The sequence below is a fragment of the Bidens hawaiensis genome, unplaced genomic scaffold (assembly GCF_021521415.1).
Source record: "Bidens hawaiensis isolate Kalapana, Puna unplaced genomic scaffold, B.hawaiensis_p1.1 tig00022155_1, whole genome shotgun sequence".
Classification (NCBI taxonomy): Eukaryota; Viridiplantae; Streptophyta; class Magnoliopsida; order Asterales; family Asteraceae; genus Bidens; species Bidens hawaiensis.
Genome location: NW_027493433.1, coordinates 12,527 through 84,615, shown reverse-complemented (window position 1 = coordinate 84,615; position 72,089 = coordinate 12,527). Strand labels below are relative to the sequence as shown.

The 72,089-nt window shown below is 34.6% G+C and overlaps 4 protein-coding genes and 1 non-coding gene across 5 annotated transcripts; 2 read left to right on the top strand and 3 right to left on the bottom strand.

Annotated features, from left to right (window-relative positions):
* Positions 1–5,318: 5,318 nt before the first annotated feature.
* Positions 5,319–7,542, bottom strand: LOC143564739 (ethanolamine-phosphate cytidylyltransferase-like). The gene is made up of 9 exons (XM_077051927.1): positions 7,055–7,542; positions 6,735–6,970; positions 6,508–6,653; positions 6,354–6,425; positions 6,160–6,227; positions 5,894–6,014; positions 5,731–5,796; positions 5,523–5,645; positions 5,319–5,442 (listed from the first exon to the last, which is right to left on the bottom strand). The coding sequence occupies exons 1-9, from the start codon at positions 7,408–7,410 to the stop codon at positions 5,371–5,373; spliced, it is 1,260 nt and encodes a 419-aa protein (XP_076908042.1). The 5' UTR covers positions 7,411–7,542; the 3' UTR covers positions 5,319–5,370.
* A 19,758-nt stretch (positions 7,543–27,300) lies between these two features.
* LOC143564762 (uncharacterized) lies at positions 27,301–28,253 on the top strand. The gene is made up of 2 exons (XM_077051945.1): positions 27,301–27,829; positions 27,925–28,253. Exons 1-2 carry the CDS (start codon positions 27,301–27,303, stop codon positions 28,251–28,253), a joined length of 858 nt encoding a protein of 285 aa, XP_076908060.1.
* An 8,799-nt stretch (positions 28,254–37,052) lies between these two features.
* LOC143564769 (U6 spliceosomal RNA) lies at positions 37,053–37,160 on the top strand. Its single transcript, XR_013140931.1, has one exon. It is a non-coding gene; the product is annotated as a U6 spliceosomal RNA (small nuclear RNA).
* Positions 37,161–45,770: 8,610 nt separating this feature from the next.
* LOC143564753 (3-ketoacyl-CoA synthase 10-like) lies at positions 45,771–49,764 on the bottom strand. Its single transcript, XM_077051937.1, has 3 exons — positions 49,330–49,764; positions 47,645–48,270; positions 45,771–46,537 (listed from the first exon to the last, which is right to left on the bottom strand). The coding sequence occupies exons 1-3, from the start codon at positions 49,747–49,749 to the stop codon at positions 45,919–45,921; spliced, it is 1,665 nt and encodes a 554-aa protein (XP_076908052.1). The 5' UTR covers positions 49,750–49,764; the 3' UTR covers positions 45,771–45,918.
* A 6,912-nt stretch (positions 49,765–56,676) lies between these two features.
* Positions 56,677–61,365, bottom strand: LOC143564738 (DNA cross-link repair protein SNM1-like). Its single transcript, XM_077051926.1, has 10 exons — positions 61,029–61,365; positions 60,104–60,300; positions 59,687–60,025; positions 59,537–59,600; positions 59,228–59,445; positions 59,032–59,142; positions 58,830–58,935; positions 57,852–58,063; positions 56,932–57,035; positions 56,677–56,851 (listed from the first exon to the last, which is right to left on the bottom strand). The coding sequence occupies exons 3-10, from the start codon at positions 59,822–59,824 to the stop codon at positions 56,707–56,709; spliced, it is 1,098 nt and encodes a 365-aa protein (XP_076908041.1). The 5' UTR covers positions 59,825–60,025; positions 60,104–60,300; positions 61,029–61,365; the 3' UTR covers positions 56,677–56,706.
* Positions 61,366–72,089: the final 10,724 nt, after the last annotated feature.

Here is a 72,089-nt window from a genome sequence, read left to right as displayed (position 1 = left end):
TAGGTTTATTAGGAAGAGCCTACATGTCCGTAGAATTAGTGTGACATTCGTTAATTCCGGGTCTTATTTGTATTCGTTTTTGTATTTGTTTATTATGTAAACCGATCTGATTTGTAACCGAAGCTTATGTTATAATCAAAATGATGGATTTATGTTATAATATTGTTTCACACTTGTTGGGTCTTGAAAACATCCTACCTTTATTTTTATTTATTTATTTATTTATTTTATTATTATTTTTTTTGTTGTTTTGTGTTTTTGTCTTGATCCATTTTGCATGAAAACTCTCGTGTCTCACACCCATATTTGACCACCAACATTACCCTATATATACACCACCTTTCCTCTTCATTTTCCCTTGCTACAACTCCAAAAAAAAAACTCTCTCAAACATCAAAGATTAAAGGTTATCTTCTTAAGTGTTCTTGAAGGCTTTTAGTCTTTCATCTTAATTAGTTTATGTAGCCTTATTAATACTTGTTTATGGTTGTGCAACATATATATAATATACACCCCTTGTTTACCTTTGGTAGTTACTTCTCCGATTCCGGTCGGTGAGGTTTCGGACCTCATAAGGCAAGGCTTCATGGAGGACTTCGTGTCCTTGATATATATACATCTATATAACTTGTTCATACATATTAATCTTGCTTATGTTAGTTTGTTGGTCATGTTTACAAGTTCCATGGTTATGGGTTTTTAAGAGTCTATGCTTTGGTTTAACCGTAAATAGCTCTAAACCGTAAACCGAACTTTGTTACTAGTTTTGTTAAATAATTGTTTAAACATGCTTATTTTTAGATCTACGTTTCTAAAATCATTTTTACAAATTCTATGGTTATGGGTTTGTAGAATCTTACCTCGGTCTTAACCCGAAACACGATCCGAACCGAAAACCGAACTTTTGTTTAAAGACTTTATTGTTAACTTTTGGTTGTAAAACTTAAAGTATTTTTTTTATTTGTACATTATTATACAAGTTCTTTAGTGGTTGGACATGTGGAAACCAAACCGATTCTTACTTGCTTAAGACACACAAGTGTGTTTTTTTTAGCCATCAAGACTTGTATATTTCTTTAAAAATAATTATAAATTGATTTTTAAATATTTTCTTAAGTACTTGGAAATGTTGGATCCAACTTAATCTCATAACAAAGTTTGGACCGACAAAACCGAACACTCGCTTAACGTGCGTTGTTAGTTCTAAAACAATGGAACTACATACTTGGTTAAGTCTTATTAAATTTTATTGAGTTATCTCATAACATTCAATATTTTGGAAAGTTGACTTTGGGTTTGACCAATTATCAAGACCCGAACCGACAACCCGAACACTCGATAAAAAAAAACCGTTTTAGTATCTTTATTCCAAAGGGATTTGCATTCTTGCATTTTACCCACCTTATTACTTAACATAGGTTGAGTAAATATTAAAGTTAGATACTTTAACCCGGTTTCGAGCAAACTTACATTTTTCAAGGGTTGTTATTATAAATTCTTAAATAGTTACATTTTAAGCCTTGAACTTTAATTATTTACATTTCTCAACATTTATTTTGTTTAAAGACCTTCAAGACAACCTTTCTAAATTCAAGACTTCTTTTCTTTTTAGGCATTGTGCGTTAAACTCGTCGTTCTGACAAATCTCCAAATTATCATCTTTCAAGTTTACTACTTGAAGGTGAGTACTTCATACCCCATTTTCCATATTTTATTTTGGGGGTGACATTTCATACTTATTCAACAAAATGCTTTATATTTGAATCTTAAACCACAAACGTAGTTGTATACTTTACTTAAATAATTGCTCGATTTGGTGTTCTATGCTTATATGCCTATGTGTTTATCGCTTTTGGTTGGTGGAACTATAAAATCCTAGATTATTTGGCATCCCCTTATAGCAAGGTGTTGTTAACGTAATGCAATTAACGATAACTATAAAATCCTAGACTATTTGGCATCCCCTTATAGCTAGGTGTCGCTAATGTGTTTAGCGATATCTATTTATCCAAATTACCACTTTTCTTTATCGTTTCGTATGCAAGTTTTATGGCTATCTTTATTATATACTAATATAATTAAACTTATGAATTGCTCACAAACCTTTGTGTTGACAAACTTTATTTTATGAAATGTTGCAGGTTTGCATCTTGGTTGATTTATGATTGTAAAGAAAACGACATCAAAGACCTTAGGATATTAGTAAAAACGAACAATATCAAATTTGTCATATTTTGTGATATCTTGTTTATGGTTATTTTATGGATAATTGTTATGTGACATTTTCGATGTTGTGAAATGAAATGAGTTTATTAAATACTGTCACTTTAATTAGTGTCATGTGCTTATGGACAATCGTTACACCTCGGCATGTTCCGCCGCCTTTGATCGGGGTGTGACAATTAGTTAGGGTTTTGTTACCATCCCTAAATCCTTCAGTAATAATCAATATATTATTTACCGTTGTCTTGCAGTTTCATGTTGGTTCAACTCGGTGACTACTAGACACATGTTATGAGTGATTACTTACTAACTTGTTCTGGTCATGAAATCTCGCATAAACTTATATGGATTAACTATTAGAAACACTATCTGCATATTCTAATAAAAGAAAATAACTGTGGACACATCACACATGTCACTTGGAGATTCATTCATAGCCTAAATTTTCAGCTCAAAATAAGAACATATTTATGTCACTGTAATCAAAGCATATCAATCCATACTTTAATCAAATAATTTGTTGCCTAAATTATAGAGGGATTAAAAATATACATGTATTTATGTCAATATAATCAAATTATTGATATCTTTAATGATATAATATCTACCTTTTATGTCATTTATAATGAAACATCTTATAGTCATCTTTTGTTAGAATTCGTTATTCCATTAAAAATATAGTTATAACTTATAAAATGACTAGGTGCATCTTTTTCATGATTATGAAAAATTGCGTGAGAATACACCACGGATCGTATGAATATTCTATTAGAAAATATAATTTGAACTTATAAATCATTTAATTTGACAAGATATAAGTTTTTTCTTAGAATAAATTAAGCATTTAACTTCTATAGTTTAATTATATTTATTTTAAGCATCCCGTGAATCACACGGGTACTAAAACTAGTTTTTTACTAAATAATTTGTCATTTCTCTACACTTGAAGCTACTTTGGTATTAATAAATATCAAATGTTAGGTTTAGAGAGATATAGACTCCTTATTTAATAACTTAGGTAACTTAATTAATGGCCATTTTAATAAACTCCCTCCGTTAGGTTCCATGTACAGATATAAACCATATTTTTTTTTATAAAATAATAACGTGTTTCATTGTCCCCAAAGTAAGGAAAAGAAGAGGGTTGGGTTTTGAACCTTAAAAATTTTCTTTTTATGTGTCTTGTCTTTATGAAGGGACATATGGGTAAAATTGTTTGTTGTATGTGACAAAAGCTTAAAATACAATATACATACAACATACTTTCTAGACACGTGTATATATACACGTACATACAAATTTTGTTTGGTATATATTTATCAAGAATTCATAGTTCTATATCCTTGAACAAGGTATTTTGACCTAAACATAATCATAAAAGTTTAGTAGAATAAAACGGACCATATAGATAAAGGTCGAGTGCAGTGGAGCAGTAGAGGCGCCAAAGCCTTCACGTCATCCCTTCACCACACCATCTCCAATCATTATGTATAGAGTAAAGGAGGGCGCCAGAGGGGAATCCGCCAAATGTTTTAACGGAGGTGAGGAGTGTGAGAGGTGGGGTTAATCTCCAATCAACCAATCACATTTTTTTTACTTTTTATTTGATTTAAATTTTTGTTAAAACTACTACACCAAAGTGAAATGTTGGTTAGTTAAAAGTTTCACCGCCTACGTGACACTAATGAAAGATAGTTGCGCGAATAAAAAGAAATACTATATTTTATTAGATCTTCAACACTTGGTTTATTAGCATATTAATTTCATGTAACTAAGATAACTAAATACATCTCTGTACATGGTTTATAACCTTTTCAAATATGTATATTTAAGAAAAATATAAAAAAAAATTAACATGTTAAATTAGTTCACATGATGAGTCAGAGAGTGGATGCTAAAATGCATCAATTTGAATTTATAAATTTGGTTGGATATTGTATATTTGTATTGTAGTTTTCAGTAGAGGTGCACAAATCGGGTTTTTCAAATACCCGGGTTTGGGTATGAAATGCATACCCTATCCGTACCCTACGGGTAGGGAGGGTACGAGTTCGGGTATTAAAAACCCGGGTATAAAAAAAACCGGTTTCAGGTTTTTTTTTTCAGGTCTACCTCCGGGTTCGGGTTTTTTGTGTACCTCTAGTTTTCATTATGGTAGATGGCAGGCTTGCTTCTGCCTTCTGAGTTGCTTATGGGCTGCTAGTGAGTTGGTGGGCTTGAGGGCATCCCACAATCAGTTGGCTCAATCTCATAAGTAACCTGAACACAAATTGGCCTTCCGGAGTTCTAGTGTAATGACGTCGGGGTGATACTTAACGTATTTGATTTCTTTGGTCTCGAGTTCAAAACCTAACTTAATTGAGTTTTCCCACAGTGGTATTTTTCACCTTGACGGACGATGGCGTTCCTAAGTGAGTCAGACATGGAGTTTCAAAATCAGTATGGACGATTGACATTCCGTCCCAAAATGACCCACTCAGGTATTGGGGTAGTTCCAACATTGGATTTTGGCAATACAATGTAGTTGGATTTGTGTTGATTCGAACGAATCACCCTTTCCTCGGAGGCAGATCTTTGCCAGTTAAGTAAGAGGATAGCAAGTTACAAATTCTCTTTCCACAAATTAGTAAACTAGACAGGATTCCTTTGCACAGAGTAAAAAGTTATGGCTCAATCTTCAAAAGTCATCGGAAACAATGTTACGTCAACCACTCGGATTTGTGTTTTTATAGAATTTTGACTGTTTGATTGCCGCATTTGTTTTTTGAGGTAACCTATTTAAACTCGTTTTAAAATAGCAAGTTTTACAAGAGTGATTCATTTTAACAAAACGTATAATTTAAAAACACCAAACCGAACCCACGAAGCAAATTTAAAGTACCCTAAATGTTAACAAAAAGAACGACTGATTCAATATGATCAAACTCGACCTCGGTTCTTAACTGATGCTTTAATCTAAAAAAGAAGTTAATAATGGATGCTTGGCAATTCCCGACACCCTGTCCCTTCGAGACTCCTGGTGCACAAATATCGGATATGAAGGTATGAGAAAAGACGATTATGGTGCGCAACAATACCGCATATAATTCAAGACAAAATATACTACCAATCTTGATAAATTTTCTAAATATCTAAACAATTAATTAACTAATCTCCAGAAATATACTTCCTCTCTTCATAATATTTCTTCTCACAAGCTTCCTTCTTTGCATTCCTCTTCTGCAAAGTCAGGGGTAAATCAGTCCAAATTTTCACATCACTATATAACAATATGTATATATATACAGTTATACACATACCTGGTATATCTCATGATTGGCTTTTATTCTTTCGGCCACAGAAGTGGTGGTGATGTTTTTCGGGCTTTCTAGTGTCCTGAAAATGCCCATGCTTTTCGGGACTTTGTAAGGATCATCCATGGTCTGAAGTAATGAACACAAGGGTAATTTAGTCTTTTTAGTCATGGTATTAAGAAAACAATTACTAGTATGAGACGGTTCGTCTTACATTGGGGGAATAGTTGACTTCTGAAACGGTTCCGTGCACAACCAAGGAGATGTTAAAAGTTTTTATCTGGCCAAGATTAAAAAAACGTATCAAATATTTAGTTACCGTTAATGTTAAGAAAAGCATAATTAGAATTTAGATGACAAAAGGCGACGCGCAATACCATGTCTTTTGAGATTTCCCATGGTGCTCCAATGATGACTTCATCGACATATCGACAAGCTAAAACACTGAGGCTGCGTTCGTGCAGATGCATTAGTGGGAATAGAGCCCCACGTTGTTGGCTGCGTAATATGGAACAAACGTTTTACTACCAAGATAATGACAGACGAAATATTGGACAGGTTGGTCGGTTGGGTAATCGGTTTGTATATGAGCTGTTGTGATCTTGAAAACAAAATATGTCATTTAAGATTTTAGAGAAAATACCTAACGGTTTGATCAGTATAAATGCCCACTAGTAGAAAATCTCCGAGCTGTCGTGCGTTCTTCAGAATCTAGAAACATAAAGCACGTGCCTCGTTAATATTATTATCAAAACAACAAACCATCGATGAGACAGATGTCATATGAATGTGAAATCATAATGAGTCATAAAGATAAGAAATCAACACGTTACATACTTCAACATGTCCAGCATGAAAAAGATCAAATCCTCCGTCAATGTACACCACACGTGCGTTCGGTCCCGGCCCCTGAACATCAAATATTCGAGTATATATAAATACAAACCAGATCATTACTACAAGGATTTAATCATCAAAATAAAAAACACACCTTGCCATTTGAGAACTGCACAATTCTTCTTGATGTAGGCAAAAAGTTAGAAGCATGTTTGGATTTCAAATTGCTTTCTAAACTCACACTCAATCCATTACATTCTCCATTTACTTGTTTATCCTCCATTGACGCGAGTATCCTTCCTGCATTGCAAATAATATGTCAAAAAGCGGATCTCTCTGTACCAATAAAGTAGGAACATTGGATTATATTTGATTCAGTACCTACAATGTCTGTACTTGAAACACCTTCTGTGCGTTTAATCTGTTTGTAACGACCAACTTTCTTTGCTAAAGCGTATGCATCACTTCCATCAGGAAGCAGGCAAGGATCATCCCCATGAATGATGTAATCAATCTTATGTTCATTAAACAGACGGTTCATGAAGTCTTCAGTTATAGCATACGGTGCGTTAGGAATCACTTCATCCACCCACTTCAATCCGCTAACAAGTGCCAATCTTTAACGTATTTAAACTTAATTAGCATATTGATTTCCGCATAATAAGACTCAAGTTTTAAGAAAGCGTGAATAAAGATCATACCTTTCCTCCATAGATAAAACAGGAGGACCTTTGTTCTTTATAATTTCCTCATCACTCACGATCCCGACCACTAATTCATCTCCCAAAGCCTTGGCTTGTCTCAGAGCATTTGCATGACCATAATGCATAAGATCAAAACATCCATCCATGTAAACACGGATCCGTTTCTTACCACTTTTTTTCTTTTGAAGATTTCCCAAATAAGGTAACATGTATGGCAAAGAAGGAAAACCAGCAATACCACTTAAATAACTTGTAGAAAAACCAAGAAATGCGGCTGTTAGCATAACGACACCAAATAGGTGGGGGTGGTAGTATGCCCCCTCCCAGATCGAATAGTTAGCGTTATAGTCCATGCTAATACAATTACAAACAAAGGTCTATAGATCCTTAATTAATGCTGCACTAGAAGACACCCAAGCCACGGAGAACCAGCCCAAGCGCAAGAACAAACCCTGCAAAAACATAGGAGAAACCAGATTTATATCAAGCAATTGAAAAATAATTAGTAAATTGGCTTCCTAATCAAGATTGAATTTATATTAAAACTAGTAATTTGCCTGACTCCATCAATTATCATACACACAAAAATTAAGGTATCACACTACAGCCGATATCGAGCCAAGCTTTGGCTCATTTAAGGTACCGCACATGAGCTCAAGCCACGCAAAGTCTCGTTAAGGTTTCCTCAAAATATATAAACTTAATTAAAACCGTATATAAATTAATTAATAAATAATAACATAACCGATCCAGAGTCGAGTTCAAGCTTGAGAAAACAACTCGACCTTTGTGAAAAGAGCTCGAAACAAGCCGAGATGAAGCTTGAGCTCTCATAAGTTAAAACAAGCCCAACTTAGGCCCATTAAGGTTTTCTCAAAATAAATTAACTAGATCAAGCAAGTACATAATAAATTAATTAATAAATAAAACAATCCAAGCCTGAGCCTAATTCAAGCTTAAAAAACGACTCACGAGCCGAGCTCAAGCTTTCGAAAAGGAGCTCAAAAGCAAGTCGAGATTGAGCTCGGCTCGGATTGATATTGAAACAAGTAATTTGCCTGAACACCTGAATCCATCAATTATCACACACATCCAAATTAAGATCGATTTTCGGATTACCGAATCAAACTAACTGTAAACTGGAAACAATCATAACACCGTAACCGTAACTCCACCAAAGTCAAATTCCACCAAATCAAGCTCTACATAAGCTCTCGGATTAATGCTGAAAGCAATAATTCACCTGAATCCATCAATCATCATACACATACAAATTAAGATCGGTTTCGGTATTTACAACCGAACCGAACCGAATCGAACTAACCGTAAACTAGAAACCCGAAACAATCATAGCACCGTAACCACACCAGATTCAAATTCCACCAAATCAACACTTAATGCGTAAAATATAACCTAAATTATAGCGATCGCAAACTAAATTCATAAAACGTTTTTCGCAAACTTTCTTTCCTTCAGAGCTCGAGCCTTCCCAAAAAAGAGCTCGAAACGAGCAAAGATCAAGCTTGAGCTCTCATAAGTTAACGAGTAAACATGTATACAAATTAATTAATTAATTAATAAACAATAAACTATCCGACACTGAGCCGAGTTCGTTCTTAAAAAACGACTCACAACCGGAGCTCAAGCTTTTGAAAAGGAGCTCAAAAACAAGCCGAGATTGAGCTCAGCTCGGATTGATATTGAAACAAGTAATTTGCCTGAACACCTGAATCCATCAATTATCATACACATCCAAATTAAGATAAGTTTTCGTATTTAAAACCGAATCAAACTAACTGTAAACCGTAAACTGGAAACAATCATAACACCGTAACCGTAACTCCACCAAATTCAAATTCCACCAAATCAAGCTCTACATAAGCTCAGATTAATACTGAAACTAATTATTCACCTGAATCCATCAATCATCATTCACATACGAATTAAGATCGGTTTCAGTATTTACAACCGAACCGAACCAAACCGAATCGAACTAACCAGAAACTAGAAACCAGAAACAATCATAACACCGTAACTCCACCAGATTCAGATTCCACCAAATCAATACTTAATGCGTAAAAAATAACTTAAATAATAGCGATTGCAAACTAAATTCCTAAAACGTTTTTCGCAAACTTTGCTTCCTTCCGAAAAAGAGCTCGAAACGAGCAAAGATCAAGCTTGAGCTCACATAAGTTAACGAGTAAACATGTATACAAATTAATTAATTAATTATTAATTAATTAATTAATAAACAATAAAATATCCGAGCCTGAGTCGAGTTCGTTATTAAAAAACAACTCACGAGCCGAACTCAAGCTTTCATAAAGGAGCTAAAAAACAAGCCGAGATCAAGCTCGTCTCGGATTGATGTTTAAACAAGTAATTTGCCTGAACACCTGAATCCATCAATTATCATACACATCCAAATTAAGATCGGTTTTCGGATTTAAAACTGAATCGAAATAATCGTAAACCGTAAACCTGAAATAATCATAACACAATAACTCCACCAAATTCAAATTCCACCAAATCAACTAGGCCCGAGCTCTACATAAGCTCGGATGAATACTGAAACTAATAATTCACCTGAATCCATCAATCGTCATACACATACAAATTAAGATCGGTTTCAGACTTTCAGTATTAACCCGAATTGAACTAACCGTAAACCGGAAGCAATCATAACACTGTAACTACACCAGATTCAAATTCCACCAAATCAACACTTAATGCGTAAAACAAAACCTAAATTATATCGATCGCATAGAGATCACCGTCACAATACAAAACAGATCTACAACACCTACCGCAAAATGAAGAACGAGTCTCAATTATTTATTAAATTAATTATTCAAATTAGGTTCAGCAATTGAATGATCTACGAATACTGCCTCTAATCAATCTAAAATCAGAATTAACGAAAATTAAAGAGCGGATATGGAATCTGGATGAGTGATTGATCAATTACCTGTATTGCCGTTAGCTATTGATGATTGATTGAATATGTGTGTGTGTTAGGGTTTGCTCTTGGCTGGGTTGAATGTGAAGAATGGTGAAGAAGAAGAAGAAGAAGATTTTTATTAGAAGAATAATAATAATGACGTCATGCAGGTTCACATGGGACAGACACGAGGATTGCCTTGCTGGCCTTGCCAGTCCAATTGACCTATTAAAATATTTTTATATACAAATTATTATTTTTGAATTATTTTGTTTTTTTATACAGGTGACGTGGATTTTTCTAGTTGGCCATGTTCTGGTTAGTATAAAAAGAATGGGTTTTAAATTAGTTTTCAGATTTTATTGAGTTATTAGGTTAGCAACCCGTGTATACACGGACTGAATAAAGAATATAACATTAATAATAAAAATGTTTATATATAATTTAATAGTACGATATAATAACTTTAGTTTTAAAATGGTAAAGTAAATTAAGAATCAAGCTAGACTTAACTAAATTTTCACAGAAGACAAATTCTAGGTATTTAAATGTAAACACGCTCGAAAAAGAAACCTTTAATAGTTTAGGCATGTGCTAGTCGTTTTATGCAAATCAAATGGATCTTTATAATAATAACATTTTGAAATAAAGTATTTAAAAATTACTTTAAAATACGTAATAAATAAATAAATATTAAACATTTTTTTTTATTTCTAGAAATCACAATTAAATGAGAGTTAATGAAAATTTAATTTGGAATTTTAAAAATAATAATAAATGTAGCATATTAAATTTAATAGATTTAAATATGGTTTAATTTTAGAAATAAATTATGTGTGATGTGGACACTTTAAAAAGATGACATATGTTCACATAATCTTGCTTTAATATATTAGTAAGATTATTGTATCATGGATTTATTGGCTGAGTGTTGTGGGATGGTATGAGTATATGACTCATGTGGAGGGGTTTTATTGCCCAAAATATTGCGACAAGGCTTTATGAAAGGGCGGTAATGCTGTGTTTTCGAGGTCACTTAACCAAGAAAATGAAAGGAAAGGAAAACATTTCCGGTCCTTTCCTTTTTATTTTCCTTTTCCTTTTCTCTCTTTCATTCATTCTTCTTTCCTTTCCTTTCATCCAATTCCTTCTAAAATGGAAGGAAAGAATTTGCACTACAAAAGTCTCTAATTTTCTTTCATTTCCTTCTTTAAATGAAACTCAGGAGTATACTTTTTATTCTTTCCTTCTTTAAATGAAACTCGGTAACATAAGTCTCACTTTCTTCTCATCCCTTTCCTTTCCTTCCTTAAGTTTAACTCGGAAACAGAGTGTAAGGGATGGACCTTAGATATTAACTGGGGCGGCATTTGGGGGGGGGGGGGGGGGAGGGGGGACCATCGGCTTTTCTCTCTCTCTCTCTCTCACACACACACACAAATAATACGGTAATGGGTTTTAAGACCGTAACGAGGCTTTAAGGTGAAGAAGCTTTAAAGCCTTCACTACCTACGAAGCGATGACGTGTAGGACTTTAAAGCCCCTCCACAACACATCGTGTGGTTATATAATTATAGTAGATGTATTGCTTGAGTGCGGGGTAAAAAAAATCTTCTTAGTGAAAGTTGGTAATAAAACCAAGAGGGGGTAGGCCTCAACTTATACTAGATCTATCCCTACATATATATATTATATGACTCATATTGCTTATTTTGTTAAAAATAATAGAAACGTATGCTCTTTTTATCTTTTATTCTTTTGATTTTGTTCTTATAAATCCGTTTCTTAAAAGCAGCTTGATCCGTCTGACTATCGAACCAATGTAACGATCAATTAGATCACTTGGACACTTGGTGCTAAAAAGTGTGACAAGTGGTATACCTTGGCATGAGTGCATGGTTTTGTCTCCACTGTACTAGTGTTTTGATAATGAGTGCAACGTGCATGATGAGTCTCAATAACATGTTCTATTTTGGGAGCAACAAAAACAAGCTTGAGATAGGATTTTGTAAGAGGGCATAGTTTGCTAAGATACATTTTGCTACTACTTGTTTTGTCATTGCCGTCTTCAAGAATTGCTAAAATATTTTAGAGTGAAGGCGAAATTTTTTTTGACCTTAAATTAAAATTAGTATTTTATTAGGTTTAAACAATTTAATTTGTAAATGGCAATATTTTGTTATGATGAGTTATGTAAAATAGGCTTACACATGTCTCAAATAAGATTAGACCCCACAACCTTTTTGTAGGGAGTCATACCTTTTTATCGTTAAGCGAAGTTAGTTGCTATGTTATTAAGTTTAAATATTAAATATGCAAATTATTTTTTATAAAAAAACATATAAATTTATTTTTAAAACAAATTTCAGATCTAGCGGGGTGTCGGGCTAGAGGCTGTCGACCACCCAGCTCCCCTAAGGCCTGTCACATGTGTTTAATGGCAACCAGAATAGGTTTTTACTTTTTTTAATATGTGGTAATGAAATGACTCTATAAGTTTAACACCTTTATATTTTAACATATATGTATAATTGTGTATTAATTGTTCTTATAGCAACCTATGGCCAAGGTCCCAAAATATCAACAAAGTCATACTTTATTTTTTGTTGAAAAGATACATTTATTCTTGATGAAAACTTCCATGATATTTCTTCAACACAATGTTGTTCACACCAAATTCTAGAAGTAACATGCCAAGAAAATATTACTATAAAGTTTTCTTCTTTGATCATTTTAGCGGATTAAACAAGTCAAGCTAAGCTTGATATCGTCAAAGCTCGTCCACTTATACTTTATAAGAGCTTAGTCTTAGCTTATTTATTGTTTAATCGTTATTTTGTTAAATTATTTTTATATATTTATAATTAATTTTGTAGTATTTATAACTATAACTATGCATAAAACATATATATGTTCTACATAGTTTCTTATTTGTTTTATTATAGTTTCATAACTAATACTGTAATAGTTATTATGCAAGTATATATTTAATACACTAAATAAAAGTTATATAGAAGGTATGATAATGTAGGCTCGCGAGTCTATTCAAACTCGATATGTAAAGCTTGGGTTTGTTTATCAAACAATTAATTTTTAGGTTTCAACTCATTTAAACTCGACTAGATCCGAATTTTAAATATAAGATTATTATCGTTCAATGCAAAAAAATAAAATTATTTATTTCCAATTTGCATATAACTAAACTATCACGTTTATTTGGTGCACCTAATTTTTCTTGAATAATTTAAATGATAATGATGGTTTGTCTTATATTATGTAAAAGATGTCTTCACCTACCATGATTAGCAAGTACAAGTAATTATAAAGTTTTCAACAACAAAAACAATCTATTCTAATGAAGTAAAATAATTGTAAACATTTGTTATCTTTTGGTTAATTCTCACAATACTTTTCCCTTCAAAACTAATATCTTAATTAACCCTAATATATGTAATAGATCAATAAATATTCGCTTTCCTTTTTTACTCAATTTATATTATATCTATACATTTTTATAAAAATAAATATTAACATATTATTAATATGTATTCCAAAATACACTGTGAAATCCAAAAATCAATAATAAACCATGTTTATCAAAGATTGAAAAGAATATAATTTCAAATGTTATCATTAACATATTGTTTTATAATTTAAATCATTTCGTGTGTAACACGGGATTCTAAAGCCAGTAATTTAATAAGCCGTAACACTATGAAGATTATTATCATACAATTCTCCGCAAAACCCTTAATAAAGTATACATGTTTTGTATTAAAAAGAAATAAGAAAAGTAGTTTTTTTTATATGATCTCAAATTATGAGAGTAGTTTAAAAAGTGCCATGAATTAACTTGTACTTGCACGTGGAAATGTATTTGACGTCCGGAGGTCAGTGAGGGCAAAGTAATGATGCTTATACATAATTATAATATTACATTTTTCATTGTAATGACTTAGGTAAAACCCATGATGCGAAGATCAAGCGTTTGGGTATAATGCGAATATGACATCTAGAAATTTAATTTATGTGTGCGTGGGGGTGTGTTTTTTTTTTGTTTTTTAATGTTAAAAACAAGTTTTGTATCGTTAAATATATATCTCATACGATCATTCTTGATGGGAACAGTCATCTAGCCTTTCAAAATGTTTATTATTATATATATACTTAAAACCAACTTTTAACACACTCGCAAAACTTACTATTCATCAAAACATTGAATATGAACCACACATTTTTCAAACTTGATAACTACATGGTTATTCATGTCGACTCACTGTAGTAACGTCCGGGACCAACAACTTTCGCGTTTTACTAACGACCGGGTTTTACCGACCTTTTTGTTTAGTTTCGGTACCATCACAAATATAATCGAAACCGACCGAATTCACATAGACTCACCGCGTTTTGTTTTAGTTCCGTAACCGTAACGAAAACCGACCGGATGCCTGATCTTTTTTAGTTATGGTATCGTAACAAACGTGACGGAAACCGACTGAATTTGCGTAAACTCACCACCTCAACGCCTGAAATCGACAATGGTCGGATTTACCAGCACTCGAGTTTTACCGACCGACGCCACCTCCATTGGTTCGTCTCAATTTTTATAATTTTTTTATAACGCACGTAACCGAAACCGAACGAATTCGTATCGACGTTCCGCTTCAACGCTTGAGACCGACAACGCTTAAGTTTTACTACCGTTCGGGTTTTACCGACCTGCCCGGCGTAACGCGGAGTTAAAACACTATTTCTTTTTTATTTTTAGTTATGTATTATTTTATTATTTTTCTATTTTTTGAATAAAAGAAGGTTCCTTCGTTGAAGAAAAGACGTGTATGATCTCGTTCAAACAGATGTCATATATATACTTCGATCAAGAGAAGACCAGTCAAATGTATTTGAGATATGAACAAAATGTACTTCACCATATGTCGCTTGAAGAATCTAGAAACATATATAAATACAATACAAAGGGTTGTTAACATATAAAGTTGCATAATTTTTTGTTGTGTAATTAGTTGCATATGTAACATTATTATTATTATTATTTAACCTTTGTGTAATTATCTATTAATTTTGCTTAATTAGTTTTTATTGTGCGAAAGAAATTACGCATGTTCCTTGGGCATTCGTACGCTTCGCACGTTAACAACTATTCGTACATTTACCCACCCTTATATATATCAATATAAGATGGTTGGGTGTATAAATCTATGAACTTTAAAGTTTACAAATTTATGTAATGGTATATTGAATTAATATTACTTACCAAAACGTAAACAATGGATTTGGGTTGAATAACTAACTCTCAGTCTTATAAGCATAAAAATATAACCCTAAATCTAATTAGAAACTCATCTAACCATAATCACAACTTTGATTAGGTTATATAGTCCATGAATCGAAATAATTAGAGATGCACTCGAACTTATAATTAAACAATAAATAAACTCATGTTTTCCTGTTAATTTAACTAGCTATCATATATTAAATACAACTCATATAATTTATCCTTAGTTAATTTAATTAATTAACCCAATTTCATAACTCAAAATTGGCTTTGGGATCTCATCTCCTGTCCGAAAAACTTATGAAAATTTAACTTTTCAATGAGTAGATACGAAATTAACTCTATATATAAAAATATATGCGAACCTAAAACAACGTTGTTTCAAGCTTATAAGATAAGACCAAACGAATTAAAGTGTAGTTTGATCAACACTCAACAACTATATTATTTCTTAAATATTTAAAGTTATCCTTTCAACTACGTAGTAGAAAACAAATAGGATGTTCATATTCATCCACATTAACAATTATCGACACCTTGATTCTTTCTAGTCTTAATGACTAAGTAAAATAAAAGGTAGAATTTATTTCCTTTAGTCATGGGTTGGAGATCTTAACTTGAATTAGATTAATTAGTCCAACACGTAATATTTTTCATTTGTTAACAACTATTTGATTTGAAACCGTATTTTTTAATTTCAGTTTCAAATGTAACACGTTAAGCGTGAAAATTGATGCATAGTGAAAGCCAGGACTGTCTCCAAGAACCTCTTAAAATTTTGGGGTTTGGGATGAGTAAAAAAACATGCCTCTAAAATCGCGTTCTCAATTATATAATAGATAAGTTTACAATTTTACCAATAATTTTTTCTTTCAAAAATACAAAACAAACAAATAATAATAAAATGTTACTAAAGTGACATATAAAATGAAAGTTTTTTTCAATAAAAAAATAACACTAACTATGGAATTCGAACCCATAACCTTTGTTTCCATATCTAAAACATTTTCCATTTAATCAAGGAGTCATTTTGTAGGCTTTTTATTATAACAAAATTATATATAAAATTTAAATTTATTTTTTAACAATTATGGGCCTCTCTCGAGAGTGGTCTGAGTCCGTCGCCCTCCCCGTCCTCCCCTTAGGTCGGGCCTGGTGAAAGCATATATATGAAAGAGAGAACTACGAATACAAATTTTATGGCATTATTCGTTTTAAATTATTACATCAAACGTTGTTTATTAAAGTTAAATTGATCCAATAGTAGTTTATTGACTTTGTCCCATCTGCTAACTATTGAAATAACTCCGTACAAAAAGAAACACTCTATAAAATGAGTGGATTTAGTAAAACGCTAAACCCTAAAACACTATCTAGTTTAATTTGGTTGATATGCTAACATCTCTTTTATAGGTGTCAATATGACTATCTTTTGGACTCGTGTTGTAGTTGACACAAAAAGTAAATAAAAAAGAAACTACCACAAAAAAAGTTTGTCCTTCCTGAAGAAACTGGTTTGGCCTAAGGTTTGAATAAGACATAAAAACCCCTAAATTAAATTTGAACCATATTCGAATAATCAGCTTAAATTTGGGACCAATTTTTATGAATCGGGCCCTTATCGAATTTGTGAATATTCAAATTCAAATCCTAAATTGGTTCTTGAGTCCCGTGCCATGCATAAATCAAACTCATTAACTTTTGGTGATTTTAGTAACATTAGCTTCAGCGGACAACGATGGTCAAGAGGGCACCACCCCATGCCAGCGACCCGAAAAACATTTCATTTGAAGCCACACAAGAATCGCTCGTCAAACTCAACCGAATTACCTGATAAACCAACACACTGATTAATAAAACACAATATCGTTTCAACCAAAGTTTATAGTCGTATAGTGTGTGCGTGCGTGCGTGTGTGTATAGAGGAGGGTTCAAATAAAAATAAATAATTTCTTAATTGTAAGAAGGACATAAAATTTGAAGTTACGAAACTATTTGAGTTTATCTAAAAAACTATGTAGACTAAATCCTACATCCTAGGAAACTATTTGGTATTTTAAAAACTACTAATCTCAACCACTAGATCCTAGATCCAAGGGCCTAGATCTATTTTTACTCTTCCTAGAAAATTATCTCCTTTTATTTTAACCCACCCCTATACACACACACACACTCAACATGGTTCTCAAAATATCTCTCCCCTATAAATGAAAATCCATTTGATTTGTGAAAACTCGCGAAAACCCTATGTAACATCGTTTTTTTTTGTTACTTGTAATATATGTTGTAACATTTAATACAAAACATCGAAACATAAAAAAAAAAAGTTTTGCTATTTTTTAACATTTTTTACTAATTTTTATATATGTTTTCAGTAGAGAGAAAAATCTATATTTATATTTACATTTTTTATTCACTTTAATTATGGACCACAAGATTTAAACATTAATTAAAAACATGTAATTGAGAATGGGTTTTTAGAGTTTTCACAACTCAAGTGGGTTTTCATTTTATACTTATGAAGAAACACTAAGTGACCCGGTGCAGATTATAGATAAATCTGGGGGTTAAATAATGTTTCCCACGAGAATGAGGTCCAACAGAGACGGTTGTTCTTCAGGGGATCTGCAAAACAAACACCGTAAGCTCGTCACTGAGAAGGGGGGGGGGGGTTCCTCCTTGTGACCACCCTCCGGCGTGAGAATCAGACTAGATTGCTCTGAATATAAGTGTATATTAAGAGATTGCTAGATAACAGGATAGCAGATGATCTTACCATTCCAAGATGTTGGAGTATTTATAGCCGAAGGTAGGTTTCCTAGAAGGTACAGCCAGCTGAATAGTATTCCTGTTCTACCAACAGTGGACTATGCACAGGCCATACTGGTTGGTGGATAGGTTACGGCCAACAGTAACAAAGTCGGCTGCACTATTCCACCAACTGTAGATTATGCACGTCCCACCTACTGTGGATTATACGCAGGCCATGCTGGTTGGTGAATAGGTTACGGCCAACAGTAACACTATTCCACCAACTGTAGGCTGCGCACGCCCCTCAGTAAGAGTTGGTGAGTAGGCAGCGGCTAATAGTGACAAATAGTACTAGAGGGTGCTCCTCCTCGTACTGTTGTCGGTGAGCTGTCACCCTGTGATTGGCTCATGGGCTGTTCTGGTCAGATTGTCTGTCCTATCCATACCTTGGTAGGTATAGTACAAAAGATCTTTCAGAATCATACGGACTGGCTCATTTGGGCGGGATTGTTCCCGCCTTGCTCATTCCTTCATGTGACTACTGAAGTAGCTATTGTCTTGTGCGTGTAGCCCTGCTGTCTGCGGGTAGCCTTCCCTGATGGCTTGTATCCGCAACTGCGGGAACAGGCGGGGTACTTCACCATTGGGAGGCTTTCCCTGCGTGAACAGCTTGCGTACTGCGCGTAAGGTTCTCTGAGCATGGTGGGTCCTGCGGGAGCAGATGGCCTTTGCGCAGACGTCCCTGTTCAAGGTGAGTCTTGCGGGGCCAACTGGGCTCTGCTGGGACCTACCTCTTCAACTTAGCTTATATATATATATATACACACATACAATTTGGTTTTTTTGGGGCTAGTCACAAATCAGATACACACATTAGTTCTTGCATTTATAAGTTTTCCTAATGTTAGAGTTACCATTTGGAATAATTTAATGTGAAAAAATGATCACAAATGTTGGTCCAGTCAATTACCAAAATATGATCACATATTGTCAAAGAACATGACCTATATGAAGCGGCTGGCCCAAATGATGGTCCAACCAATTACCAAACTAAATTAATATTGCACACTAAACTGATATTGTATATATGAAAGATCCAAAACGCTTACAATGAAGTGACAACCTATTAAAATACCTCAAACATCCAAAACGCTTACAATGAAGTGGTATATATGAAAAGAACCAAAACGCTTACAATGAAGCGGCAGTGTTGCAAAAATCCCGAATATGCGCTGATTAATCCCTGGTTAATCGTCAGTCCCCACTTCACTGATTAATTTTTGGCTAATCGGCCAATTAATCGGTCAATGGTCAAATCTGGCCCAAATCAGGATTAATCGGACTTAATCGGCCTTTTCTGATGAGGTTCTAGCCAAAATCGGCGGTTCCCGGAGGGATTCCTACCAAAATTAGTGGTTTCTAGCGAGATTTCAGCCAAATCTGTTTATGTATGTGTAAAACTGAAAATTACATATAAAAATGTGTGCGTGCATATACACAATTGAAAACTATGCATGAAATTCCGATCTGATTAATCTCGATTATCGTTAGTCTTCAGCTCACCACCCGACTAGCGGCTTGTGATTTTTTACAACACTGTAGGGCTAGAATGTGAGCCCACTTATTTTATAATGAGTTACAAAAAGAAAAAAAAGAAAAACTTTTAAATGGTTTTTTTTAAAGAAACCTAGTAATGATCAGTCGATACGGGTGGTATTCATGAAACGTTCGTTACATTGGGTTAATAGGTTAAACCGAGCCAAGCACTTGAAACTCACATAAACTTGTTTTTATTTTCACTGTTTAAGTTTACATCCAATCAAAATATTATATGCAATGTTGTAAAACTAGGTCTACAAGGCCGAGTACTCTCCGAGTACTCGTTACAAGGTATGCCACCGAGGAGAGTTTTTTTAACTCCGCCTAGTTACAAAGAATCGATAAAAGATGGTCAACCTCAGACATAATCACATCTAGTCGGTTAACTTAGACTAATTTTGACTTGAAAAAAAAATACATAATTCATATTTATATAATATTTAAAAAACAATATAACTTTTTTAGTTAATGATTAGCAAATATTAGAATAATTTAGTATTTAAAATGCATTTCTCTTATTTATATTGATATTCATTTATTTTGTTATAAAAATTAGTATACTTATCATATTTGACACATATATAATATACAAAAAATAATTTTCTTTATATTTACCATTTCCGAGTACTCTCTGAGTACTCGAGTACACCCAACTCCCTAGTCGGCCGCATATGGTCCGCCTAACGACTTTTGCAACATTGATTATATGTATGCATGAGTGCATGAAGCCTACGCCAATCCCGTGGATCATGGCAAGCTGCAGCTAATTAACCCATGTACAACTAGTAGACTTGTACATGATGAAAAGCGGCTATAACGTATTCTGTTGGTAATCCTGTATGAAAATCTAAAACAAGAAATAAATAAAAAAGAAACGGTAATAGTGAGTTGGGCTTGTGTTTGACACAATTCCCTTAAACAGATTCGCGGTCTGTTCCCACTATTTAAATCCAACTCCCACCGATTTTGGACCCATTATGATATGTAGGCTCATGGGCGTATCATACGCTAGCATGCGCACTAATATATGCCATAATGCCAAGCTATTGAGGCACACTACTGAAATACGCACAAAATAAATCGGGGTGTACCGTGTACCATACATAGAGGGTGTATGGTACGATGGTAAGCTTTTTGGTGCGAGTGGATCTTAACATTGGATCATCATGGCATGGACCTATTGCATTCCCTCACTTAGCTTATGCTAACAAAGTGTATTTCATACATTTTCAGGTAAAGGATAGAAACCGTAGGATGCACGTGATCAAGATGCTAGGAACCAAGGATATATCGAACACACTTTTGCCAGTGATTGGTTTTTTGTATATGATTGATATCTTACTGGGTCTATTTCACTGCTAGAAAATTGATCAATTGCGACTGTCTTTTCAGTCGCAAAATGCGATTTGCAACCGATTTACCACCGGAGAGGCGGTTACAAAAACCTTCGTGGCTAATTCTATTTCGCGACTGCAGTTGCAACCAGTGTAAATATGCGACCGTTTGTTGCGACCAAAATTATCGTCGCAAATTTTGCCACCGGTTTGTGACTGTTCTTGTTGCGATTACATTGTGACCGGTAGATAACGGGTTGCGACTGCTTTTGGCATTTGATTTGCAACTGTTTTGCGACCGCATCGATTTTCTTTTAATAAAATTCCTTCCAATTATGCAAATAATTTTCAGATTTTTAGAATTTAATCAATTATTTTCAGATTCTTTTAAAGTTCATCACCCTACTTTGCAAATTCTCTTTCTCCACCTTATCCTTTTCTCTTTCTTTCACCAAATCTTCAATGATCCCGTTTAACCTTTCTTTATCTTTTTCTTTTTCTTTAACCAATTCCTCGATAACTCCGTTCAACCTTTCTTTATCCTCTTCCTTCTCCTTTACTAGCTCCTCTATAATTCCGTTCAACTTTTGTATCTATAAATTATATAATATAAAACATATTTAGAATAGATTTTGGTATATGCATAGTAGAAATGTTGTCAAACTACTTGAAAGAAAAAACTCATGCCACTTGCAGTGAATTTATAATATACATTTAGATATAAAATGTACATGAATATAAAAAAAGTACAAAACTAAATATTATACTTAAAACACATGTAAACATACCTCGGGATCTTGTCTCCCATGTACACATGTAGTACTGCTGCAAGGCATGGTAGATGTACCCGTGATCAAGGCTAACGGATCGGTGACATTGCTGAACCCATACAACTTTCCTTTATTCTTGCCCCCGACTGCTTGTGACCACAAACATGGGTCAAACTTCGGGTGTTCGCTAACATCCTCTCCATATTTCTTCCCAAGAAATCCCTCGTATGTTTTCTGATAGACAAATGAAAATAAATTTATAGAGCATTGATATAAAATGCTTACTGTCTTATCTCTGTAACTTGAAAAATATACTAACACAATGATGTTGCAGGAAATAACCTACCCAAATACAAAAACATACATTAGCAAATACATAAGCATATCCATATACACCCTTGTTTTCTCATAAATATCTACATAATGAAGCATAAACCAGAAGCGTATCATCAACATACTATATCATAAGCATAAGCAAATTTAAAACAGAAGTACCATATACACCTTTGTTTTTCACAAATATATACATAATGAAGCATATCTAAACCAGAAGCATATCATCAATATTCCATATTATAAGCAGATTCAAAATTAAAGCAGAAGTACCATATACAGCTTTGTTTTCTCATAAATATAAGCATAGTGACGCAAATCTAAAACAGAAGCATATCAATATAATATACTGTATTATAAGCATAAGCAAATTTAAAACAAAAGTATCATATACACCTTTGTTTTTTCATAAATATATACATAATTAAGCATTTCTAAACTAGAAGCAAATTTAAAACTTAATTATATTAATTATGACTCAAATCTATAGTTTGTGAAACATGTCTAAAGAAACCGGTTTGTCAAACAGGTTAAGAGAAACAGGTTTGTGAAACTGATTTGGGCTATCAACTCTATGGAAAAGTATATGTTGGAACATCTTATATAGGTACACACCTGAAAACGTTCAAACAATCGTTCTTTGTGCACTTTAGGAACATCTTTCCATCCTTGCCATGCACCAGACCACATATGCTTCAAAATTGATAAAATAATCCGGGAAGCCGTGCCTTGATCACTTAATCTACAAAAAAAGAAAATAATGAACGAAAATTACATTAGTAGCATCTTTTTATCAACATACAATGACAATATAAACACATATGTACTTACTGCCCATATTTAATTGAAATCCATTCCCGGTTCACTCGCTCGGGTACTTGGACTTGAGAAACGGATCCCCTCCTCACAGGAGCAACATGAACAACAGACTCAACATCAACATCAACACCACCCTCATCTGGTGAAGGCATCGAGGTATGATCTGGCTGTACTCGTCCAACGGTATCCGTACTACCTCGAACACTACCTCGTCCACCTCCACCTGAACGACCACCTCCACGACCCATGCCACCTCCTACCGAACTACGTGCCATGATCTACAACAAAAAAATCTATATTGTCACAATATGTTGGCTTAAGAATCCATCACTATCCGTCTTTCTATACATCCACCATCGATCAATATACCACACTACTACTAATCGGAAATCAAAAAATTAACAAATATCTGACTAAAAGATCACCTAATCAATTATTTGACTTCAATACATCAAACATGAACAAATATCTAATAGTTTGTTACCGATAACACTTCAAACTTCATATAAATCACTTATACTAAATTAATCATACACTAATTGATCAACATGTCATTGGCACATAAAGCAAATACCTACCTTATGTATGCATCTAGTTCGTTTCTAACATATTTATAAGCAGTTATTCGTGAAAGAATCTTTGGCATTTGAAACATGTATAAAATCTTATACTACTTAAATCATACATCATACTCATCAACCACTGTACATCTAAATCATCCAAACAATAACCATAGCTGGTTATTGTTTAATAAGAACTCAAACCTAATGTAATTTAATTAAATTATGTTTAAATAATAAATCAAACCTTACATAAGTTAAACTAATAGCAAATTGAACCTACATCATGAATGCATAAACAGACACATGCTAATTTTAATAACTTACATCCAATTTCAACTCAATTTCAAGCTAAACGAAGCTTCATCACCTCAAATTCTAGAAAACCTAATGATACAAACGAAGCTAAACAGATAGATCATTGATTTAGGTTTCAGCAATGCAAAATTTGAATAAAACTAACCAGCGATTTTGATTGTTCGAATGTAGAGAGATTTGAGCGCCAATAGATTTGACCGAAGCCGCCGCCGGTAATCGCCTGATGGAAGCTGTCGACGATAGAAATCACAGGCGGCTGAGTGTGTTCAAATCGCCGATGGTTGAGTGTGTTCAAATCGCCGATGAATTAGGGCTGGCTGTGAATAAACTAAAATATATAAATTAAATGGGAGGGTTTTATGCCATAAAATATCTATTATTATTTGAAAGCGTCTTGACGATAGGTTTTTTTAATTGATCACTTTATTTATTATTATAACTTTTTTTTAATTTTTTTTTGGAACGACCAACTAAGTAACGCCGGATACTTCGTACGCGGCCCCCATTGGCTTATGGTAGCCCGAACCGGCCACGAGTCCGGACGGACGGAGCCTCTAGCGGTCCACCTATTGAGGGATTCCCCGGATAAAACCCGACCCCCACACCCGCCAAACGGCACGACAGCGAAGAGCCGGTAAAACTGGGTGAGATCAGGACTCGAACTCTGGCAAGCCAGGATCATCCCTCATATCTCCCATATAAATTGGCATAAAAATGAAAAAAAAACTTTGCAAATATGTTTTTTTTTCAACCGTTATATAAGGAGAAAATAGTCGTATCACAATCAAAGTTATAAATTTGTATTAAAATCGTAAGAGCGTACAAAAAGCGAGATAGAATAATAAAAAGCCATTTTACTTTGATAGTTGTGGATTCGTTAATATAACCACTTTTATATGCCTACAAAATTTTAATATTAATTGTCTCCCGAAAAAAAGACAATAGTAAAACTCGCCACTGTATTGCAACCGATATTCATAATTTAATTTTAATTGATTAATTTTAACTTTTTTGTGCAAATGGTTTGCGATTTGTATTGCGACCGGTATTCATAATTCAGTTTTAATGGATTAATGTTAACTTTTTTGTGCAAATGATTTGCGACCAGATATAGACGGTGGCAAAATTTGCAACCGTATTGCGATTGGTATTTACAATTCAACTTTAATTGATTAATCTTGGAAATTTGCGACAGCATATAGACGGTGGCAAATTTTGAGACCGCATTGCGACCGATATTCATAACTCAATTTTAACTGATTAATTTTAACCATTTTTAGACCAATTTGCGACGAACTCTGGACGGTTGCAAAATCTGCAACTGTTTTGCAACCGAATTTTAAGCGGTCGCAAGTCAGTCACTATCTTTGCCACTGTTTTCTTCAGTCGCAATTGCTTAGTTTTCTAGTAGTGTTTGTTTATACAATGTACAGACATGAGAACATATAAGAAACAAAATAGTCGAAAATCCACATTATTGTTACATAAGCATATAGATGAAAAGCAAGTTTTAAAATTCCCACTCAAATTGTTATATATGAGTATGCAATAATGCATGTATCAATGTATTCATACGTCCAACACATATTAATCTTGAAATGGAAACTGGTTCTGGCTTTTACTTTATTTGTTGTTATGGAAGCCAATAATTTGCATCACTACAGATGTATATTTATACGCAAACTGCATGTTAATTATGCCAGTTTATATTACGTGTCTTTTTGCTTTGTTTACTATTTATTTTATTTTATATTTTCTTTTGTAGCATTACACTACTGATGATTCTATAGCATGTTGACATGCATGCTGCATTAATGTTTGAAGATTGATGATAACGTTACAGTCTAGTATTGTTTTAATTTGGGAAAATTCCCAAAATAAGCAATTATAAAAACAAATTTTAAGTTTTAGGTACCATGTGTAAGAAATTTCAAAAATAGGTATTATAAACTAGTCGTGACGAGCAGTTTGTGAAAACCAATTAGAACTTGCCACGTTTCCTTAAACTAATTGTAACGAGCATGCTCACTAACCATTTACTCCTCACGACTAAATAAGTTTCATGCTTCGTAATCAACGTCCACGAGTAATTCATAAGTCCTTTAGTCGCGGCGAATAGATTATATGGTTAAACTCGTCGTGACGAAGGGACTTATGAATTACTCGTTTACGTTGATTACGAGGTATGAAACTTATTTAGCCATAACGAGTAAATGATTAGTGAGCGTGCTCGTTATGGTTAGTTTAAGGACATGTGACAAGTTTTAGTTGGTTCTAAAAACTACTCATCACGATTAGTTTATAATACCTATTTCTGAAATTTTTTACAAATAATACTTAAAACTTGAAATTTGTTTTCATAAATACTTATTCTGGAATTTCCCCTTTAATTTAATAACTGCCGACTAGGTGATTCAAGAAAGAACATCTTTTACTAAAAATTGGGCTATATATCAATGAGTGATGGATTCAAGAATATTTCTCATGAAATATAAAATTTTTCAGTTTTCACGTCTATAAAGTGGAATTATTCTTAAGTCAGGTCATTGACCTATTTATTTTACCATATTGAATAGGTCATCGAAGTATTTTGGATTTTTAAATGGATCTGCGGTTTTTTATTCTGGTTTCTTTATAACTTTATTTTGTTCGATTTTTTTTCTCATTCTGTCTAGCTAACATGAACAACTAACCTAAGAAACCCAATTCAATCCCATATGAAACATCAATATACAATGCCTTGATAAAACCAACAAATAACAAGTCACAGGTTTCATCTAAAACTGAAAAACCAAATTGATCTAATTACAATAAGATTTTAGATTAGATGACTAATACAAGTTTATTATTAATAATGCCAACCCTAAAACGGCCTATGTAATAAATGAACTAACACATACACACGACTCGTTGAAAAAATGGATAACATTTAATAGGTTTTAAAAATGTTATATTTTGATTTAGAGATTATTTAAAAATTTAAAATTAAAAGTTTAATATTTTGATCTTTTATGTTCTTCATGTTCATATAGTTTTTTCCATCTTGAAATCTTTATCATGACTTTTTTTTAAGTTCATTTTAACCGCCGTAACTTGTTATTAAATCATTACCAAGTCACAAGGCAAACAATCGCAAACAAACATTAAACAGGTTGACATGAAACATACACAACCATCTGACAGGATTCTAAATGAATCCAACACGAGTCACAAAGATATCAACTATATTGGGTTTGAATATTCATTTCGACCCGCCAACCTGACCCCTAGCTAGAACCTAACACCAGGATATCATACTAAACGTCAAGACAGCTTTTAGACTAAACCCAAACCCCATGTTAACGCAGTACCCGGTCTTGAGTAGCATCACCCGTTATTCAATGATTCATCCAAAAACACAACTAAAAAACAAAAGAAAAAAAATTGACCAACTATATATTTATACCATTCAATATGAGACCTGCAAATCTCTGCCTTCTATAGTATTATTCAACCATCTTTACTTGCAAAGGGAGATCAATGATGGTGAGACCATCATCAAATAAGCAAGAAAAGATTAACAAGGTTTCAATGGTTAAACAAGAGCCTCATCTTTCCGGTGCTTACATTCGCAACCTTGTCAAACACTTAACTTCTATCAAAACCAAAGATTCATTCAAAGTTGAACATTTTAGTTATCACAACAATATGCAACAAGAATCACCACCACCACCTTCACCACCGCCACCGCCACACAAGAAACAAGTTAGAAGAAGACACCACACCATTAAACCCTATCAAGAAAGGTTTGTTAATATGGCTGAAGCTAGAAGAGAGATTGTCACAGCTCTAAAGTCCCATAGAGCCTCCATGAAACAACCACAAACCACCAATAACCACCCGAGACCACCGCAATCTTCCACCACCACCACCGCAGCCAGTAATCTTGAAAATCTCAATATTTTTCAAGATTTTAAAAACTCGGGTTTTTATCACAAACCATTATCAAATTATCCTATGCCAACATCATCATCTTCAAGAGCCATCAGGGCCGGCCCAAAGGAAGGGCAAGGTGCACGACCGCTTAGAGCCTAAATTTTTTTAAGCTTTTATTTATTTAACTTTTTTATTTATATAATTTTGTTTTCTTAAAAGAATATATTTCAGGGGCCATTTTTTCTACTCGCCACGAGCCCTTGGATTTTGAGGGATTATCAGGGACGACCCTGACAGTCATATCAGAGACAACGGTCAACTCCACCACCACCACCACCTCGGGTGGAAGCAATCTACATCATGCCATGGATGATGATGAAATGGAAAAGATAAGATCATTGGTGGATCATCACCAGATGGAGTGGAATGATACCATGAATCTTTTAATGTTAGCCAGGTGGCTCAAGTTCTTGAAAACCCTTGAAATGGAAGCAGAAGATGAAAAAGATGATCTAGGGTTTAATCTTTTTTATCAAGTTATTGAGTTCCCACCATGGTAATTAAGATTATGTGGTTTGAATATTATATATTACATGCTTATGTTAAAGATCATCTAAAGTTTCAATATTTAGGAAGCCATTGTTGTCATGTTCCTAAAAATGATCTAGGGTTTTATCTTGTTGATCAAGTTTTGGAATTCTCACCATGGTAATTATTGCATGCCTTTGCTAAAGATTATCTAAAAATTCAATCTTTAGGAACCCATTGTTGTCATGTTTCTAAGGCAAGGTGTAGTGGCCGGCAAAGAGGGGCAACAACTGGTCAACATGGGTGAGAAAACCACCCCCTGGCAATAATAGGGGCGACTGTGGGGGTGGGGGGGGGGATGCATTTGTCGCATGGTTTGTTTTTTGGGTTTAATATTAGTATATTAAGTATGTGTGTGTGTGTAATATATATAATATGATGGGGCTACAAAATCATTACACCCCTAAAATGAAAATCGTTCCTCTGCTGACGTGCCGTCACGTGACGAAAACTGTCCCCATTTTGTAGGCCTTTACTATACATAGCCTAAAATATGATCTAGGATTTAATCCTTTTGATCAAGTTAGAATGCCATTTTTTTTTCCTTAAACAATAATCATAGCAATTAATATACATGAAAATAGTGATTACATCGAAACAGAAGGTAAGCGTGCAACAGGCTACGCCGCAACCCCTTTTGAATTACAAAACTCAATCTTTTTGAATTGCAAAACAGAATGCCACTTTATTGTAATCGTTTGAAGTATATGACCTCAATAATAATGTGATGTAGCGTTATAACCGGAAAAAAAAATAATTTCTACATCGTTAAAGATTATCTAAAAATTTAATCTTTAGGAAGCCATTGTTGTACGTCTTTAGTCATTGGGTCACCCCGAACAAAGTACCTAGGCATTCTATGTTTGTTGGCCGTTCAAAAGAAAAGGAAGCCATTGATGTCATGTTAAATTATGTTGAGCTAGTAACAAGGGTTTCAAGACTTCCAGAATCCAGTAGTTGATTCTGAACACTTGCTGTGTGAGACTTTAATGGCAGTGATGATGCCACACAGGTGGGCCACACCACCATGTCTGATGTCTGAATGAATCCTTTTAAAATTTCATTTTCAAATTCTGTGACAAGCTTCCGTGAATGACCTCATAAAATTAATTTGCACTTGGACTGGAATTAAATTGTCTGCCAAACCTCCTTCTTGCTCATGCCAAATGCTAAAACTCTTAAATGCTTGTATAGACTTGGCACAATAATCTTTAGGTCGCGGGTTCGAATCCGATCCTAAGCGAGTATGCTCCAGTCGTCTTGCCGCCGAGTAAGGCTGGTTTACCTCTCACGTGTTGGGCCTGACACGGTATGGCATGGGACGGTTTGTGTATTACTTTCTCTTTCCCAATGCGTACAAGTAGGTGTGCAATTTTCAGTGTAACAAGAAAATAATAAGGTTTATGATTGTCATATATAATTTAATAAAGATATCATGTTCAGGTTGGTTGACTTTATTAAACAGGTCAGTGTTCAGCTTGGCATGCTTAACTCCACTAACGAAACATTTGTGGTTTCCTACACACATTGTTGTTAGATTTATGTAAAAAGATGGACATTTTTCACGCATTTTCGACAAATATATGGCGGGGAAAACCTTGTAGAATAGTTTCTTATGCAGTTTTCGTTGCATTTCCAACAAAATCTGAAACACAGCATTCTAATTACTATTATTATAATTTATAATTAGCACCAAAATTAACACAATAATCAATATAGTTGCCATAAACATAGTTATTATTATTTTTTTATATCTATTTCAATAATTTTATTTGATTTTTAATTTGAGTAAATTGCTATTTTGGCTCGGTTTAGCTCCTATAACTCATCAGCCCAAAATAAAATTTTTGAACAAATGAACCACGTTTAATTATTTACAGGGTTTTGGCCTCTTAAGGTCATATTTTGTAAGTTTCCTTTATTTTCTTTTCTATCTATCTTTTTTTTTTCTTTTATTCTTTCTATCATTTTTATTTTATAAATTTAACAAAAAACTATTAATTAATTAACCAACTTAATAATTTTACAAATGCATATTTTTATACTAATTCTTTTATTTTCTTTTGTGTTAACAAATTATATATTCTTTTCTTCTATTTTATAGATTAATTTAAAACTTTATTAATTAATAATTAAGCAGCTGATTCATTTTATAAAAATATATGTTTCTGTATTTGTTATAACTTATTTATTTTCGTTTGTTTGATTAAGCTATTTACTTTTATTTATACAAGACCAACACTTGTACCCCGTAAAAATTTCGCCTATAACAAAGCTATTAACATGGTCTGAGAAGAGTGGGATGCAGGCAAATTATACCTCTATCCGAATAGAGTGAGATGCAGACAAATCATACCTATATCCGAAAAATGAACAGACAACCGCGTAACCATGATAGACTCAATGGCTAAGCTAAGCTACTGAGCTAACAACCATCTATATTATTTTTATATATTAGAGTTTTAGAGAGATACTTGGAGCTTAATGCTTATTTTGTATTCCTACACGCAATCTTGAAGCCTTTAACATTGTATAGGAAACTTGAACTATTTATTAAATAAATAAGCTTTATAATTATTTTAGATTATCTCTAAACTTGATTTAAATTTGTCGGGTCGATCTTTAAGAGATGAGATTTTTTTTTCTGAATACCGGTACTCGTCTATTCGGTACGGGTGTTCGTACCCAAATTTACTGATTCTAGTTACTGGTACTTTCGGGTATAGGTACGGGTACATGTACGGGTATTACGGGTACTCAGTACCCGTTTGAAATATGTAGTGGTTTTTATTGGGATTTCCAAAACTTCAAAACTTTAACCGTGTTTTTATTTGGATATCCTCAAGGCTTCAAGCAGGCTTTTCAAAACCATTGATAATCAAAATATTAAATACTAATAGTTTTAATCAAACCCTAGTTCTTTCTCTTCTTCTTCCATTCAATAACTACTAGTAACAACCACCATTAATGAATTTTATATTTTGGTTTATTTATTTCATTTTTAGTTTTAGTATTACGTTTGGTTGTGGTAGTATGGTTTTGGTTTTGGTATTATAGAAATTTGATTGTTGTATCAGTATCGATAACAAGTTCAGTTGAGATTTTTTTAAAAGTGAGCACCATACCTAAAGTGCCCTTACTCATACTCGTACCATAAAATTCGGTATGGGTACACAGACTTACTGATTTTCGGTACGAGTACTTTCGGGTACAGGTACGGGTACGATACCGATCTCATCCCTTAATGAATGCATCCACTTGTCATAAAACACACTAGAGGTGCACGAATCGGGTTTTTCTAATACCCGGGTCCGGGTATGGAGTTGGGTTCGGGTATGAACAGGTATTGGAAAATCGGGTATGGAGTCGGGTTCGGGTATGAACGGGTATGGAGTCGGGTTCGGGTATGTGTATTGTCTCTAAAAACCATACCCTATGTATCGGTTTTGGATTGGGTACAGAATTGGATATTTTCGGGTATTGAAAAAAAAATATTTTCAGTTTTTTTTTTCTGGGGTTTTTTTGGGTATAGATTGGGTTGTTTAAAGGCTGTACGTGTTTGGGGTATTTTTCATGTATAGATCGGGTGTTTGAAAACCAGGTTTTGGGTATTGGAAAAACTCAGTTCCGGGTATGAATTCGGTTCCGGTTTTCGGATATAAATCGGGTCCGTTTTCAGGTACGGGGTTTGATACTGAATTGCATACCCTATCCGTATCATACGGGTAGAGTCGGGTATGGGTTCGGTTAGTAAAACACCGGGTATATAAAAACCCGGTTGTGGTTGGGTTTTTTTTATGGGCCACTTTATGGGCCACTTTTGTCATACAAGATTACAAGCCCATCGGTTAAGCACTTAAGCTAACGTGTTAACGTTTCATTTGTTGCAACTTGTTCGATGAAAACAAACACAAATCATTAAAGTGTTTAAACATTAATTGTTATATTACAAAAAGAATTAGTTAAGAAAGATAAGATAATTATATTTTTAACACTAAATTATCCCAGTCATATTTACACATAATCCTGTTAATTAACTTTGGTCAATCCACTCATTTTAACTTTTAAAGATTCTCTTAATCTTAGTTATATGCACAAAGGTGGGTTTAATTATAACATTCAACTCGCTTAACACGTTATCACTTTTCATGAAATTCGAGTTGTATTTTGATATTTATTTCAGCTTAGTATATTAAAAAGTAAAACTGAAAAGTAGTGATTACATCGAAACAGAAAGCAAGCGGACAATAAGTTGTGCCGCTACCCCCTTTTGAATTGCAAAATCCAATCTTTTAAAAACTACTTGGCTGATCTTGGAGTCATAACATTAATACGCATGACTCGTTAAACCCGGCTAAGTAACTCCACAGCTTCAGGTGCGAGGAAACAAAAAGTGTCAAAAGCAAAATGAATAAATACATGTTGGTTGTCAAGACACGCCTTCTTATGTTTAGTCACCTTTCATGAAGCAGCTTTTAAAGTAACTTGGCCGACTACAAGCCACTGCTCCTGAAGCCCACCAGAGGGAAAACACAACATCAGATCCATACATGCATGTTTTCCTCCTATCTATCCAAACACCAAAATGTCGTTGGTCAAAGATATGATCTTCCATCCAACGGGTCACTCACGAATTTTACAGGTGCTTCTTTCTTAAACGAAACTTCAGGCCCGCTTAAATATGCCAAAATCCCTAACCAGATCTTGTCGGTACTTGAACCCCGAGAGCTCTTTACAACGTATCACGTTCTTGATCCCCATACGAGTCTAAACACGCCTTCCGACAAACATGGCATATCTCGTCAACCGGAAATAGAGGAATCATGAGTCGATACTTAACGACAATATTTTGATTGAATTTCATTTCAACGCATATTTTCAAGCTTTCAAATGTAATTAATCAGTTTCAATAATTCTTCAACTCCATTATATCTTTTGCTAGTTACGAATACAAGCATGGGGAGCGATAGACAAAGATCGTTCTCTTGTTACAAGGAACATTCTGAGTGGAAACCCGCTTTGGCCTTTCCTGCTCCGATATTGTTGGAAAATGCAGTTTATGACAATAAGTCAAGTTTACTAATTGTGAAACATTTGATGTATTTTTCTCTTTTTCTATCCAAAATTAGATGCTAATAACTTACTAGAAGTGGTAGAAAGCCGGTTCTTTTGGTACAAATCGTCTTTATTGGATGAAACTAGCTAGGTGTCTATGAAGTCTACAAAACTAGCTAGTTGTCTTTGAAGTTAAGTACTTAGCCGATGAAGCAAGTGCATCGCGGGCAATTATATCTTTTAAAGCCAACCAACAAGTTTCATCATCAAATTTCAGTCTAAAACTAACTTAAAATGCACACACATTTTGACAACATAACTAAAAATATAATTGTTTGAAAGAAAAGAGTGTGTAACCATAAGGAAAAGAAAGAAACCTAATTAATGCAAGAGAAAAAGTATTGTGATTTAGATGCCTATAAAACACACAGCCAAATGGAAAGTAGGTTAAAAATAATGCAAGAAACGTTGCAACTTGTCAAAATGAAATCACTACAACCGAAACCAAAATTAGAAATTAAATGAATGTTTACGTAATAACAAAAAGAATATAAAATAATAGAGTAAATTGCGGTTTTCGTTCTTGTGGTTTGTCTAAATCTGCGGCTTTAGTCTAATAGTTTCAAATTGACGATTTTCGTTCATGTGGTTTCGTTTTTACAATTAAACCCGAATTCATTAACCTCGTTAAGTCTGGTTGTTAAGCTCATTAGCGTGCCCCTCACGTTAGGGGTGCTCTTCGGGTTATTTATTCAGGTTTCGGGTTGTTCGAGTTTGAGCTCAAAACAAATTCACCCAAGAACCGACCCAAATAAGTTTGGTTTATTCGGGTTTTGGGTTAAACGGGTCGGGTAAATTCGGGTCGGGTTTAACAAATTAAAAAAAGTTTCAACCTTTAACGATATCATAAATTAAAAAACCATATTCCAAGCTGTTATAAAACCATAATATACAACCATATTCAACAATAACGTATATTATTTAGCAAAACATGAAATCTATCATACAAGCATGCATTAGACGGGATGAAGGAGTGTTGTAGTCAGTGGATCAATACTTGTGAAGATTGAAGAAACATGCTCAATACATATTGGTTTAAATACTATACTATTTAGGTTTTTGAATTGAAGATACATTCTCAGCATGCTTTATGGTAATTAATACATAAGGTCATTGTGTTACTTCACCGCTAAACTACCCTATCCAAAATTAGGGATACATGCATCGATGTATTATACTTCGGGTTATTCGGGTCAACCCGAATTTGGGTATTTCAACCCAAATACCAACCCCAATATTTTATCTCTGGTTCAGGTGAATTCGAGTTGGGTTATTTGGGTCTCGGGTCGCTTTCGTTATTCGGGTACGGTTAAGAAACACACCCCTACCTCACGTGAGGAGCAGCTTTGTCCTTTTTCTCCCCAAATAAACCCCAGTTCTAATTCGCAAGCCCCTCACATAAGGGGCTAGGGTGTATTTGGGGAAAAAAGGACAAAACTACCCTAATTCGCACGAGATTGGCGAATTCAGGTTTAATTGCAAGTGAAATGAAACCACAGGGACGAAAATCGCAAATTTAAAACTATTAGACTAAAATCGTATATTTGGACAAACCACATGGACGAAAACCGCACTCCACTCGAAATAATATGTCAAAATAACTTTAAAAAATGTCAAAAGAGCTTGAGCCTAACAATAAAAAACTTGAAATGAAGACGAATGTTGAGGCTAACATTTTGAGTATAGGACCATGTTTGAGATTAGCTTTGTTATGCACCAAAACAAAACCAATGATCATGTACTATTAACCTACTTCCCTTTACTACTATTTCATTATAACATTTTATTTGTATATTTTGGTTACCCTCTTAATCTTAGATTTTGATTTATCATTGTTCTAAAATTCTTCATTTTTTTGCTTGGTTTGATTACCAGGGCCAACCAAAAAGAGTGTGCTAGGTGGACAATCGCACATGTCACAAGAAATATCGAAAGGTCGTTTGGTTCGTGAATAAGTTTTGATGGAGTTGAAATTCATGAAAGAAATTTGAATTTGGAGGAATTTGAATAGATTCCTTGACATTTTAATATCATGTTTGGTTTGAAAATTTAGGTAAGGCATTAGAATGCTGAAAAATTAAAATAAATGATGCCCTTAATAAACTCCTATCCAAAATAATTCAAGCGTCGTCTTTTAAAGATGTGAGAGTTACTTGGTAATTATGTAACATTCCAATGGGAAGTTTGAAATTCCATCGGAGTGTAGGAAAGTTGAAATCCCATAAATAAAAAAAAACACATTGATTCAGCTTTGGGGTGGTAGTCAGGCGGAAAACAAATGCATTGGGCCTCTTGGAAGTTGGTTTTGGCTTCTAAAGAAAAAGGTGGTTCAGGCATTGGGTTGTTAGAAGGTTTTAACAATGCTCTTTTGCAAAAGTGGAAATGGAGGTTTGTGAACGAACCAAATGCCATTTGGGTGAAAATTATTTCCTCTTTGTACGGTTCGGAAGGAGATTTGTTTTCTTCTTTTAAAGGCAATAGTGTTTGGCAAAGAATGTTAAAATCATTTTCGAAGCTTAATGCCTCTGGTGTTGTACCTCTCAATTCGATTAGAAAACAAATTGTTAGTGGAAATGAAACGTTGTTTTGGAATCATCCTTGGTGCGATACCCTATGTTTAGTTGAGAAGTTTCTAAGGTTATACGCTTTAGAAATGGTAAAGAATTGTTAGATGGCACAAAGGGTGAGGGGAGAGTTGTGGGAGTGGCGTAGGAATCTCCGAGGGGGTGCTGAAATGACTCAGTTTCTAGAAATGCAATACTTGATTAATAGATTTCGCTTTCCAATGCTAATGATCGATGGGTGTTGTCGTTGCAAGGGATGTCTAAATTATCGGTTAAGGGTATTCGGGAGAGAATTGATAACAGTGCACTCCCTACTGCTTCAAGGAAAACAAATTGGTTCTCTTGTTTGTCTCGAAAAATAAATATTTGCGGGTGGAGGGTTGTGGGAAATCGTTTGCCAACGAGGACAAATTTGGCTACTAAGGGGATAGATATTCTGTCAACTATTTGCCCCTTGTGTAACGACGGTTCAGAATCCGTTATTCATGTTTTTGGAGAGTGTGCCTCGGTTAAGAGGATTTGGGATTTGATTGAAAGATGGCTTAATCTGAAGTTGCCAGCTTTGCAATTCCCAACTGATCTCATGGAGTGGATTGAGAACTTGGCCTTAAGCGTGCCCAAGAAAGAAATCGTGGGTGCGATTATATATGTTGCTTGGTGGGCAATTTGGAAGCTTCGAAATGATACGTTTTCTTAAAAAGACGTATGAAGGATGCGCTGTTGTTTGATGAGGTTACTTCACTTTTCTTTGGTATTCGAGTAGAAAGAGTAAGTGTAAAGCTAATTGGATAGGGTGGCTGAAGAACCATCTTTTATTCATGTAATTTTTCTTGTTTTTTGCCCGGCTAGTTTCTTGTCAATCGGTGTTTTATATAACATTTGCCGTTAAAAAAAACATGATTTATGAAGGAAAATAGTCAAAATTCCACCTAAATAGTAAAAACTATTGATGACGATATAATAGTTGATCAACAGCTTTGCTTTTAAAAATAATAGGAGTGGCTTATGATTTATTTAGTTGTGTAAAATAAATTGTTTTCCTACAATAATTTTTGTGTTTATTTTTGTAACAGATATTGTCTTACAGATTTTCGTTTCTGTTATATAAACGAAAATCGAGAATTGGAACGATACAGAGAAGATTGGCATGGCCTCTGCGCAAGGATGACACACACAAATCGAGAATTGGTCTAAATTTTGTTTTGCGATTCAAAAAGGGATAGCGGCGCAGCTTGTTGCCTGCTTGCCTTCTGTTTCGATGTAATCCAATAAACAATTGTATGATTAAGATATTAGAAGCATGCATATGGAAGTTATATAAAGTATTTATTTCAATAGCTCATTTTACTGGTTTTTATTTACTAGCAAATCATACTCTCATTAACTAAAATCAAATACTATATACAATCAGCAAGGTGCTGAATTAAACCAGCCCCCTATTGCAGATGGGTTAACTCCATTATTTAAGAGTATAATCCATACTTTTTCTCTTACACAGTTACACATAACCGTTATAACAATATTCTAGGGACATGGTATCAATACACCTTGTAATATGATACAACATTAACGAGATGTCCAAGCTCTGACGGAATACAGACATGTTGCGTTTGAAATCTTCCGTCTTTATGCTTAATGTTAGTCGTCAATCTTCTTATGTTGCAGCACTTCGAATCTGCCAATGATAGAGACCGATTCGAGATGGTAAATCTCCTAATAGACCCGTAGAGTGGGTTATGCTTCAAGAACAAGAAAGAAGAAGAGAAACCAAACTTGAGACAATTTCTTATTAGTTTTCTTATTCACGTGTACAATAGATTTATTCACGTGCACTCAATGGAGGCATGGAGCAAATATAGATACACCATCAACCATGGTTCAATTGTGAAACAACACAATCCGAGAGGTGCCCACCTTGGCGTTTCCTTATGACATTTCCTGAATGTCACCGGAAGACTAGAACGGCGACCACCATGGAAAACGTGTCCCATTCTTGAGGACAAGAACGTTTTAAAGAGGCGTGGAATTGATACAGTCATATTATATTAATAAGTTTGCTATTATTATTATTTAAGTTTATCTTTTATTTAGTTTCCTTATTATAGTCAAATTATGTTTCCTTATTGTTTACTTTTTCTATTTTTACGTCTTTAGTTTCCCATATATTGGAATCTTTGTTTAAGAAAAATAATCAGAAATTTTCTTAAGTTTGGTTTTTCTTATTCTTTCTTGTTTTGGAGCCTAACACACTCTACGGATCTATTGGGAGATTGACCATCTTGAATCGATTTGTATCAGCCAACTCCATCAAGTTAGCTTGTTTCATTCTAGACTATTTTTACCAGTTGTACAGGGCCCTCGAGATTTTCGAAAGACCTACCATTTTATATTTCTATACATAAAAATCTAAATTGTGGACACGATGCTTTTCATTTATTAACTTTGATAATATTTATAAATCAAGTTATGGAGGTGTTGGTTTTAGTTGCCATTTAAGTGAAAGCGGCTTCTCATGTAGTGACTATAGACTTTATTGTGTTTTGATTCGATCACTTTATCCATCATTGACTTTCATTATATCCCTTCAAGCATAACTAGTTTTATTTGGTCTAAAAAATCGGCCAATTACATAATATTATTTTAATGCCTTCATTTACTATTTAAAGTGACTTGAATGTTATTGTTGGCTATTTTTAATGATTACATATTCATCACCATCACACATCATTTGTCATCATCCTAAACATGTTCACATAGAGATAATTAATTTCCAACTCGAACACAAAAAGTTTTAACACTACAAGAAAAACAGTATTAGCGGCAACACCCTGATTGCCGCCGCTAATGCCTTACCCGTGTCCCTCTTTATCTCGCGTCGATCTGGTCGTTGATTTGAGGATGAATCCAACAACTAGAGTTTTATCATACTAACATACAAAAATCATTAACGGTGACCCCATTATAAGCGGCAACATGTCTATGCTAAAACCATAAAAGCGAAATCGTGTGTCTTTCATTATTCGGTATCTGCCTCGTTTTCATCTACCCCAAATCAGCCTTGTATTATACAAAAGCACACAACATAAAACATGAATGCGAAATAACACGTAAAACCTAGATTATAAAATTATTAAAGATTTTGAAAACATTCTGGTTAACCAACAAAAATGTAAAGGGAAAATTGTTAAAAATATCTCATTTTAAGAGAGAGATTCTAATTATATCCTTCCAACATTCAAATTTCTTATTTCTTCCCTCACTAACTCGTCGTAGCCTCTATGTTAGGAGTTCGAGACGACATGTTAACTCGCCATCTCCGCACCATGTCAGCTCAAAATTCGTCGTCTCACTGTCATATTAGCTCAAAACTCATTGCCTCCCCGTCATATTAGCTCAAAACTCGTCGTCTCCTCACCATGTTAACTATAAATAATTCTACTTTATCTTACTAAAAACATGGATCCTAAACTAATTTAAAAATTATTTAAGTATTTTTAATTTTATTGGTTTTTAAATTCTTGTATATAGGATTTTGGATAATAAAACGATTAAAAAAAAACTAATGCATACCATCAACATCATTTTATGTGTACCTTGTTTAGATATAATTTTTTAAATAACAAAATTTATTAAATTTAATGTTTAAGCTAACATGGTGGGAGACGACAAGTTTTGAGCTAACATGCCAGGGAGGCAACGAGTTTTGGGCTAATATGACGGGAAGACGACGAGTAATTAAGAAAATGTCGTCTCAAACTCCTAATGTAGAGGTGACTACATGTTAGTAAAGAGACAAAATAGAATTTAAATTTTATGAGAACATATTTAAAATTTATCTCAGAAAAAAGAACCAGAATTTCCCAAATGTAAATGTAGCCATTGAATCTCTCTTTTCATCATCATCATCATCATCATCATCATCATCATCATCATCATCATCATCATCGTACTCAGTATATCTCACCAATAGCAAAGCTATGGTAGGGTCCGAGGAGGGTAAGATGTAGGCAGCCTTACCTCTACCCCATAGGGATAGAGAGGCTGCTTCCGGTGAGACCCCCGGCTCGATAGTAGTTTTGCATCAAGCCTTGGACATAAGGCACATAGCACTCAATCATCGGGACACCGGCTGATCGGTGCATGTACCCTTATCTTTCAGCTATCAACGTCACTACATGATGCCTGATTAACCGTCCGTCACTTTTAACGTTATTTTCACGAGATTAGTAAAATAACGTCAAAATTAGTGCAATTTCACTTTTGCCCACCCGAGGGTTCACACATATATACATCATATGTGCGCACCGCAAGCAGGGCTATGAAGTGACCCGAAAACCTGCCACACGTCCCAATTGTGTATGAACTATGAAGTGACCCGAAAACCATTGCCATCAAGCCAACCAATGTAAATATGATGCGACATCACATGCGCAGCATAACTTCATGTTTTTTTTAGAAAAACCGAAATCAAAATTAAATGAAAATGTTTTCTACGTGACAACCGTTTTTATATTGGAACCAAAAACTCCTTAGACCATACTTGATAGAAGAGAGGTGGGGGGGGGGGGGGGGGGTCACGATGAGAGTGCCACAGTGCGGAGGAAGTGCCAACGCTTTAACGGGCACCATCTTCTTTATCTGAGAAGGATTAGTGAAAACCCTCCAAATGAAGGGTGGGGCGCCGACCAAACCTACCAAAGCGACCACTACCCGCAGTGGATATATATATTAATCTTTCCTACTCATTCATTATATATATCAAAGCGACCACCACCCGCAGTGCCACACTGTCACCACTGCTATCACTATTTCACAACTATCGCCTGCGTTACTACTACTAGTATACTATTGTCGTCAGCATTGTGAACGTTATATTATAAGTTTTTTTTAATCAGATTTTCAAAGCAAACACGTTTATTTTTGTCAACCATATACGTTATAATTCTAACTCATCTAAAACTTATAAACTCATTAAGATTCAAATTCCTATGGTAAACTTTAGTTCTAAATCCAAATTTCGTGAGACGAAACACTGATCGATTTCTACCCGCATGAGGTTCCACACGTTTGACTAAACATGTTCAGCTAAACATAAGGTTTCACGCGCTTGATTAAAAATGTGATATGAGCGTCTTCATATTCAAAGCTCATCCGACTAAAAGAAGTCTATCAAGTTATTAAGGCTCATCCGACTAAAAGAAGTCTATCAAGTTATTAAGCTCATCCTAACAAATGTAAATATATAATAAAGGCAATGGCATCTTTACATTTAGCAAGGCTTGTAAACGAACCGAACGTTCAGTGAACTGTTCGTAAACCGTTCGGCGTGAAGTTCGTTTATGCTCGTTTATTTAATAAACAAACGAACACGAAAAAAAACTTGTGTTGGTTTAATTAAACGAACGAACATGAACACATGTTTCCTTTGTTCATTTATGTCCATTTATTTATGATGTCTATGTATTAATAATAAATAATTAAATATTATCTTGATAGGTCATATGCTTAAATGTTTTATATTTGTTAATTTGTATTCATTTAAGTGTTTTCATTTAAGTTCGCTTATGTTTGTTTGTGTTCATTTACATTTGTTCATATATGTTCATTTATGTTGGTTTATTTTCGTTCAGTTATGTTCGTTTAGATTTTTAATAAACGAACACAAATGTCCCTTTTTAAATAATCGGACATGAACATAAACATTTGTTCGATTAAGTGTCCGTGCTCTTTTAAAGTTAAATGATTGAACACGAACATGACCTTGTACATGTTCGTTTGATTCGTTTACAGGCTTTCATTACTCACATTGATGAATACATCAGTCTCAATAGACTCTGTCGATTTTATTTGTGTTTGTTTGTGTTCGTGAACACATTATTTCCTTAACGAATGAAAACGAACATAAAATCTCGTTCGGTAACCGTTTGTAAACATATTATTTTCGACATTGATGAATACATCAGTCTCAATAGACTCTGTCGATTTTATTTGTGTTTGTTTGTGTTCGTGAACACATTATTTTCTTAATGAATGAAAACGAACATAAAATCTCGTTCAGTAACCGTTCGTAAACATATTATTTTCCTAACGATCAAACATGAACAAGGCCAGCCGTGTTCATTCGGTTTGTTTACTGCGCTTAAGATGATTCATGCGACTTGTCTTATTGGTATGCTGAGTATGTACACATGTTTCAAATACACAAAAGAGATGTTTCATAAATTAATCAACAGCCAATTGTCGTACAGCTTGCTCCAGTATTGCATGATGCATGCCCACATGTTAAAGCCTAGACTAGAGTGGTCAATATCTAGTATGATGGACCCTTATACATGACCACTCATATATACGTCTCTACGGGCAACCAAACATATCTTTAAATCTCATTTTACATTAATATTGATTTTAATAAACAACCAAACAAATACTTGAAAGTTGAAACAATAATCAAACCAACAAATTGTACTCTAACGCAAACCCTAAAATAGCCTAGAAGAGGAGGATGGTAGAAAACAAGCCCACATGGGCTATGCATATGTAAATAATGTATAATATATATAAACGAAAATCCTAAAATCCTACGTGTCGTGATGTGGTCGCTCCTCCTTTTTATGGAAGCCACTAGATTGCTTGATTTTTAAATGAAGGCCTTTCATTGATTTAACCCAAATTCATGGGTATGGGTTACCAAAACCAGGTGGCTCTTAAACGGGTTATAACATCTCATTAAATTAAAAATTAATCTTACCAATTATTTGATATGAAAATCCTATAAAATAGAGATATACTAAAATTTAATATCCAATTTAAAAAAAATATTATTTATAATTACTAAACAATTTTATAGTAAAAAACATAAGCGGGTTTTAGGTCACCAGATCCAGATAGCTTTTAAACGGGTTATAACATATCATTTATTTATGAAACCCTTTCATCATCAAACCCTAAGGGCCTGTTCGTTTCAAGGATTTGGAAGAAATTCTAAGGAATGAGATTTTAAATCCCATGAATTGATATGTACGTTTCATTAAATGAAAGAACGGGAATGGTAACTAAATCCCATCAAATCCTATATTTCATGGGATTTTAAATCCCACCTATTTTGTAAGGATTGTTATGGAAAACCCCTCAAAAAAAATCAAAAAAATTAATAAAAAAAATCATAATTCAAAATATAAATAAAAAACAAAAAATGTAAACAAACTAAAACGTTTCCGTCTCTACCCTCATTCTAAAAAAAACCGAGAAATGAACCGAAACCGAAAGTTGACGAAAACGAAACACAAACCAAAACTGAACCGACTTGATGGAAACTGAAAAGATCGATCAAAACGAAAATAAAAAACTGAAACCGAACATAAATAAAACTGAAAAAACCGACCACAATGAAACAAAAGGCCGAAAAAGAATCCGTAACCGACCAAAAACAAACAAAAGAAACCGAAATTCAACCCGTCCAGTGCTCCAAAACCGACCAAAAAGAAACAAAGGAAACCGAAACCCAACCCGTCCAGTGTGAAAACTCGTGTCAGCTCGAAACCAATTCCAATTCCAATATACATTAACCAACCAAACACATGATAGAGATTCTCAAACATTCCATTCCATTCCAATTCCAAATCCAAATCCTTTAAAAAAAGTCCGTGAAACGAACGCGCCCTAAGTATATTATTAACTTTCTTGTAATAAAGAAAATTAAAATCAAAATATACATATATAAATATTAAAAACGATTAATGTAAAATAACCCCCGTAATACGGGGGATAAAATCTAGTATAATAATAAACTTCATTGATTATAAATATAATTTAAAGGAAAGTTTATATTTTTATTTAAAATTGAACATCCGTTTAATTAATCATGGATGTTATATGTTTCTTGATATGCTTAAAATGTAGCTAATGCTAAACTCGTGTGACAAAGACTAACTATAGAACAATATATACACACATGAGGGGTATTTTTGGTTGGAGGTAATGGAATGAAGGGGGAATGGAATGAGAGAAGGAATGTAATTGACAAGGGAATGAAATGGATAATTACATTCCTTTGTCTTGTTTGATTAATCTATAAGAATGAAATGAATTATTACTTTATGTTGTTTGGTATCCAAAAAATTATATGAATGAAATAGAAATAATAAAAACACTCATGTCACAAAATTATTTTTTTTTACCAAAAAAAAAACTACATTGGCGACGGTGGTGGTAGCTCTGGTGACGAAAATGGTGGTGGCGATGGAGGTGGTGGTGGTGGCAGTAAGGCGGTAGGGGCGATGGTTGTGGTGGCGGCGGTGGTGGTGGTACTGGTGGTGCGGGTGGCGGTGGTCAAGTGGTGGTAGCATTTGTAGTGATGGCGATGGTAGGGTGGCGGCAACGGTGGTGGTTGTCAGGCAGCGATAATGGTGGTGGCAATGATGGCCAAGCGGAGTCGATGACAATGGTTGCGTGGTTACCGCAACGATGGTGGCGGTGATTGTAACGCTGGTTGTAAGGTGGTGGTGGCGGCGGCGACGGTAGCACCAGTGGTAAGGTGGTGGTGGTGGAGACGGTGTTGGTAGTGGCGGTCAGGTGGTGGAGATGGTAGTGGTGGTGGTTGTTAAGTGATGGAGTTGTTGAGAAAGTATGGCGAAGGAGGAATAGAATGAAAAAAAGAAGGGGGGTGGGAAGGAATGGTTTTGATGGAATGGGATTCCATGTGTATTGGATGATTCCATTCCATTGAGCAAACAAACATCATATTTTTCATTCCCATGTAATGAATCATTTCATTCTTACTATCATTGCTGCATACCAAACGCTACTTAGGTTTTATCCCCCGTATTACGAGGTTTTACATTTTCGTTTTTTAATATTTATTTTTTGGATTTTAATTTTCTTTATTGTAAAAAAACTAATAATCTTAGGGTTTAATGATGAAAGAATTTCACAAATAAATGATATGTTATAACCTGTTTAAAAGCTATATATCTGGATTTGGGTGATCCATAACCCGCTTATTTATTTTACTATAAAGTTGTTTCTTAATTGTTAATAATATCTTTTTTTAAATCGGATATTAATTTTTAGTATATCTATATTTTATAGGATTTTCATAACAAATATCTGGTAAGATTAATTTTTAATTTAATGAGATGCTATAACCCGTTTAAAAACTATCTAGGTTTGGTGAGACAAACTCGTGAATTCGGGTGAAATGCATGAGGAACCTCCATTTACAAATAAAACAATCTGGTGGCTTGAAATAATTTAGGGAGCAACTAGAGAGCTTCTAAAGGTTTTGTTTATATATATTACTAGTTTTTGTCCCCCATATTACAAGGATTGTTTTACATTATTCGTTTCTAATATTTATATATATTTTTTTAATTCTAATTTGATTATTGTAAGTAAGTTAATAATATACTTAGGGTTCGATGATAAAAGGGTTTCGCAAATAAATGAGATGCTATAACCTGGTTTAAAAGTTATCGAGGTTTGGTGAGACACAAGACCCGCTTATTTTTTTACTATAAAATTGTTTATTAATTAAAAAATAATATCTTTTTAAAAATATATATATACATTATAATTTTTAATATTTTAGTATATCTTTATTTTATATGATTTTTAAATTAAATATTTACTGAAATTAATTTTTAATTTAATGAGTTATTATAACCCATTTATGAGCTTTTATTGGTTTCGTTTATATATATATTATAGATTATAGGTAGTTTTTATCTAAAGGTTAAAAAATATTTAAGAGTTGACCTCTCCATGATCAACATAAATTTGAAGAAATTCCTACTAAGGTGATAACCTTAAATGAATTCCAAACACAAGTTCATACAACAATCAATTTTAAACTTCAAATACAACATAGGAAATAAGAAGTTTGCAAGGAGCTTTATACTCTTATTTATACAAAGTACCTAAGTGTAATTAAGTAAAACTTTGGGGGGTGCATCTTGGTACTCTAAGAAAGTGCCTCAAATGGATACCTGTCTAGGCAATCAAGCCAAGGGTTGTTGCTTGTAGGTTTCTTTATGCTCCTAACTGATTTCCACACGGCACTATTACACTTAAAACCCGACCCGAACGACAACTGCCAAATCCGATCACCTCTTTTGATCCGCCCTTTTGCCTCAAGATACGCCAACTCGTACCAGATACTGCTACTCGAGGTATTCCCAAACCGGTGCAGGGTGGCCCTAGACGGCTCCACATTGGCATCACTGAGCCCAAGGTTGCGTTGGAGCTCGTTCACCACTGTTTTACTAGCAGCGTGAACACAAAAGTGCTCAAATGCCAACTTGTAGTCAGGGATGTACGGTTTGGTCCCAAAGGAAGAAGGTGTCACTGTCTGTGACCCATTAAGTGAATCGGTTTTCGTAGCAGTGACACCTTTTTCTTTGGTACCAGAGAAATACCTCTTTATTAAAGTAGCAAAGAAAAGTAGTTGCTCGGATAACGGCAACACTAAAGGACCCAAAGTTGTGATGTTTGTTTTCAAGGCGTCGCCTCCTATCGCAACCAAATCTTTACTAATCTTCAACCCTTTGAAACGTTGTTCATCCTCCTCTTGATACACACTCCTGTTACACATGTAATATTTACATATTCAACTTTATAAATATTTAATCAAAAGATAGAAAAATATAACTAATAATCAAAAGTGTCAAATGGGGTGTGCAAAGTTCAATTTTTGAACTTTAGAAAACCTCGGGTTGGGTTTTTCAGTTTTGACATTTGAGCATGAAATTTTTAGGCTGAAAAAAATTGACAAAATAATAGACTTGAGCTAAAATCAATCTAATAATTAATAAATAATTGATTATTATATATTTTGATTAATATATTTGAGTTATAAATTTATTAAATTCTTATAATTATAAATTAATTAAAAAATAAAAATAAAAATTTAAAAAATGAAAATCTATAAATTCCATTCATTTCAGTTATTATTACACGTAAACCCAAAACCAAATCATAAGTTCGGTCTGTTCAAAAACATAAAAACACACAACCGGGTTTTTTCTGTTTATTTTTTATTTTCTTCTCTTTTCTCGGTTAGTCGGTTTCGGATCAATATTTTCAATATCATACCCAACCTTTATTTCCTTTTCAAAACGTCAAATCTGGTACAAAATTTCTAGTACAACAAACCGAAAATTTTTGTTTCCTAACTTATGGTTATGGGTTTAATTAATACTCAAATCTAACAACATACTAACATACAAAACATGCAAAAATCCTGACTAGGCATCGATTAATCCCCGACTAATCACTAGTTCCCACTTCACTTATTAATTTTGGGCTAGGCGGCCAATTAATCGGTCAAAGTCAATGGTTTCCGGCTAGATTCCGACCAAAATTAGTGGTTTCTTATGAGATTCTTACCAGAATCATCGGTTTCCGGCGAGATTTCAGCAAAAACCAACTGTTTCTATCAAGATTCCGGCCAAAATATGTTTATGTGTGTATAAAACTGAAAATTATATATACAATTGTGTGCGTGCATATATAAAACTTAAAATTATACATTAAAGTTCGATCCGATTAATCCCGATTAATCACTAGACCCTACCCCACCGCCCGACTAGCAATTTTTACACCACTGTCAAACATAACATGTGTTACATTTTTAAAATTAAGTTTGAAAAAACCATATAATAATATTGGACAAGAAAAAAAAACACTACCTGAAGTAACGGTCATCTGCACCCTTATGAGTCCGAACAATGTGTTCAAGCCTATACTTTGCTCGGCCGTAGTCGCGTCGTCGATTCGACAAGAGCACGGCCGAGCAGCCCATCCGAATATAACAATTTGGAATAAGCATCGACCGATCTTTCCCAGGGTACCAATTATACGCGACCATCTCCGTGCTCACAACAACAGCCACATTATTCGGGTTTGCTTGAAGCATATCGCGCGCTAAATCCAACGCTATAATACCCGCGCTACACCCCATCCCGCCCAAGTTGAAACTTAAAATGTTTCCCCTCATTTTGTAATGGTTAATAACCATGGCGGATAGCGAAGGAGTCGGGTTGAAGATGCTGCAGTTGACCACGAGTACGCCTACGTCCTTTGGGCGAACACGAGTTTTTTTGAAAAGCTCGTCTAGGGCTCCGAATATGACCATTGACGCCTCGGCTCGCCCTTCTTTCATCGTTGTGATGTTGTCGGGCGATGCTATGGATTTCGGGACGTAGGTTTCGTTGCCAATGCCCGACGATTGGAGGATCCGTTTCTGGAATTCAATGCTGGCTTCGTCGAATTTACCTGATTTTCGAGCTAATTCGATGAATTCATCCTTTGTTACCTGATGTTTTGGATATTATTACTAGCATAAGTATAAGTATAAAGTATAATTACAAAGGAAACCTAATGAAATAATATCTTCTAAGCATGATAATAATATAGCGAATAATTACAAAGAAAACATAATAAAATAATACCTAAAATGGTAACAGGATAATAATAAAAGTCTAATAATATACGACTGACCTTCTAGTCATCAGTCGGTAGATAATTACAAAGAAAACATAATTAAATAAATTTTTTTTGTTTTTTTTTTATAATAATTTTTTTTTAAATATTAAATATTGGATTACATCGAAACAGAAGGCAAGCAGGCAACAAGCTGCGCCGCTACTCCTTTTTGAATCGCAAAACCCAATCTTTTAAAAACTATATTTGCTGACCTTCAATATAAAATCAAAGTCCTGATAATATACGACTGACCTTCAAACCTTGAGTCAGTAGATAATTACAAAGGAAACCTAATAATCACTATTTTAAATATCGATTCATACCGATTGGTTGAACCGGTAATACCAGGTTTTGAATATCATGACAGAATTTTGAGTCGGTATTTTTGGCGGTTTGAGGCAGTTTAGAAATTTCTAAAATATCGGTTTAAACCGGCAAACAGGTTTAAAGTCCAAGAGATTTTTGGTATTCTAAGGCCTATATTTTTTTAAAATTACTTTTAACCTAGCAATTAACATTGAAACGAGTATACTTTTGGATTATTTTTTAAAAACGAGTAGTGTGTATTGCTTTTTAATTATGAATTAATTTTTGGATTATAATTTATTACGAAATCATATGTTTTTGGGCTATTTTTTCAATTGAAGTTGCAATTATATCAAATTACTAGGTAAACTACATAAGCCGGTTGAATCTTCACTAGGTTGTACCATTTTTTAAAACAATCCGGTATGAATAAAAAACAGGCTTTTAAAACATTGCTAATAATATACAACAGACATTCAAATCATGAGTCAATAGATAATTACAAATAAAGCCTAATTAAATAAAACTTCTAAAAATAAATAGTAGCAATATAATACTCAAACTCTAATAATATACAACTGACCTTCAGATCATCAGTCGGTTTAAAACACGCGAAATCGACTAGATAGATAGATCTCGGCCTTGACATGAAGTAAACCGAGAGCGTAAACACAAACACTGCGAAAAACGCCAACACCGTAACCAAATCATACCCCGCGGTGCTATCCCAAAGCTTCCGCCACAGCTCCTCCCTACTCAAGCTCCCAATCTCGGCCCCGAACACGAGAACAAGCACGGGCACGGTGGCTAAGTAAATAGCATGATTGATCAAGTAATGGTACCCTAGCTTGACATACTTTAGGTTAACAGATTGTACAAAATCTGGTAACCGACGACGTACTCGTACTGAGAACGTCATGGAGCCGGCATCGGGTCCATCAGACTCGATGCCGCGGTTGACGATCTCAGTGGAGAGGAGGTGTTGTTCTCCGGTTGGGGCCATGATGAATGAGATGAGGTGAAGAGAGGGTGGGAATTTATGGAGGTTGGGAGGGAGTAAATGATGGGCAACAAACTAAAGGAATTGTAGTTGGAAGTGCATTAAATGGTGTGGAAAGAAAGTTTGTTTGGAAATGAAGGTGGTTGCATACTTGCATTGCATGCGTATGCAATATGGATGTACAATTTACTAGGTCTTTGTAAAACTTTTTATTTGTTTGTAAGTTGTAACAACAAAGATTGTTTGTGTCTTCATTGGTCCACTATGTGTGTCCCACATTGGGTTTTTTCTTTTTTTAAATAGCCAACAAGCATAGAATGTACGGGTGACCCAATGACAAAAGACCACCGTCAGCTGGCCCAACCCAGTCGTATGGAGCCCTTAAGTGCCTCAAAGGTATCACCTGTTTCGGGAAAAACCCACCCGCCCGAATGCCCACTGTTGGTAAAACCCAGACGCCCTCAGTATCGAACTGGAGATCACAAATATCTCAATTTTTCTTCATTGAGCCATTCGTGTCCCTTCCAAAGTGTTGTAAGTGGAGATTGAACTTGGGTCTTCTTTAAGAAACCCAAACTTCCTACCACTACAGTGGAAAGGACTCACACAGGGAGTTGATAGGTTAAATTTGGTTATTGAACTCTTTCTTTTTTATCTGAACAATATATAAATGTGGAATTTGGAGAAACGCGTTACATGCAAGAAAGCTATCGCGTGTCATGATAGGGACGCAACGGATGTTCGGTTAGTATTGATTTGAATTTTTACGAATAAAATTTTTGTGATCAAAGTTGGAAGTATAAAAGTTTTATTGTAAAAGTGTATAATTTTATGACAAAAGTTGAAAGACTAAAAATTTTGTTTTAAAATTTGACCAAAGCTATAAGGCTAAAAGTATTGTAACAAAATTTTCATTATCAAACTGGAGGGTCAAAAATATAAATGTTTGAAACTTAGATGATGGCACTTGAAATAATTAAACAAAAACTCTTATATATTTAAAATTTTGATGACAAAACGATCATGGCCCAAACTTTTTAAGTTGCTTTTTAAACTTTTTAAGTTGGTTGTTATCTCAATAACTATTTTTATATATATGCTATGTAGAAACGCGTTACATGTTTGAAAGTTATCACGTGTTGTGACAGGGAGCTAATGGATGCTCGATTAGCATTGATTAATTTGTTACGGTGAAAGTTTTGTTGTTAAAATTGAAGTGTAAAAGCTTCATTGTAAATGTGTACAAATTTATGGCTAAGGTTGAAAAACTAAGAATTTTGTAGTAAAATTTGGCAAAATTGTAAAGTTAAAAGTATTGTGCCAAAAGTTAAAAGAGCAAAAGTTTCATAATCAAACTAGAGGGGTCAAAAGATAAATGTTTGTAACTTAGGTGAAAAAAAATTTGAAGGGTAGAAAGATAAATGTTTGAAACTTAGGTGGAAAATTTTTAAAAACTAAACAACACTCTAAGCCAAAAGGTATATATTTTGATGGCAAAACTATGAAGAAACAAACTTTTTAAGTTGGTTTTTAAAATTACATGAAGACATTTAATTCCCACGGCATTACATGGCATTACATGTTTACTTCCATTTCTATTATTAGTATGTGAAGTTTTTAAGTGTTAATACTTTTCAAACAATAGTGTGGTTTAATGACTTTTAATTAACGCCAGTGAATATGCAACACTTAGGAAGATTACAAGTTGTAAGCGTTACATATTCACTAGCGGTAGTTATGAAAATCACAAGATTGTGATGTGATAAAGTTGTAATTGAATCACAAGGTTAAATAACGGTTTTATTAAAGATTGTAATTTGTAAACCGTTAGTGAAGTTGTTTTTAAGTATTTAAAAGACCCATTAGCTAGGTTGCAAATGGATCAAGGTTGTTGCTATGTGACTCTTAAAGTTGTAAAAGTTGTATGCATATGATCCATAATATTGATAAGAAAGTCAATAAGCATGCTATTAAAAGTAAACCATTGTGTTTGAATCAATTATATGTCAGAAATGTAGTTTTAAGATGCTACAGACTTGCATGAACTAATTTGGCAGAAACGAGTTCCTGCCGATGAGTAGCCACCATAATTCCAAAATAAAGATTTGGTTAAAACAAACACGAGGAGCCTGGTGATTTAGTTTCACATCAATCCATCATACCCCGCATGTTTGTCATACTCTCATTACATTTTTGTAACGTATAACATAATTCAACGCGCTATATTATACATTATAATCCTATCATACATGTTACGAAAACAAATCCGAGATCCTATAAAACACCTCTTTATAAATCAGACAAATTAGGGCATGCATGTATACTTTTCACATGACATGAGTGGTAGTGAAAACTATGATATCAAAAGCACTTAATTCTTTACATTGATAATCAGAATATATATACATGTAGCAGATCTCCTATAATTTATTGATCAACTAAAACAGGAGATAAAGTAAACATGCATAAGAGATAAATATAAAATACAAGCAGAAGCATAATGTGAACATAATTCCTTTTAAGTAGCTTGTGACACCTTCTCTCAATTTAATAAGATGATCAATAATACGTACTAACTAGTATCTTGTTTGCTTGCCATGGCCCAAAATGACCGAACAAGATAATAGATCGGGTAACAATTTGATTTCTCGTACTAAATATATAATCTTTTGTCACGTTAAAGTTAAAAAACAAATGACTTCTCATACAGTTTAAATTATTTTTTCATATTATTAATTTGTATAGAAAGTGAACTTTATTTATTTGTTTAATAGCGATATAAATACATAACAGTAATGAGATGCCTTTAAATTAATGACATTGATGAATTCTTATTAAGTCTATATGCTATGGGACGCGGAGGGGGCTGCCTTGGGGCGCCGAAGGCCCAGCACACCGCCCAAGGGCGCTCAAGGGGCTACCCGGCTTCACAACAGTTGGCACCTTTGTATTAAATTTGTGGGCCCTCCTCATTTTTCTCTCTCTCGATCTCTCTCCCTCCCTCTCTCTCTCTCTCTCACACACACACATATATATATATATATAGGGGCGTCCAAGGGGCTTTAAACCATAGCGGAGCGTTATGGAGAAGGGCTTTGAAGCCCCGTCTTCTACGTGGTGATGACGTGGCACTGTGGAGGGGCTTATATGCCCATAGAGAACAGCCTAAGTGATTAGAGTTTGAAACCTTTTGTGGGTGGGTATTTCGATGGATTTTAGATGGTGCATAATTATAAATAATGTGTGTGTTGTTGTTTAACAAAAAAATATCGTCTCACTTTTCAATTTATGGGGCTCGAACTCACCCATAGTCTTAGAGAGAGGTTCGATGAAATAGACATGTCTATGAAGATGCTGCTGATTATGAATAAGGATCAAATGCAGCTAGTCCAAGAGGCCATGTACATTTGATTGTTGAGATTGCTAACTAATAGCAACACTCTCTTTTTTTTCTTCTTTTTGGAGTAATTTGTTTTTGTTTTTCCCACACTCATTGGAGAATAATAAATAGTGTATTGTTTTTAAATTTCAGAGTATAAAAATGAGTATAAGAGTACATGGTTATTAAATTAATTTTATATATCTGTGTCTTATCTTATTATTAAAGATGCATTTAACATACTAATGGCTTTGGATTAACTTTATAAATCAAACAACTATTATTAAGGTAACTTGAGAGGTAGGCATTCATTGTAAGCATGTATTGGGTTGATGTTACAAAAACAATTGCATGTTTTTGCAATTAAGTATTTTTTTTTTCGAACTATTAACTTTTATAAACAAGCACAAACACCAACAAAGCGCCACCAAGCTACCTTCACAACCCAGAAACAGCCAAAAAAGAGAAAAACACAATTATATGAAAACAAATTTACACCAATTCGACCAACTTATCGATCTACACTTAGACCTATTCTTGAACCAAAGAAAACCAAGAGATTTTATGTCTCCAATAATGTCCTCCACTTTAACCTCAATTCCTTTGAATACCTTATTATTTCTCGCTTTCCAAATACTCCAACAAGCAATAACGATGATCCCATGAAAACCGTCTTTCTCTACGTCTCCAAGCTTGATGGACTTATGAAGCTCTAAAAGGTCTCTAACCGAAAAAGCATAAATAGGGGGCACTTTACACCAACGACTAATGTGTTCCCAAACAACCGCCGCAACGCCACAACCCATTGTTATATGGTCCACCGACTCACCTTCCACCTCACACAAAACGCAAATATTGTCTGAGACCCTTATATTTCTTCGTTCCAATGCTCCCTTGCAATTAAGTATTTGATTCTGTAATGTTTAGTAAAATGATTTTTTATTAACAAGCAAATAACCTTTCATTTTCCATTTTTCAAAACACCAACTAAACATTCTCTGAAGTCTAACCCTCATCCCAAGTTACACAATTTTATGACATAACTTAAACCATCATCATTTGAAAAACAAAGGGTTTATCCAACATCTTCGTTAGATGAAAGCCTCTTTAGTTAAGAAAATAAGTGATGTTCATGATTTTGTAATGTGATTCTAAAGTAGACGCGCCAATATTTTCTAAGTTAAAATTTTTTTACCTAGCATGCTTTCGATTTAAAATTGTTATTTTCTAAGTGTTTAAGATTTCAAGTCTCATAGCGAACATAGATGTAGACTTATGAGTAGATTTAAAGAGTGCATGAGTTAGACGCTCTAAAAAAATTATCACTAATTCTATTCCTCGGATATGGGTCAAGGAACGACATTTGAGATATCGGTTATGACAGTGAGATATCGCTGGGATATCGGTAATTTTAATATCATGCAAAATTTATATATATAGCAATTTAATGCTAACAATTCAGTATACTTTTACATTAACAAATTAACCCTTTTCAACTTATAAAACACTAACAATTGTAGCTAGTATGAACTGATTAAGACTTAAAACACTAACATTAAACACTAAAAATTGACAATTAACACTTAAAAACGGACATATGGAAAATCGGTGATATATCGTCAATATCATAATATCGGTCCCGATGGGACCAATATTATGACTGATATTTTGCACCGATAATTTACCAAGGGGCTAATATCGGAGATATCGACTGCATATGCTGCATATAATCTCTTCATGTACAAAGATGATCATAATGTTGGTCTAATGACGAGTGTTTTATTCTATTTAATTAAGTTGCGCAATGTAAGGGTTGTTCGCCCCGTCAAAGAGAGAAGGCTGTCTCCTTGTTAGTCTATTGCAACGTGGGAACAAGTAGGTTGTGGTAGAAAGCGTATTCGTGTTCGTATTAAATGAAGGCGTCGTTTGACTTAATTGGACCGATCAACACGAACAACATCGATATTTTTGAAAACTCATGACTCTTTCAATATTATTAAGAACGAAAAACTACACAAAATAAAATAACCTTAGACCTCTATTTATATACTAAAACTTTAACTGTACTCACCAAGACTGATAACTAGACTCAAACTAGAAACCAAATAAACTAATTAAAATAAACTTTATTTCTAACTCTAATAAACATCTCTACAAACTGCATCGGCTTCTCTTATCATCATTGGTTATCTTGATCACCAACTATTAATATTTAGCCATCTTCCTTTTTTTTAACCATTTAGCTCTTTTACTTATTAACCATTAGCATTAATCCTTCAGGCGTGCATGATTCATTCGACGTTGGATATCCTTTATATTGTTTTGTTAAAAAGCCAATGGAACATTATACCGAATGTCCTTTTCTTTTATCTAGCTACACCGACGCGATAACCTACAAGATCTACTTTTGTAACGGTAATGTTGAGAAATAAAGAAAATAACTTTTTGAACGAAAATAACAAAAGCAAACCAAACTACAATGGATGATAAATAATGTAAGTAAAACAAATGTAACTTATTCTTATTATTATTTTACGACTTTTTTCCACATTAAAAAAATGAATGTAAGTTTACCAGGATTATCCAAAAAAAACTAAGATAAAATTTCAACCAAATTAAAATTTTTATGCCCAAATAACATTTAACTCAAGCCATGTTACTTTGACAACCGTATATATGAATGCGACAATAAATATACTAGTGGCTGTCCCACTTGATATAAAGTTGTACAGCTGCATATTTTTTCAATAATTATAATAAAGTTATAAACACTTTTTAAATATTTAATGGTAATTTCCTTTTTTATTTACTAAGAAACCTAAATTTAAATACTAGTTTTAATTTAAAACAAAGTAAAATAATTTATTAATTTTCAACATTTTTCTACATTAATAACATTAAAGCATCATTCATTTTCAACATATATTTGAATGGCACTAAAAAAATAAAACTCAAACGAATCGAATTTCGAATACAGGTTTCGGATTTTGAACTCAAATTTGTAAGTTTGAACCAATTCAACTAAAATATGACTTTAAATTATAAAAAAAAATAAAAAAGAATATAAAGAAAAAACATGTATATGTTGTCCCGCTGAAATAAGTTATATGGTATAAATTTCGTCCCAGTGAAGTCGACATGAAGTACCAGTTATTTATTCATCGTACACGCTATGTAACGTCTTAATACATATATTTAATATCCATATACTACAAATGGAGTGTACAAAAACACAAAAAGTGTTATTTATGTTTTCAAAAATCAAAATAATACATTTAAAGAAATACAGGTCCATGTTGCACAATATGGGCCTGAGTACAGAACTTAAATACTCATAGCCCTGAGTTGCACTTGCATACATATACGATATATATATATATCTGTAATATCATGTGTTCAATAATTGCAAGATCAAACTCAATGTGGTTCATTTACTCTTCATAGCTACCAAGACCAAATAACCTGTATGCAAAAATCAAAATTGTAAGCAAACCGATAGACACATAAACGTGTTTCGTGCACGTACTTTAAATAAATAAACGTGTACCTGTCATTTGGTAGCGGGAAACTAGTACAACGAGTTAAGATGATAAGACAGAAACCATCTTGTTTACAGACTCCGGCCCGTGGTTATTTACACTCGGGATAATGTTTTCTGGAGATATAAATTTTACAAATTGTTTGAGTTCCGTAAAACTGCTGTGCTCGCTGTATGGCACCTCATATCTGAATTAGACAAAATTATAATATTTAATTATTTTGTTAATTATAATTACAAGAAAAAATATTAATGCACAAAATATTACCTTATAATAGTACCCTGCTGCCACCTCTTTCCTGGAGATGATTTCTTGCCTTTACTAAATGACCAACCGGTTGGAGAGAAAGCAACTATAAGACTATATCGACCCTGAATAAAAAACGATAATAATATTTAATATAAGAAATAAGGAAAGACTTTGAAAAAAATAATAATAATTAGAGCACATGTGTGACATTTAAGTGTAACAACATATCTAACTCATATTTCAAGTTAATAACATTCACACAAAATTAACGATAATATTCGACTTCTGTGAAGATACAAGAAAACATGATAAGAATATGTCACAAACTTGTTATTTAAATTTAAGACTGAAGAACAGCAGTCTCTGCTAAAGGTCAACTATGGAAATAATAATTATTATACAAACCAATAATGTTTGGTGGCAGCTGAAAATACTATTACAAGATTTTAATGGGTATGTAACAATACAAAGTTAAGACACCCAACAAAAGCTACTTTTTATGGTGTGTAAACCGTATGGTAGGATAATATCCCTTTCATGTTACAACACCATGTTCTTTTGTCGAAAGGTTTCGTACTTTCGTTCATGTGGTTTGGAAATTTTTTGAATATTTCAGTCAAAAACTGAAACCTTCAACCCATTGAGTCACTATGCTTTCATTTCTTTACCCATTTCGTCCCCCTGATACTTCCTAACCAGTAAGATTTTTCTGGTTAGTATAGGGGCAATTTAGTCATTTTAATATTAAAAAAAATTAAAACCAAAATTTTTGTATTGAAAAATAGTTAAAAAAATGAAACTAAAGTGACTTAAAAGGTTGAAGGTTTCGGTTTTTGATTGAACCACAAACGAAAACCGAACTAAACGCTATATAATATTAGCTACGTGTATTTTAATTACCATAAGGCAAAAGAGAGTTTGAAAGGTGAAGTAGTTACCATATACATGTTGGATACATGTTTCAGTCTTTTGAAATTTGCAAGTGTCCACATGGGCACAACATGAATGTGGCTCTCTCTTTCATCTAAAGTTAGCCATTGCATATCTTCTTTTGGCATTCCCAAACATTCTGGAACCCGCATTTTTGCTGCGGTTACGTATATTTTCTTTTTGAGAACACGAGCTACCTCCATGAACACCCTTTCTTTTCCTGTTGTATAACGGGTCAAAATTACTTCGGGTCAATATGGGTACTTTCATAGCACGGGTCAAAAGAGATTGGGTCAACCCATATATATACACATTCCGATTCTTTTTTATTTATTTTACGTATAAATAATGAGCAACGTCTAATCACAAAAGCGATTCAAAAGTTTCTTATGCAGTCAAACAGACGGCTTTCAATTAGAAGTGCAAATGAGCCGAGCCGCTTGTGAACTACTCGAGATCGGCTCGTGAAAAAACTCGATCGAGCGGAGCTTCATCGAGCCCGAGCCTAAAAGTAAGCTCGTTTATTAAACAAGCCCGAGCCTGTCATGTATATAATTTTTTAATATATATATTTATTAAATATTAATTAATATATATAATGTTATGAAAATAACTAAATAATATATATTATTTTATACATAAAGTTATAATTAAAAAATTCATAAAAATAATCATCAATATATAAAAATTAATTAATAAATAGTTAACGAGCCGAGCTCGATCTTAAAAATCTACTCATGAGCCGAGCTCGAGCTCCGTGTAAATTAAACGAGTCGAGCTTGAGCTCGGCTCAGCTCGTTTGCACCCCTGCTTTCAACCCATTAACCCGTTTGACTGTGACCCGTTTTTACTCTTTTAAATTATGTAATATGTAGTGTAACCCATTTGATTTAGAGACCCAAATTAACCCATTTGTAAGTTAACAGGTTGATATTGCTACCTCTACTGGTATTAGAGTGAGAATCTCGTTTAAAAAAGAACTTTACCGATTGTATAGCTGCCAATCAGAAACAGTGTTTTGGGGTTAAAAGCTTCAGCTTGAATAGCCTCAAGAACATATTGGATTACAGCCTCTTGCTTTGGAAAGTCGTACTGCCAGAATCATTAATAAATGCATACAACCTTCAGAACAGCAATAATAAAAAGAAAAATCAGAACTTTATAATTGTAAATATTATGTTTGCATACCTGAGGATCGCAATAAGTCGTATCTAAAACAAGAGTATGCACACGTGTCTGCAAACTACAAATTCTTGTCATATCTTCAGTAAACCTAAAATCACCCGTGTGTAGAACAGCCTATACATAAAGACAGTGATCAAGTACAGAAAAATAACAAATAGACGAATGAGTCAACAAAAGTCAAAGTCAACATGATACGTACTTTACCGTTTGGTGGTTCAAACAAAATTATAATGGCACCAGGACAGTGATTAGCATCAAAGCATGTTACATCAACTCCAGCGATATTAATCTTTCGATTGAGAGGTAAAATTTCAATTTTCGCAAATGGGATCCCAATTTTAAGATTTACAAGTTTTGCTGTAATTAAGGAGCAGTAAATCTTCCCGTGACAGAAAGATTTTGTAAGACCTCCATAATCTGCAGGATTATACGCAGTAAAAAGTTATAAAATTGGATAAATTATGAAACAGAATTTGTCTAATTATAATAAAGCAATAGCATTACTTACGGTCTGCATGAAAATGAGTAAGGAACCAATGAGAGCAGTCCATTCGCAGATATTTAAACGCATCCTAACAAAAGTGTAAAAACTATTAGAACACTCAAAATGGAAAAAAGCTCAAGTTTCAAATGCATGGTCTAGAAAAATAGAGCTTACCACACGAAAGGGCGTTCCAGTAATCGAACACCACGAGGGCGTATCTCGAAACTTTTTATTTGAGAAATTTGTTTTATTCGCAATAAATTTATTACCATTGTTTGAGTTAGTTTTTCCAACTTGTGCTTGTGCTTCCATAGGACCACTTTTTCTCACTTTTCCAGCAAAACCAGGAAAAAAATCCGTGATCAATTTATTCGTGACTGTTTTAGTCTAGTTTTGTGGTGATTTTGCAGGTATATTATTCACTTCTTCGTGGCATTTGGTTGTTAATTCACTAATAGCATGAACAATCTTCTTCCTGGGGCCAAGAGCGGTGATACCCATCTTAAAAAGATCCTACAAGAATAATAAAGTTCAAAACTTTGCGTATTTTGGTAACAAGAAATGAAAGTAACAAATGATGGTTTGACCAACCTCATCAGTCAACCATTTCAGACTATCCCAATCGATTTCTTCACAGATAAAAACTTCTTCATACCGAGATAGGTCAAGACTTTGCAGCCATGCTGAAATTGGAGAAATGTGATGTGTTGGGCCAGGAGCTAGACAAGAAGGGTCATCAAGAATTGACCCGATGATTCCAAAACATTATCATTATCAGGAATATTAATCTGCAGAGTGTGCGGATAATCAACTTCCACGTAAACTGTAATTATTTACTCTTTCTTTTCTGCAAACTAGGGGTGTAACCGAGCTAGGCTCTTGAGTCGTTTTTTCGAACCCGGGCTCGGCTTGTTTGTTATTTATTAATTAATTTCTATACAATTTTAATTACTTTTTTTTATTGAGAAAAACCTTAAAAGACAAAGCTCGGCGGTGCAGTGTGAAAATAATGCATAAGAATTCCAAAAGAGGTAAAACTTAAAACTACACAAGGCTCGAGCTTGGGCTCAATAGCTAAACGAGCTTTGCTTGAGACTCGGGCTCAAAAAAGCTCAGCTCTTTTCGGGCTTTCTATCAGTAGCTCAGCTCGTTTGCACCCCTACTGCAAATTTAATTACTTTTATTTTTTTATATTTTTGAGAAAAACCTTAAAAGAGCCAAAGCTCGGCTCGAGCTCGGCGGTGCAGTGTGAAACTAATACATAAGAATTGCAAAAGAGGTAAAACTTGAAACTACACAAGGCTTGAGCTTGGGCTCAATAGCTAAATGAGCTTTGTTTGAGGCTCGGGCTCAAAAAAGCTCAGCTCTTTTCAATCTGTCTATCAATCCGATCTCAAGTAGCTCGGTTCGTTTGCATCCTACTACAAACCCTAAGCAATGTAAACAACTTAATAAAATAGGTCACACAAATTCGATATAATTAACTAGAAAGAACTCAAGAATGCATATTATGTACCTGCTCTTTATCAAGACACTCATTAGTATGAACTTGCCTCATCTCAACACTCAAATTACTAATATCACTTCCACACATCGGACAACTAATTACATCCCCATTATCATCATCATTATCATTACCGATATCTTCAACCTCCTTGTCTTCCGCCGAACAACACAAATCAAGCAATACATCAAGCTGAGTAGTCCCACCCTCACACCCCTCAAACTTATCCTCAACATCTTCATCCACTTTCTCAGAGGCATTTTCACAAACACCTGGTCTGCACTCACCTTTCGACCCGAACAACAGCCTCGACTCAATCGAATTCGACAAAGAACCGAACCCATCGTTTAATTTCTTGGTACAGAGTACTGTCGGCTCAATTGACTCCAAACCCGGGTCCGAATCAAGATCAAGTGGGGTTTCAAGATTCTCTTTACCCGGAAAAAAATGGGTCTTTTTGGGCTTCTTTGATGGTCGATTGATGTGGGTGTTTGAGGGTTTTGGTTTTAATTTGAGTGATGATGTGGGTTTTGTTTGGGTGAGTGGTAATGATTGAATTGGGGTTTGGAAATCGTCGTCATCGTCGTAGATTAAAGAAGAATTTGGGGTTTTCATGGTGTTGGATTTGGAGCTTATTGACTGCGTTTTTATCAGGTGGAAGAGACGATTTGATGGTTTTTTCAAATTCGTTTTATGGAGGGAATAACTCCGAGGAAATGAAAATGAATTTGATGGGTATCGGTTTGATTTGTCATATAAGTTAGTTTACGCATGTAATAGTATTGGCACTGGTATTGTTTATGATAAAAAAACATATTTAAAATGAAGTGCGGTTTGTTGGTAAACGCGTGATGAGGTTGTGAGTCAACGCGAATTTGATCGATATCGAGTTACGTCACAGCTAGACAAGAAAATAAATTTGTCAACACGAAAATACAATAATGCAGCATTTTTAAAACCAAAAAAAGTGCACGTTACGTTAGCAAACTAACGTGAATTTTGGTCGGTGTGAAGGGTACCGATAATATAAACTGATTAACTGAACCGACCCGAAAATTGAACCTAAATCGAACCGGTTTGAAACCGATTATGTAAAAACTAGTTTGGAACCGATTGAAACCGTAGGTTCTGAACCGGTTAACCAAACCAAAACCAGTTTGTAATTTCTCCACCAAAACCGGTTAACCGAAACCGATCAAAACCCGAACCCAAGCTGATTGTAACATGGTCAAGAAACCGGTTTCAACCCGAACCAAAATCGATTATAAACTGGTTTTGACTTTTGTTGAGCAAACCGAATTGGTTTCAATCCAAATCGATTTTGAGTTTTAAATCGGTTTGTGCATCTCTAGATATTGACACTAAATTGTAAACATAAATTAGTAAACCTAAAACATATACTAAAACAAAATTTTAAAATTAAAAAATACTAGGTAACATATGCTGATTGATTAGTTTACTTAAATCATATGTTGGTTCTAACAAATATTGGTTATTGCTATTCACAACCAAAGTGAATACATATTATTCTTGATTTCCCCCAAATAGCTAGCTAGCTAGCAAAGAGTACCACTTTAATAGATTACAATTGAATAGACAGAATTGTTAACAATACAGTTGAAGTCGTTTTTACATGTTACTAAGATCTGTAGGTGAAACTAATTTAAGAAATAAAAATAAAAAATTTAGACTGAATTAAACTAGTATTGAACATTGATAAGTTGTATAGAAGTAACAGTAAACAGGAGGGGTTGTAGCTCAAATGGTAGAGCGCTAGCTTAGCACGCATGAGGTACGGGGATCGATACCCAGCATCTCCATTTTTCCTATTTATCCCACTGAAGTTACTAATAAACTCATGAATACATTTAAATACCATTATATAATTTCACGGAATTTTAATCAAATTAACAATAACAATTGTAAATCAAAAGCCTCTTTATATAATGTACTTTTATTTAAATATAGGAAACATCATCTCACTCGTCGTGAGCTGTTAAAGATCGTCTTTTTTTACAAAGAAACTCAAGACTAGCTCGTTCAATAGAAAGACTCTTGCTCGGGCTTTATATACCAAGTTCGACCAGCCTACAATAAACATATTACTAGAAAACTAACGACATTGTTATTTTCACGTCACAAACCACAAGATTACGGGTTTTGATGAGTGACCTTACAAACAAATTGAACCCTACGGATATTTACCTCTATTTTAAGTGTAACAGTCAACAATTGGATTCTGAAATAATTTTCTCTTTCGAGGAAAGAAGGATGCAAGAATTCACATCTTCTTATCGTATTGTGACATTTTCTACAATCGCGAATTTTGGTTGTTTTAGATAGTATCGTCTCCAATGAATATGTCAAGGAAAGCCCCAATTAAAGGAAATTATTATGATATATTAGCTGTCATATTTAGTTGCTTGTTTAGTTTATCTGTTTCCTTTTTGTTCTCCTTGATCTTAGGATCTTATTTTGTATTTAACCTCTTGTTATGATATGAAAAACCAAGATCGAATACCAAATTCTATATGGTATCAGAGCAGGTTCTCAAGAACCACCGCTCGTAACCTAAGATGGCCGGAGATAAATCCAGCGGCAGTGGCAAGAATGAAGCCATCGACGCCAACTCACCCTATTATTTATCCCCTTCTGACTTACCCAAACAGATGCACGTCAATGAAACCTTAACCGACGGAAACTATAGTGACTGGGCGAAGGAGATGACAAACTTTCTGTTTGCAAAGAACAAGATGGGATTCGTGGACGGTACGATCCCTAAACCAGAAAAGGCGGCAGCCAACTACATGCTGTGGATGCGTTGTGACGCCATGATCATTGGATAGCTCACGACAGCGATGGATAAAGACATCAGGGGGAGTGTGAAGTATGCTAACGCCTCCTCTGAAATATGGAATGACTTGAAGGAAAGGTTCGGGAAGGAGAGTGCGCCTCGAGCCTATGAGTTAAAACAATCTCTCTCAATAACCCACCAAGATGATTCGTCCGTTTCGGCGTATTATACCAAGCTCCGTGGGATATGGGATGAGATACAATCTGTCTTTCCCATCCCGCGATGCACTTGTGGAAATTGCACTTGCAACATTGGGAAAAGACTCACTGAATTCAAGGACAAAGAACGATTGTATGAGTTTTTGATGGGTCTCGATAGGGATTTTTCAACAATAAGAACTCATGTTCTTTCCATCAAGCCCACTCCCACACTTGGAGAGGCCTATCGTCTAGCTTCTGAAGAGGAACAGCAGAAACAAATCACCATGATGAGAAAAACACAGGTGGAGCCGGCTGCGTTTAGAACTCAAGGACAACGGGAAGGTTCTTCCAGCTTTCAACGAAGCAAACAAGTTGATCATTGTTCTCACTGCGGGAGAGATGGTCATAAACGGGAAGGCTGTTTCAAATTGATAGGCTATCCCGAATGGTGGTCCAGTAAAGGTAAGATGGACAAAGGGAAGCCGAAGGCTGCACACGTTGAGACCGAATCCAGTCTAGCGGGCCTAACAGAAGCACAATACCAAACTCTCATGAAACATCTTGGTGGCAGTGGGCAGCATACAGAAGGTGAACCTACTCGTAAAGCAAACATGGCTGGTAAGCGTAATGAACCTGATTATTGGATCTGGGATTCGGGTTCGACCGAACATATTGTACATAAACAGGAGTCTCTTGAAAATGGCACTCGAGCCATACGAGAGGCGCCTGTTATGATACCGAATGGCGACAGTATACCGGTAGAAGCTAAAGGGAACTGCACCCTAATTGGTGGAATTAAAATCAAAGATGTTTTACACATTCCTAACTTCAATTGCAATTTGCTTTCTGTTAGTAGACTATCAAAGGAATTACAATGTATTGTAAGTTTTTTTCCGGATTTTTGCGTGATGCAGGACTTACACTCGAGGAAGTTGATTGGCACGGGTAAATGCGTTGAAGGTCTATATCGGATGGGGATGGTGGCTCAAGAAAGGAAGGCTATGGCAACGAAGGTTGATGCAAAAACTTGGCATTCAAGACTGGGCCATGCATCTGAATCCAAGTTATCGCATATTTCTTTTTTAAGAGAATTTTCTTTCAATTTTAAGAACAATGTTTGTGATTCGTGTACTAAAGCAAAACACACACGGTCTCCTTTTCCTAAGAGTTTTATTAAAACTACCGAATGTTTTGAGTTGATTCATTGTGACATTTGGGGTAAATATCGTAAACCATCCACAACCCATGCAAGTTTTTTCTTAACTATTGTGGATGATTTTAGTAGGGCTCTTTGGATTTTTTTAATCAGGCACAAGAGCGAAGCTAGTGATTGTTTGATAAACTTTCACCAAATGGTTAAAACCCAGTTTTCAAAAACCATCAAACGGATAAGAAGTGACAATGGAGGTGAGTTCACTTCCAACCGCATGAAAGAATTTTATGCGCGTGAGGGTATTTTGTCAGAAACTACTTGTCCTCATACACCCCAACAAAACGGAGTGGTTGAACGAAAACATCGACATCTCCTCGAAACGGCTCGGGCTCTCATGTTCAACGGGGGCATTCCAAAGAGATTTTGGGGAGAATGCATAGAGGCGGCTGTCTACATCATTAATCGCCTTCCGTCTAAGGTTATTAACAACCAAACCCCTTATGAGATCATTTTCGGACAAAAACCCGACTATGAACACATGCGGACTTTAGGGTGTTTAGCCTATTATAGCAGCATAGAGACAGGAGGTGACAAATTCGAATTCAAGGGAAGACCGGGAGTGTTTATGGGTTACCCACAGGGAACGAAAGGTGTCAAAATTTTTGATCTTGAGCACGGAAAAATGATAGTCTCACGTGATGTCAAGTTTGTTGAGAATAATTTTCCATTTGCTTATCTCAAATCCAAGGATCCAACTTCTGATATTTTTGAGCTCCCCATGTGGCATGAAGATGTTTATGCCAAGCATATGGAAGACGACAATGGTGAAGAAAATGCCATGTCCGATTTCTATCAGGAAACCGAACCCATTGAGACTACTGAACCGATTGAAGAGACACAAATCGAGGATAACATTGCCATTGAAGAATTTCATGTTGACCCTCTGGCTCCACGGGACACAAGGATCAAGGTGCCTCCATCCCGACTACAAGATTACAACGTGTCACTACCACCATCCATAGACCACGCCAAACCCGTGCACAATCGAACTTCTTCTACGGTACATCCTCTTTCCAATTATGTTTCTTATAACAAATTTTCGGAATCTCACAAAGCTTTTTTAGCGGCCATTACTGTTTCAAATGAGCCAAAATCCTTCAAAGAAGCTATGCAGGATAAAGATTGGCGTGATGCCATGCAGCAAGAGATTAAAGCTCTTGAACAAAACGAAACATGGACGTTAGAACAATTGCCAGAAGGGAAACACGCCATCGATTCGAAGTGGGTTTACAAAATAAAATACAAACCCAATGGCGAGATCGAGAGATATAAGGCCCGTCTAGTGGCAAGAGGATTTACTCAGATAGAGGGAATTGATTACCATGACACTTTTGCCCCAGTTGCAAAACTGGTTACTATTCGAACTCTGATCACGGTTGCTGTCAAGAAAGGATGGTCACTACACCAATTGGACGTAAATAACGCTTTTCTTCATGGTGATTTAAAGGAAGAAGTATACATGAAGATACCGCAAGGTTTTTCCAATCCAGAAGAATCTAGAGTTTGTCGTCTCAGAAAGTCCCTATACGGATTGAAGCAAGCCTCGCGTACTTGGTATCAAAAGTTCACAGTCTCGCTTCTAAATATTGGTTATAAACAATCTCATGCTGATCATTCCCTTTTTACCTATCAAAATGAAAGCAAGTTTGTGGCAATTTTAATTTATGTTGATGATGTCGTTATTACTGGTAATGACGAAGATATGATTCAAAGAACCAAAGCTCATTTGGATACGAATTTCAGCATTAGGGATCTTGGCCCATTGAAGTATTTCTTGGGTATTGAGGTTGCTCGGACTGAAGATGGGATTGTTCTAAGTCAGCATAAATATGCCATGGATATACTAATTGATTGTGGGCAGCTTGGATGTCGACCCAGTGGTTTTCCCATGGAGCAAAATCTAAAGCTTGATAAATGTCTTGAAAGTCACAAGGTCGATGCCTCTCTTTATAGGCGTCTTATCGGGAGACTGTTATATCTTCAGGCCACGCGTCCTGACATTGCCTATGCGGTCAATGTACTAAGCCAATTTGTCTCCGATCCCAGAGATAACCACATGAATGCAGCTCTTCACGTGCTTCGTTACATAAAATCTAGTCTTGGTCAAGGTATATTTATACCAAAGGATGGTGGAATCCAACTTGTCGGTTATTGTGATGCCGATTGGTTGGGTTGTCCTTTCACCAGACGCTCGCGGACGGGTTATTTGCTGCTTTTGGGTGGTGCTCCGGTATCCTGGAAAACAAAGAAACAGTCAGTAGTTTCCCGTTCCTCGGCGGAAGCTGAATACCGTGCTATGGCTACTACAGTTAGTGAAATTCTTTGGATTCGTTCGCTGCTTAAGGATCTTACAGTTGACATACATGATGCTACACCTCTTCATTGTGATAATCTAGCTGCCAAACATATTGCAAACAATCCAGTTTTTCACGAGCGCACCAAACACGTGGAAATGGACTGTTTTTTTGTCCGAGAACGTGTTGAATCCTGTGAGATCTTGCCCCTTCACGTGTCCAGCAAACAACAGATTGCAGATCTTTTTACCAAGCCCTTGGGAACTCAGCCTTTATGTGATCTTCTTGGCAAGCTAGGTGTTCGAGATCTCCACACTCCAGCTTGAGGGGGAGTAAAGGAAATTATTATGATATATTAGCTGTCATATTTAGTTGCCTGTTTAGTTTATCTGTTTCCTTTTTGTTCTCCTTGATCTTAGGATCTTATTTTGTATTTAACCTCTTGTTATGATATGAAAAACCAAGATCGAATACCAAATTCTATACCAATGTCCATGCACATATCAATATTATTATCCCACAGGGCACGGATCCAACACACATTGGGTTGTGTAGTGGGACAAAATCTGTAACCAGTGATTTTTAGTGTTAGTTGATAACGGGTTGGATCAATATTAGGTCTTTTTTATAAAGTAATGATGTGCCAAAATATGATTTAGAAAACTATAATATTACAGTACTAATCTAACTTTTTTAGAAAAAACTAGTAAAAAAAAGCCCTATTAAACAATAAAGAAAACTATTTATGTAATATATATTATTATTTCTCCGAATTTTTATTTACATAATTGTGTAGTTATGTAACACCTGTATACAAATATTTTTGTTTGTTACAGTTGCTAGTTGCTACAGTAAAAAATATTACCCTTGGTTAATTTTTTATTTACTTTTTTTGCTATTGAAAAGATCGATAATAACATATATCACATATGAGTAAGAAAAAAGAAGAGATTGTGCCAGATACTTTTCACGTGCTTACTAAATATTAAAAAAAAAAACAATTAACTAATAATTTTTTTTACATTTTATAGGGTTTTAGCCCATGACTTCTTATTTCATACCTTAACCACCCTACCAAAGTCAAAGTGGGAATGGATTACTGAACTAAAGACAGAATTACAAAAATTCTTCTTTATGTTTATCTTGGATTTCAGTTATTGCCCTTTATCTTCAAAATTGATATGGTTTATGCTTTACGTATCTAAACGCTACACCGTTTCTCCTTGACCCTAACTCAGTTAATTATTTTAGTTAAGTCAGGTAGTTTAATTTGCATATGAAGACAAATTGGTCAATTTACCAATTTAATTAAAAAATAATATTATTAAATCTGTTCTAGTCCATTTACCCATACTCTCTTAGAGATGCACAAAACGGTTTAAAACTTAAAACCGGTTCGTTTTGGTCAACAAAAGTCAAAACCGGGTTATGATTGGTTTTGGTTCAGGTTTAAAACGGTTTCTTGACCAGGTTATGATCGGTTTCGGTTCGGGTTTTGAACGGTTTTTGCTCAGTTTTGGTTGGTTTCGGTTCGGTTAACCCGTTTGGAACCGGGTTTTTTTTTTGAGTAAAATTATAAACCGGTTCCAAACCTACGGTTTCAGTCGGTTTCAAACCGGTTTCTACATAGTCGGTTCGGTTTGATTTTCAAGTCGGTTCGATTAACCGGTTTACTTGCCCACTTCTATTCTCTCATCCACCACCACCCACCTTCCAACCTCCATAAACACCACCTAAAACCAATGCCATATTAGCAGCTGCAATTTATGGGTTTATAACATAAACGAATGTCTTAACCCACCGGTGCAAATCACCATCTTATTGGTAAAGAGGTAGAGGTGTGACTGGTGAGAGAGAGAGAGAGAGAAAGAAATTTAATTTGTATTTTTTTGTTGGTTTATTAAAATCTTCATAATTAAATAGATAAATTGACTAATTTGCCCTCTAACGATAAAAACTAATTGAGTTAAAGACAAAGGACAAATGATTTAACATTTAGAAGTGTAAAGTATAAACCAACAACCACTTAAATTTGATACAAACATAAAGGAATTTTGTCTAAAGGAGGGGAGGGGGTGTTATATATTTATTATAAAAAGCAATTAATACACTTTATAATAAAAAGAAAAAGAAAAAGAAAAGAAATATCATTAGCCAAATGACATTCATATGGACATTTAGATAGTCTTATTAAGATGGGATGCATGCATTGCAAAGCCGCATCGTGAACAACTCAAGACGTAACGGTCCCTTCCAAAGCCATAAAAGCAAAACTCGCAATTACCATAACTTCGATCCTCGGAAAACGAAAGAGGGTGGTTGTGAAACCTATTCTGATGAGTACGATATTCAACACCACTTTTCTTCTTTAAGCCTTACAAGTTATATGATTTGGGTAGAGGTTCTAACTGAGCACACGCTGAATGTATAGACTGGACACATTCATGACAATGATAGAAAGAAATATATGGATTAATTTCCTCCTCGCAATCTTCACAAAAATAATCACCCTCATGGTTTTCTATTGGGGAGTAACTTAGGGTCATCGGGTGCTTGTCATACCCGTGCCTAATTGTCTCCGGAAATAACAAAGCACACTCACAATGTAGATGAAAATTACAAATATCGCAACTAAATGAAGATTCTTCCTTGGACCTGAAACCAGACAAACACATACGACAATAATCTTTCTGCAATCTTTTCTCAGCTCTTGAAAGTGGGTGACATGGATGAGATTCGTGTGTGATTTTTTCAATTGTGAGATAACAAGAAACGTCCATCGTGTAATACATGCAGGATGAACATCTGTAAAAAAAACCTTTGCAAAAATGGTTGCAGACACGACAAAACGCATTAGGACGATGTGCCTCTTGCAAGAGATGAAGGAGATGTCTTGATCTACCTGCGTGGCCTTCTAGTGTATTGGGCAATCGGGTGCACACCTCATGGAGAACAAATTCACATTTGTATGAGCACTTGTAGAACGGCATGTCCATGATTGGCCTCACACATCCATGGCATAAGTCTTCAACATTAGTCATTATGTCCCCAAGAATGAGTGGATGTTGATGACTCGCATGAGTTATGCCCTTTTCATTAGTTTCTTTTGAAAAGAGCTTTGTGAACATGTTTTGAGTTTGATCGAAGAAAGGGAGATGCAAAATAAGACTACGATCATCGATTTGATAGTTTTTCAAGGTTCCAACCACACCTAATCATGAAGAATCATTGAAAATGAGTGCATCAATATAACTTAAAAGAAAGAGGGAGCTCATGAGAAAATTAGGGATGAGATTTTCTTCCCCCGAATACCTATACCCATAGTTTTTTTCTACCTGTGCCCGTCTATGGTACGGGTAAGGGTACAAAGATTTATTGATTTTCAGTATGGGTACTTTTGGGTACATTGATAGGCACGGGTATTCCGGTACTCAATACTCATTTGGAATATGTTGGGATTTTCTTAGAATATCCAAAACTCATAAATCTAATAGTGTGTAATATCTTCATCTAGTTCAAGCCTAAAGGCTTCAAGCTGGCTTTTCATAACCATTAATCAACATATTAACAATTCTAATCAAACCAATCATTTTTAGTTTTGATATTATATTTTGGTTGTGGTATTACGGCTTTGGTATTATAGATAAATGATTGTCGGTACCGTACCAGTAGAGGTGTACAAAAAAACCCGAACCCGAATCCGAGAAAACCACGAACTCGTTTTTTTATACTCGGGTTTCTAATATCCGAACCCGTACCTGACGTTACTGTAAGGTATGGATGGAATATGTATTTCAGTACCAAAACTCGTATGCGAAACTGGACCCGATTTGTTCCCGATAATACCCGAAAACTAGAACCAGTTCCGTATTCGGAACCGGGTTTTTCCAATACCCGAAATCGGGTTTTTCAAATACCCGATTTATGCCCGAAATTACCCGAAAAATACTTGAAAAATGCCTCAAACAAATGCAGTCCCTTAAAAAGCACAATCTAATAATCTATACCGGAAAAAAACCCGAAAATAGACTTTTTTTTAATACCTGGAAATAGGGATTCAAATACCCAGTCCCAAACCTATAAAATAAGGTTTGGATCTTAGAGACAATACCCAAACCCGGACTAGACCCGGGTATGACCAATACCGATTTTCCAAATACCCGGTCATACTCAAACCCGGTACCATACCCGGAATTGGGTATTAGAAAAACCTGATTTGTGCATCTCTAGTGTACCGACACCCATACCAAGTTTAGTGGAGATTTTTTTATTAAAAAGAATAAAGTGATATCAAAGCGAGTACCGTACATAAAGTACCGTACCTGTGCCCGTACCCGTACCATAAAATTCGGTGCGGATACCCAGATTTACTAATTTTCAATATAACTACGGTTACGAGTATGGATATGATAACGATATCATCCCTAGAGAGAACCAAAGAAAAAAATGGAAGAAATAATTAAATTGATTGAAATTTTAAATAACATAGTGTCATATTAAATAATTTAAGTTGAATTTCGATCAAATAGTTAAAAGCATTTTTTACCTATTAGATAATAGATTTATTATATT

Excerpts from the sequence above, each read along its gene's own strand:
- LOC143564753 (XM_077051937.1), bottom strand. The coding sequence starts at position 49,749 with ATGGCCCCAACCGGAGAACAACACCTCCTCTCCACTGAGATCGTCAAC. Across the intron at positions 48,271-49,329 it reads AACCGACTGATGATCTGAAG|GTAACAAAGGATGAATTCAT; the intron begins GTCAGTTGTATA and ends CCAAAACATCAG. Across the intron at positions 46,538-47,644 it reads GCAGATGACCGTTACTTCAG|GAGTGTGTATCAAGAGGAGG; the intron begins GTAGTGTTTTTT and ends CATGTGTAACAG.
- LOC143564739 (XM_077051927.1), bottom strand. The coding sequence starts at position 7,410 with ATGGACTATAACGCTAACTATTCGATCTGGGAGGGGGCATACTACCAC. Across the intron at positions 6,228-6,353 it reads TTCATGCTGGACATGTTGAA|ATTCTGAAGAACGCACGACA; the intron begins GTATGTAACGTG and ends TTATGTTTCTAG. Across the intron at positions 5,646-5,730 it reads AAGTCAACTATTCCCCCAAT|ACCATGGATGATCCTTACAA; the intron begins GTAAGACGAACC and ends TCATTACTTCAG.
- LOC143564738 (XM_077051926.1), bottom strand. The coding sequence starts at position 59,824 with ATGGAAGCACAAGCACAAGTTGGAAAAACTAACTCAAACAATGGTAAT. Across the intron at positions 59,446-59,536 it reads TACTCATTTTCATGCAGACC|ATTATGGAGGTCTTACAAAA; the intron begins GTAAGTAATGCT and ends ATAATCCTGCAG. Across the intron at positions 57,036-57,851 it reads ATGTATCCAACATGTATATG|GGTCGATATAGTCTTATAGT; the intron begins GTAACTACTTCA and ends TTTTTTATTCAG.
- LOC143564762 (XM_077051945.1), top strand. The coding sequence starts at position 27,301 with ATGGTGAGACCATCATCAAATAAGCAAGAAAAGATTAACAAGGTTTCA. Across the intron at positions 27,830-27,924 it reads CGGCCCAAAGGAAGGGCAAG|GGGCCATTTTTTCTACTCGC; the intron begins GTGCACGACCGC and ends AATATATTTCAG.